The 60,867-nt window shown below is 37.3% G+C and overlaps 2 long non-coding RNA genes across 2 annotated transcripts; both read left to right on the top strand.

Annotated features, from left to right (window-relative positions):
* Window positions 1-7,547: 7,547 nt before the first annotated feature.
* Window positions 7,548-11,504, top strand: LOC120519229. The gene is made up of 2 exons (XR_005631416.1): window positions 7,548-7,910; window positions 8,237-11,504. It is a non-coding gene; the product is annotated as an uncharacterized LOC120519229 (long non-coding RNA).
* An 11,526-nt stretch (window positions 11,505-23,030) lies between these two features.
* LOC120519230 lies at window positions 23,031-25,090 on the top strand. The gene is made up of 3 exons (XR_005631417.1): window positions 23,031-23,128; window positions 23,265-23,372; window positions 25,079-25,090. It is a non-coding gene; the product is annotated as an uncharacterized LOC120519230 (long non-coding RNA).
* Window positions 25,091-60,867: the final 35,777 nt, after the last annotated feature.

Raw genomic sequence — 60,867 nt, forward strand, 5'->3', positions numbered from 1 at the left:
TAGTAGGTTGGGTAAGAAGTTTGTTTACCTGTATAACCAGAAATAGGTGTATTTACATATTTTTCTGCCACAAAAAAAAATGATTGTTTGCTTTCCTGTGATAGACATGTTTTCTTTCCTTCTCTGTATGTAACTGCATAACATACTTTTTTCTTTCCAACAATAAAGTATAATAAAGAAAAAAAGATTCATGAAGCTTAACCAAAAGTAACAATAATATTTCTACATTGGGTTATCACTTAAAGTAACTGAATTATCTAGTTGATTTGCAGACATCCAACTTGCTTGTTTAAGGACAATATTAATAAGTTCTGCCAAATTCTAAGGATCTTTGTTCAGTTCATAAAATGAAAATTTAGGTTTTTTAGCAGTTTCAAAGAGAAAATTGTATACCTTTCCATCTCTATTATAATGGGTGGACTGAGACCCATCAAGAAATGCTGTAAGTAGTTTGGGAGCAATAGTGCTTACAGAACTAACTGATAAGTAGTCACATTTTTTCCCCTCAGTGTGATCTGAGTGTGTTGGGTAGCCCCAAAATGTATAACTGAGTGAGGCACCATTAGGATCTTAGATGTACAGTTTTTAGTTGGATTAAATAGTATTTTGTATAAATTGCTAAAGAATGCCTCTTGTCAATAGCTGAATTCCATTCATTTTTTAAATCGTTGAAGCAAAATAAGTAGATACTCACAGTTCAGTCAGAAAAATACAAGCACCACAGTCTTAGTGGCTAGTGGTCAGATTTCCATTCTTTATCTGAAATTCTGATTGAAATATCCTTTTCCCATTGCTTCCTCAAACCATCTAAGGAGAAACATTTACCAGTATTGAGAGTGGTAGAGTATGGACATCCTTCTTACATCTTCAGTCCTGAATATAATATAATTTCTAATACTGATTTTTAAATGAGGCTTAGGAAAGCCTAACAGTTCACTTAGCAAAATTTTTGATTTGCTTAGAAGAAATGGTTTACTAAAGATTAAATCAGATGTTATCAGATGTTCAAAGGATGCAAAAATATTACCCATATAGAAATCTCTGAGGTTACCAATAAAAGAAGTTTGACATTTTGAAAACTTTAAAAGGCCATTAAAAAATGATTGTTGTACATCTGTGTAATTGATAGTGACATCTTGAACTTGGTGTCTTCTACACTGGTAGTAAATTCCCACTAAATTGGCAGTCATTTGTAGTCATGGCTGCACACACAGGGCTGCCAACTCTTTCTCTGGAAATGGAGACATTTGGGTCGAAAAATGAGGATGTTTGAGGACACCTTTTCCTGTGATGCCATAATATGCCTTTATACTGCCTTATGGTTTTTTTAAAATGATATAGCAGTTTATCACTATAATAATGACATGATGGCCACAATCACAGTCACTGGCAAACTAAAAAGCCATTAAATATTTTTCATATGTCAAGCCTCTTAAATTAACAGACTTCATTCCTTCAGTTCTTATTTGGATAGCTTAACTGTACTAAACCTGTAAAAAAAGAAATATATATACACATGGTAAATATGAATAGAAATCTTTACATAGCGTACTACTGAAATTGAATGTTATTAGCATTAGCCCCTTAATTGAATCTGTTCTGCCGTTTCGAAAACGAGGATATTTGTTGTTCAAGTACTCTGTGAACTTGCACTTTCTTTTTAGATAGATAGATACTTTATATTTATCCCAAGGGAAAATTCACATACTCCACAGCAGCAGCATACTGATAAAAAACAATATTTAATTAAAGAGTGATAAAAATGCAGGTATAACAGACAATAACTTTGTATAATGTTAACGTTTATCAACCTGGGTGGAACTGAAGAGTCGCATAGTGTGGGTGAGGAACGATCTCCTCAGTCTGTCAGTGGAGCAGGACAGTGATAGCTGTTTGTCGCTGAAGCTGCTCCTCTGTCTGGAGCTGATACTGTTCAGTGGATGCAGTAGATTCTCCATTATTGACAGGAGCCTGCGCAGCGCCCGTCACTCTGCCACGGATGTCAAACTGTCCATCTGTGTGCCTACAATAGAGCCTGCCTTCCTCGCCAGTTTGTCCAGGCATGAGCCGTCCTTTTTCTTTATGCTGCCTTCCCAGCACAGCACCATATAGAAAAGGGTGCTCGCAAACAGTCTGATAGAACATCTGCAGCATCTTATTGCAGATGTTGAAGGATGCCAGCCTTCTAAGGAAGTATAGTCGGCTCTGTCCTCTCTTGCACAGGGCATCAGTATTGGCAGTCCAGTCCAATTTATCATCCGGCTGCACTCCCAGGTATGTATAAGTCTGCACCCTCTACACACAGTCACCTCTGATGATCACGGGGTCCGTGTGGGGCTTGGGCCTCCTAAAATCCACCACCAGCTCCTTGGTTTTGCTGGTGTTCAGTTGTAGGTGGTTTGAGCCGCACCATTTAACAAAGTCCTTAATTAGGTTCCTATACTCCTCCTCCTGCCCACTCCTGATGCAGCCCACGATAGCAGTGTTGTCAGTGAACTTTTGCACGTGGCAGGACTCCGAGTAATATTGGAAGTACGATATATATAGGCTGAACAGGACCGGAGAAAGTACAGTCCCCTGCGGCGCTCCTGTGTTGCTGACCACAATGTCAGACCTACAGTTCCCGAGACACACATACTGAGGTCTGTCTGGAAGATAGTCCATGATACCTGCCACCAAGTATGAATCTGCTCCCATCTCTGTCAGCTTGTCCCTAAGAAGCAGAGGTTGGATGGTGTTGAAAGCGCTAAGAGAAGTCCAGAAACATAATTCTTACTGCACCACTGCCTCTGTCCAAGTGGGAGAGAGATCGGTGTAGCATATAGATGATGGCATCCTCCGCTCTCACCTTATCCTGGTATGTGAACTGCAAAGGGTCAAGGGTGTGGTGGACCTGTGGCCTCAGGTGGTGAAGCAGCAGCTGCTCCATGGTCTTCTGGCCTGTCACTCTGACGTCACATGTGATGAAGTCATTCAGCTCACTAGGACGTGATACCTTTAGGACTGGGGTGATGCAAGATGTTTTCCAAAGCCTCAGGACTCTCCCAGGTATGTATAGGTCTGCACCCTCTACACACAGTCACCTCTGATGATCACGGGGTCCGTGAGGGGCTTGGGCCTCCTAAAATCCACCACCAGCTCCTTGGTTTTGCCTGTTCCAGGCTCAGGTTGAAGATACCCTGTAGAGGACTCGCCAGCTACAACGCACAGGCCTTCAGCAGTCGTGGCATTCGTCTATCTGGACCCACTGATTTGCTGGCACGATGGGTGGAAGGTGCAGTACTCCAAGGTTAGAGTAGGTTAGGGTGGTCAAACCTGTTAAAGAAGTTGTTCATCAGGTTTGCTCTCTCCATGTCTCTCTCGATGGTGGAACCCCGCTTTGATCTTTTTGGCACAATGGGTATTCCTGAATTTATATAAAGTCACTTGAAGAAGTGACTTATTACTTGATCAACTAATAACTAAAAAGATATTGCATTTATATGACTGAATAAAAGTGTGATATTTTTTTTTTTTTTAAATTACTGAAACTTTAATAGTTGACTATTCATTTACAATTATAAATCCATTTTGGAACAATGGGGGGTGATAACTATGTTTTCCATTAAAACACTACAAAGCAGTATTTACTCCCACTTATATACAACAGACTGTAGCTGAATGTATGAAATCTTTTGTTTAACCAAGCTTCTGAAAGAAGAATCAAAAATAAGATCTTGCATAGAAAACCTGAAATTGTAATTTCAGTTTTGATTAAATTCACTTAGTTACGGTGAATTAGGACTGCAAATAGTTAAGGAAAGGAATATTTATAATGAACTGTCTACTCACCAAGAAGGTAAAGCTGAATTCAAAAGGTGAAGTGAAAAAGCCAAGTTGGACAGACCTTGACTATTTTCATCAATATCTGCGTTGTTTACTACCGGAATAGAAGTGAAGATTCTGGGAATAAAAGTGTGCGCACTGCTTCTACAAATGCTGATTGGTATACCACTTTCAATTTTTGCCAATGAAAAGGATATGGAGATTTCAAATTTTAGGAGCCAAAATTCTGGACATTTTAAAAATTTTATAAATTCCTTCCAGACAGTCCATGGTACAATAAAAAATGAGGACATGTCAGGGAAAATGAGGATGGTTGGTAGCCCTACACACAAAGCAAAGCACAAGCCACCACAATTTTTTTTTTTTTTCCTGTTTCCAACCAAAGCCTTATTATGCTTGTAATTGTAGCCCAGTAGGACAACTGGAAACTGGGTTGTGCCATGCCTGCCTCTACATGAAAGCATGTTTTCAGAAAGCTCTGCAATTCATTGAAAATCAAAAAGTGAAATCTCTCATCCATACAAGTATTCAGACCCTTTGCTGTGGCAGTCCAAATTATGCATGGATGTTTCCTAGTTGCTTTAATTATCATTTTGTATTTGCCTAGAACTTTATTGGAGCTCACCTGTGGCACACTGAATTGATTGGATGTAGTTTGGAAAGGCATGCACCTCTGTATATAGGGTCTCACATTCTGCACTTTGTCATGACCAAAACCAATCAGTTAAGTCCAACGGAACTCTCTTTAGACCCCCACAATAATACTGAGGTTACGAAATAAGGGTAAGGGCAGGAATAATTTCCAAACCTTCCCATAGTTGGTTGTCCGGCCAAACTGAGTAACTGGGCTAGAAGGACTTTAGTTAAGGAGGTGACCAAGAACCCAATGGCCACTCTAACAACCTTCAGAAGTCCTCTGTTGAAATAGGAGAACCAACTGGAAAGACAACCATCTCAGCAGCCCTCCATCAATTGGGTGTTTTTGGTAGAATGGGCTCTGAGAGCATAAGGAAAAAGATTTTCAGGTCCGATGAGACAAAAATTAAACTCTTCTAGCAGAACTCGGAACACTATATCTGCTGAAGACCAAGCACTGCTCATCACCTGCCTGATACTATTCCTATCGTGGTGGCAGCATCTCAGCGACAGGAACAGTGGTATGAATTGAGGGAAGGATGAATGCGGCCAAATACAGAAAAGTCCTTAAAGAAATCCTGCTCCAAAGTACACACAGCTTCAGACTGAGGCACCAGTTCACTTTTCAGCATGACAGTGACCCCAAAGCATACAGGCAAGGTAATACTTGGGAGGTGTCGGGACTAGTCTCTGAATGTCATTGAGTGGGCCAGCCAGAGTCCAGACTTAAACCCTAAAGAACATTTGTGGAAAGACATAAAGATGGCAGCTTACAGGTGATTCCCATTTAATCTAATGGAGCCTTAGAGGATTTGCAAGTAAGAATGGTATAAACTGCCCGAATCCAGGTGAGTTTGTAGAAACTTTCCCAAGCAGACTTGAGGCTGCAATTTCTGCTGAAGGGACTTTTAAAAAGTACTTAATTAAGGGCCTGAATGCTTACATGAATGAGAGATTTCATTTTTTGACTTTTAATAAATTTGCAAATCTTTCTGAAAATGTTTTTACTTTGTCATTATTGTTTTTTGAGTGTAGATTGATGGTCAAAGATGGCAAATTTATACTTTTAAAATTAAATCTACAACATAAAGTGTGCAGAAAATGAAGGGGCCTTAAAACTATACAGGGAGTGCAGAATTATTAGGCAAGTTGTATTTTTGAGGATTAATTTTAATATGGAACAAACACAGTGCTATCAGTCAATCCAAAATGTTAATAAACCTGAAACCTGAATGTTTCACAACGGAAATGTGAGTGTGAACATCATCAGGGGAATACATATGTGCGCACAATTATTAGGCAACTATTAGTGTGCAGATTTATTATGCAACTAAAGGAAAAATGAAAATTTTCCCATCTCACTTGTTTATTTTCATCTGTTATAGTGAGAATAATAAACAAACACCTCAAAATTTACAAATAAACATCTCTGACATTTCAAAAATCAATCAATCAATCAATCAATGACCAATATAGCCACCCTTCTTTCCAATAACAGTCATAAGCCTTTCCATTCATGGAGTCTGTCAGTTTCTTGATCTGTTGATGATCAGCTTTTTGTGGAGCAGTGACTACAGCCTCCCAGACACTCTTCAGAGAGGTGTATTGTTTTTCTCCCCCGTAAATCTAGCGCTTAAGAAGTGCCCACAAGTTCTCGATAGGGTTTAGGTCAGATGAGGAAGGGGGGCCATGTCATTATTCCTTCATCTTTAATGCCTTTACTGGCTGGCCACACAGTGGAGAACTTCGATGCAAGTGATGGAGCATTGGCCTGCATAAAAATCATGGTCTTTTCCTGTATCACTGTTTGAAGAAAGTGTCTTCGAAAAACTGGCAGTAGGTTTGGGAGTTGATTTTGAGTTCATCTTCAATGCAAAAGGTCCAACTAGCTCATCTTTAAAAATACCAGCTCATACCAGTACCCCACCTCCACGTTGGAGTGGAGCTCTGTGCCCATTACTGATCCACAGGTCCATCCATCTGGTCCATCAAGAGTCACTCTCATCTCATCGGTCCATAAAACCTTTGAAAAAATCTGTCTTCAGATATTTCTTGGCCCAGTTTTGACGTTTCAACTTATGTTTCTTGTTCAGTGGTGGTTGGGTTTCAGCCCTCCTTACCTTGGCCATGTCTTTGAGCACTGAACACCTTGTACTTCTGGGCACTCCAGGTAGGTTGCAGCTCTGGAATATGAAAGTACTGGAGGATAATGGGTTCCTGGTAGCTTCACGTTTGATTCTTCTCAAATCTTTGGCAGCTAATTTGCGTCTTTTGTTCTCAACACGTTTCTTGCGACCCTGTTGACTATTTGCAACAAAATGTTTGATGGTTCTGTGATCACACACCAATATCTTAGCAATTCCAAAAGTGCTGCATCCCTCTGAAAGACTTTTTACAATTTTTGACTTTTCACAGTCAGTTAAATCTCTTTTTTGGCCCATTTTGCCTGAGGAAAACTAGCTGCCTAATAATTCTGCACACCTTGATATAGGGTGTTGATCTCCTTAGGCCACACCCTCCCTCATTACACAAATACACATCACCTGATGTGCTTAAATCCAATAAGCATTCAAGTTAATACAGCTTGGAGTTGGAATATACACATTAAAAATGATGATATGGTCAAAATACTCACTTGCCTAATAATTGTGCACACAGTGTATGAATCCACTGGGTGTGTGTGTGTGTACTGTATATATTATACACTAACATTTTACTTTTTTATTATAAATTTTGTGATTTAACAGAACTCTGTGTTATCATAGATTATACAGTATCACTACAACATTTATATAATTATGAAATACAGTAGATAACTTTTTTCTGTAAGCAGTGCTTCTAAATTGACTTCCCAACTTTTTTTACGTAACTGTAATTGTCCAAATCATTGTTTTTAAATAGTAGAATTAGTAGTTAATACACAATGATTATATATTGGAAAAACATGGTCTGCATTAATAAAAGGGTATCTGGTATTGCGTGGTGCTCCTTAATTAAAGGCTGAGTAGTTGTTTATCTGCAAAGCCTGTTGGCCATATTGTATCACCATCAATTGTGTCACTTTGAATGAATAGCTAATTTTAACAACATGTCTGATGGTTCTGTTTGTGTCTGTTGAGTTTGCATCCATTGATTTTTTTTTTTTGTGTTTCTATGGACAGTTTTCTTAAATTCTTGGAACTGTAAAATTGATGTACTTATCTAGCTTTTTCAACTCCACTCTGTATAATTTAATGCTAAAGATGTGTATGTGTGTTATGAAATTATATAAATAGAGTAAAGGATAAGATGGATTGAGAAAGCATGTGCAAGGAGTTGGTTAATTTAGTGTGCGGAAATCTTAATTTCTATATACTTCCATTTCAGGTAATGATGAAATGAATTGGAATGACTCTAGACAGAGAAGTTCAAGAGATTTTAAAACAAAATCAGTAGAAGATTCCCTGCAGGTATTAATTCTGAATACAATATAGCTTGTAGTCTGTTTTAATTTTATAACCGGTATCTCTTCCTTCTATCTTGACAGTTAATTTTGTGGAAAGAGTTTTGTTGGAGGTCTTAAGTAACATGTATTGATTAAACTGATTTAAAAAAAATGCATCTAATTTCTTTCTGTAGTTTTCATTTTACATGTGGCCAAGTAATAAAGACTTTGTTACATTTGTTAGATGAATTTTAATATTTTGTTTCTTTCCAATAAATGTTTGAGTAATTTGCATAAAAAATTGGTGGGGCTGGGAATTATAAACAGTGATATTTAATGTTTGTTTTTCAGATCCGAATAGACAACAATAATGAAAGGAGTGTACATACAAAATCGTCACAGGCACCATTTGTTCATGGCAACAACCGACAACGGATGGGCAAAGAACGACCTGTGAAAAAAGAAAAATCTGATGCAACAGATGGTCAGCGAGTGCTTGTAAATGGAGTGTCATAGAGCCCTTGCACAGTTGAACATAGACATTTCATGCACTGTTTCATTAATCCAGAAGCTTCTTTGTTAGAGAAACATGTTAGGCCAAAGAGAATTGGGTCAGTAGGGCTGTCGTAAGACATAAACAGCACAATTTCAGATTGTGTCAAAGCATTAAAAGCTTTCTGCAACCGGTACGGGAGGCATTTATTTGTCCTACTGTAATGGGAGAATTGAAGGGGTGGGAGCATTAGCACTGTTTTATGTTTGTTCATATAATCCTAATAATCATAAATTAAAGCGTTTGCTACCAACTGATTTTACATTAAGCATACTGTAGTTTAAAACATCATTGTAAGAGAGTTCTTTCTTAGTATTTAGGTCATTTTTTCACCTTTACACTTTTTGACACTGTTCACATCATAACATGGCAGATTAGTTTTATGTACTTGTCATCATTTGTCCAGATTGTTTCATGATGGACTGTGTTAAAGTGTGAAGTAAAAGCTGTCACATCATCAAGCAAAAAAGGAGGGGAGAATAATGTATGATCTGTGCCTTTATAATTGGGATGTGTAGGGAGTTTAAGTGTGTGTGTGCGTGCGCGAGTGTTTTTGTTCTTTTCCTAATTCTTGGATGTAAAAAAATCAGGGAAGATAAGTAAACACTAATGTAAAATATGTAAAGAACTTGATTAATTATCAAATATACAAGATAATTTTTAAACTGCATGCTTCTCATTATTCAGTTCTTTTTTCCCCTCTTGATAACTTTTCCTTGGCTTTTGCACTGACATTTTACATACTGTAGTATTATTAAACAAAGAAGTATTTCTCAGTTTTTCAAGCAGGTAAGCATCAAGTTCTGTGTTTACTAAATGACGGGTGGGATAACAAAGCAACAAAATTTCAAATGTTTTCCTTTTTTGGTCCTGTAAACATGGATCAGGTGAGTTTAAAAAAAAAAAAAAAGTTTGGTGGTCACGCAAAGTTATGATACGTTGCTGTGATTTTGTCCTCCTTTTCCTTTTCAGTTATCTTAGTAATTAGATGTGAAGGAAAAAGAAAAGTACTGGTAATATATACGTTTTTAATGTAACTGATAACTTCATACGAAGTAACTTTGTATCTGTTAATATAATGGGTGTTAAATGTGTGGGGAAAGTGTTCTGTTACTTTTTAAGTTAATATTATTGCCCAAATCATTTCTTGAGACTGAACAGTTTGACATCAAAGGAACGGGGATCTTGTAGGTTTCAGACAATAAATCACTTGACCAATCCATTTCTCATCAAAAAGAAACCACTGAGTGACACTACTTGGGGTTTGTAGTCATTGTTTCTGTTAAACTTATTCTGACAGACATCTAACTGTGGGTGCCTAAAGCCTTAACAGTCCCTATAATGATGCACTGTGACATAAGAATATGTTTTTATACTGTATAGGAAAAATCTTCAAAATTCAATGTTGTAGGTTTGAGTTGCATATTTCAGCACTTAATATTGTATTTCAAGCCTGTTGGTTTATGTCTACAGTTAGAATGCAGACTCTTCCTTTGATATTAAGTAAATTGTTAGTGTGTTACACTAACCTTATTTACCTATGAATAATATAACCTATTAAATTTTCCAAAGATATTTTGTAATTGCATTGGTTTAAGTATTGTACATTATTGTATTAACTTGAAGAAAAAAAAATGTTCACAATATTTAGTTAATTTGAAACATTTGTGAACCTCAATGCTTTTAAGTTTGTAGCTTGCTTTGGGGAAAAAAATAGAAGATAGATTTTTGTATTTCTTTCTCAAAAATTAAGACTGTCTTGTCATGTCTCCTAAACAATTGACTATTTACTAATTAAATAGTTAAATCTGAAGTTAAAATAATTAATTTGAACTTTAAGTTTCAGAGTTGGTACTGTAAATACATGAATTGTGGTATATAAAATCAAGTTTTAAAGGAATTTAAGGTGTTTTGTCTTTAGTTATCGGATGGTTATTTTTATTTTTGATTTTTTTAAATAAAGACACCTCTTTACACTGTAATTTTTGTTTCATTTGAATATTTTTTAGCACTAAAACTTTGAATAGTCAGTATTTTGAACATTGCATTGTAAGCCCCACCTGACTGCACACCTCCTTAAACACAGTAACCTGTCTCTGACACTGAAGAGGTCCTGCAGCCATGTGCAGTTCATTTTTGAACTGTACAGAAAAATGGCTGAATGGTGGCAATGTTAAAGTATGAAAAGGAATTTTAAAAGTGTAGCTGCTATATTTTGAAAAAGCAACGGGTTAACTTTTTTAAGATTACTGCATTATGTAAATTGATGCTACTTGATAATAGGAATATTTATTTTATTTTTATTCCTGCTTCATCTCCAAATGAACAAACTAGTACAAATGCTAATGAAGAATTATCATAATTTTTTTATTTTTAAATTCCCAATAACCTTTATAATTGGTTACTGCAAATTACATATGTCATAAATTAGAGCTTGAAGTAAAATTTGCTGTTTTGTAGTAGTACACTCAGTGGTGCTAACATAAGAATATTTTGTGGGAGCAAGATTTGAAACACAAACATACAAGATGTCCATCTGAAAACACATTAGGATGTGGGGACAGTAGAGAATGAAAACTGTGTGTGTGGGTGTGTGTTGTATATGAAACACCTGAGTGTTTGAAAGTAAGGTATGAAAATGTAATCCTCTTTTGCAAGAGCATATTGTTTACTTTTGATATTTTGTGTTTTTCTAAATGCATAAAATGTGTAACGTATAGGATTAAATGTTTCAGCAGACTGCACACTGTTTGAAATGGCATTAAATGTCTTCAAAGTGTTGCCAAACTTAGATACCAATTTCTAGTTATTTATTTAGGGGATGTATAGTATTTGAAAAGAGATTTCTTGCACACATCTTTGTGGTCTGTTTTGATGTAACAGAAATGGAGAAAAAGTGACTGTAGATAATTAACCAAGGTAGACTGACCTTGTTTGTAACTGTACTTGGGGCAATATTTTTCTCTGTACATAATAGCTGAAAAATGGGTTTTATGTTGACATTGTTTGGTTATAGTGCAATATATTTTGTATGCAAGCAGTTTCAATAAATAAAATGTCATCTTACTTTGAGCAGTGATGTTTCATTTGTTAGTGTTCTCAAAAAAAAAAAAAAAAAAAAAAGCATGTTTATGGCAGGCCAGTCTCCACTGAGATTTTAATAGCCATCCTCAAAGTTCGTATTTTAAATTCAGAATTAGCACTTTTACAAATGGCAGACTGCAGCATGAAGAAATTGTTTGTATGTTTAGCAATTAGTTTGTTAAATGGTAAATAGACAACAATTATAGCAGCTTGCACGCCTTATGTGTCAGAGTTCTTTTTATCTATCATTTAGTTGTAATGTACATGGCTACATTAATTCAATATTGTAGCATAATCAAAAGCTACAAAAAGTAAACTTTAAGTAACTATTAGAGCAACTATTAAAACACCAAATGGAAAATGCAGCACCTGTATGTTATGGGTGATTACAAGGTTTTTTTGACCAGTCTTCACTGATACTTAACTGACACATAACCAAAAACATTTTATTGGCTGTCTGATCCAGTTTTGTTTTTGCAATAGAAGTATAAATTTGGATTTTATTACAATACAATGAAGCATATAATATCAATAATAACTTGTATCTTGGGTTAATTCATTAAATTAACAAACTAGCCTTTATTCAATTACCCTCGTATGTGTTGTATTTGTCAAAATAGCAAACAATGGTGCCAGTCAACACAAAGATCTACCAGTTTCTCTTCAGCAGCGTCGAATTGCAGCATTCACATCTGATTTTGTTTAAAGGGTAACTAATCCAAGACCCCTCACCACAATATCAAGAATGTCATCTTCTAAAGTCTGTACGACCGGTTTAAGTGTCCGCAATGCAGTTGAAATTGTGCATGTTATTGCTTATTTTTTTGAAATTTGAATATCATAACAGACAATTTTTAAATGTCTAGTCTCTCAAATGAGTGGGTGTAATCAATATGGATATATTCTCTACAAATGTATACCAAAGACAGTGTTATGGAGTGGACAGTCATTATTTTGGAACTAAAGGCACTATATTAAAAGCATTGCAATGTGTCATTTAAAAGTTTTTGCAATGACCTGTAATTGAATTCTGGGACTTTCTTAAACAGAGTAGTGCTGTGAAAACCTGTGAAGAGCAAAGCTGTGAGAGGGTGTTTTATTTCAATTCTTTTTATTTAGTTTGTTTTTCTTTTTTAATGTTATCTAAGCATATGACTCCCATGATAATCTTAGCCTAGAAATGACCAGGCAGCCTGTAACTCAGACATTAGACTTTTCCAAAGGAAACTGGAGGTAAACCCCTGATAAAATATTTTTTTATTATACATATTTTCATGATCAAAGCTTTTAGGCAGAGCTGTCCATCACCATTAGCTGTTCAAGAATTGTGTATACAGTATATCATGAAATATGGGACCCCATAGGCATAAAGACCTGCCTGCTCATGGGCATGAGAGGCAGCAGAAACATGAGAGAGGAGTACCATCTACTTGTTGAAGATTCCATCCACGTGTCTGCCTGCCTACTAAGTCTAAAAGGTGATCAAAAACACAGCTACCTGTACTTCTCTGATACAGGTCTGTCTTTATCTTTATGAGAAAAGTTAATCTTTTTAAGGCTTTTTGACCTTAAAATAAGGGTGTATTTTATTAGGATGTTGCATCCACATTTTGCGATTATTCACTATTTTCTGCCATTTATGACATTTAGTTCATTTTCTGTTATTCTATTTTAATAAATATTGCTTTGTATTTCAATTTCTGTACATTGTACATATTGAGTGATTGAAATAATAAAGTAGACACAGGGCACCTGATAATTGCCCACAATGTTTATCCTCTGTGTTTATAGATTATTCATGGGGGCCAAGGTGTGTCGGCTTTGAGGTCAAGATTATATTTGGGGACACCAGTGTTTTCATGCTAAACTTAGTGATCCTCAATGTGTAAAATACTGAGGCATGACGGGTTATGTAGGCGTCACTTATAATCGGTAGTAGGGAGAGGTTAGGAGCACACACTGATATAGCACATTGCCACACTCGCCACATGACAAACCAACTCAGGATCCATATTAGGACCAAAGTGTAGCCATGCAACAGGTGACACCTCAGCACCACACTAGTTCAGATGGAGTGAAACCAGTGTGAGGGTTTTTATGGTGGCTGGAGTGCCAATCCAGCCTCCAATAATCAGTGGTAGGGATAACACCTAATAAACTGGGTGAGATTTCTGATGCAGACTTCAGTTATGCCATCTTAGAAAGTCAGAGGCAGTTGTGTAGTTTAACTTATCCAGCAACTTGGTTCAACCAGCCTGTGACTCACCCGGACTTTTGTCTTAACTCATAAAGTCGGGTGCTGTGTATATGACGGGTGACAACCATTAGGCACCCACCTGGATGTACAATTTGTTTAATGTAGCTAACAAGGAATAAGGAAAACTGGTGTTCTGGACCTGACAAACAAAAGGGAAGCATGTCTGTCTGATGTCTCGTGTTTTACATATTCTGGCAGAATAGGAAGAAAAAGGTCAGATATTGTGGAAGTAATTGTCATACCTGTAGTCTTTACATAGACATCAAGTCTGTCAGACAGCACATTGACTGTCAGAAAAAGCAGCGAGCTTGAGGTTCTTTGTAAATGTGGTGTTAGATAGTTATTTAATTTGACATACTCTGTAATAGGTAGTAACTTCATATGATATGCTTAGTCAAAGACGTTGGCAACAGTAGTCATCATGCTTGACATTCCCTCCAACTGGAATTTGTGTAATGCAACATTGGCTAGGGTCATCCTCAATAGGATCCATGATCACCTGCTAACCTACTAGCAATTGGAGCAGTCTGGTTTTACACCTAAGAAGTCTACTATCGACCACATCCTGGCACTGAGGGGTTCTCATCAAGCTCATATGTGAAAATTGGCAGTTTCTTTGCAGCCTTTGTCAATTCAACTCAGTTGACAGATCTGCCCTGAGATCCCTCCAAAGTTGCTGAATATCATGGCCGACATGTACTCTGGTACTATGAGTGCTGTGCAAAGTGGAGGCAGAACGTCTGCGTTTTTCCCATTTGATTCCGGGGTTCGTTAGGGGTGTGTTCTTGCTCCTACTCTGTTCAGTGCTTGCATGGATTTGTATTCATTATTGGCTGTAGAATTTCTAATACATTTGATCGTTTAACTCTTTCAATTCTAAGTTGCATCGCTTCTCCAAGATCATAAATATAAATCTAACTGAACTGTGGTTTCTTCGAAATTATACTTCTAGTTGCTTTAATTGTTGCGGAACCTCAGATTCTCATAGTGCATGGTCCTGAATTGTGTAAATCTACGTTTTGAGCATTGATTGTTGCAAACACAAACAGATTATTGTTGATTCGGATATTTTGCCTGAAGTGTTTGTGGATTTCACTTTCACCCAACGACAAATGTTTTAATTCTCGCGGATACTCCCATTCATTGGGAAGAAACACTATTTTTCCCTGATGGCAGCACGAATTAGACGATCTACAAGTCTCCAACTTAAAATTTTAAGCCGAACAATATCTAAATACTTCTGTCATATCACCTGTGTCCATATATTCGATCTCTTTTTGCTATTCTGTTATTTTACTGAATAATTCCGTTTGTTAGCGCTAATGTGTTACTATCAGTTTTTTTTTTAAACTTTTGAATTTTAGTACTTTCATAATCTCTAACCTGCTCTGCTTGTGTATGGCGCCAACATTTTTTAACCTCTTTACGATGGTCTACTTTGTCTTCTACTCTTTGTCTTTTATTTCTGACCCCGCTTGGACCTGTTAGGTTTTAAATTCCACTTGGTCCACATTTGGGCCTCTTTTCGATGTGCTGCCTTTTCTTCTTTGCTTAGTCGTTGACGTGTCATCTAGAACATCTAAAATTATTGTCCAGAAAAGGACTACATCGAAGGAAACAAATACAGTAGGTGTTGTGTCTAAAGATAAAAGATTCTTTAAAGGATGAAAATGAGGACTTTTCATAAATGACTTAAAATGGGGAAAAATGTAAAAATTTATAAGAGCTGCGAGAGCTGGAGCTGTGTCTGACAAAAGCATTCACACGAATGAGATTTCAGTGGACCATAGGCGTGTTTGAATATGGTTGAGAGGGGCAACATCGTCTCAAGATTTTCTTTTATAATATATAGGCAGCAGTCATTTTCCTAATGATAAAAGTGTCAATAGCTTGGATAGTCAAGCATGTAAACTTTCCGACATTTGTGGACATAGTACAGCCTCATTTTGCAAAAAAAGGTCCAGTTTATCTTGATAAACACTGAGTGCCATGCAAAATGAGACAATGTTGAGGGAAAATGTACAGTATGTATTACCGAACAAAATAATTCTTTGGTATCCGTAATTATACTGTAGGAAACGTTAATAAAACCTAAACAGACATTGGAACAGTGACTAGGGAGAGGAGACTTTCATTTTGCTCATAGTCAGCTGGAGCAGAAATAAAGAACTTAATTGTGGTTATCCTCATAAAGAAGCTCTGCATTCTGTACATGAACAAAGCTGCACACATGTTCAGCAGTGGAAATAAAACCGTCCAAACTGCTAAAAAGGTGAAATATGCTTTGTCTCATTTGTTTGTTTTGTATGGATGCTTGATGCAATCTCTCCTTTGGCAGTGCTTTAACTTCATTATTCTTTAAATGTTTCAGATATCCTGAATTTTAATACTGCTGGTAAGGCACAATATGCCCCAAATATTACACACTTAAGGACCTAAGGAATTTAAAAGGCAACCACAGCTAAAGAAGCACTATGACACTACATGTCGCAAGCTGCTCTGTATGATGAAGAAGCGATGGACATAGGCCAGGATCAGCTCACTCCGTATCTCTAGTCCAGTTGGCACTGAGGCTGAAGACTTATTGTATAGAGCATGCAAAACCAAAACAGAAAAAGGATTGTCATCGAAACCTATAACTCTTTTACAAAGCCAAGTGTTTATGAGACACTGCCAGCTTTGCATGTAAGAAAGTCCCTCCAATCTGAGGAAGCTGATAATTTAGCTGGAGATGGATGTGAAAGAATAACAGATATGACAAAGGTATTGAATGATTCCAACTATGAAATTAAGGATGAAGGAAAAATGCAGAGGTAAATGCTACTGTACCTTTTTTTGTTAGAAAAAAATTAATACAAACATGATTGTGCTTAGTCCTCAACTCAACAATGTGAAACACATTTTAACAACACATGAAAGAGCTGGGAAAATGGACAATACCACCACAGCATATTAGTTGTCTTGGAAAACAAATGCAAGATTCTTCTGAATAAATAAACAAATTCTGAAGACAGCAAGAAAGAAGAACATTAGAATTCTTGGGATTCTGAAAGTTTGGGAATGGGAAAAAAGTCACGTCTGAGTTATCATTAAATTCCTCAGCAAGGAAAACCATGAACCTGAAAGAATTTATGGATATCTGGTATCCATAAATTTATTTTAGAATTTTATTATTAAATATGACCAACTTTAGGCAAAACAAAACATTTTATTCTATGCCAGAGAGCAGACAGACAACCACTGAAAAGACAGCTGCGTATAATATTATTAAGTAGAAAATGTTCGATGTAGGCATAAAAGTTGTCCTCCTTTTTCAAAGTAAGTTGAGGGTTGTGGTTGAAGGTTACATCCACATCTATAATGTACTTGAAGAGGCAATAAAATTAAAAAGGCTCCTCTTTCACATTTTTAAAAACCTGAATTGGGTTCTACCCTGGACTGGAATAGAATGAAGAAAGCACTGATCACTAATCCAGCGTTTCTCAACCTTTAAGTATTTGCGACCCAAGTTTTCATAACAGTTTTAATCGCGCCTCCCCTAACATTTTTTTGAAATGTAAGTGCATATTTTATTATACCTACTTAACTTTTATCGACATTTATCTAACTCTATATTTATTGTTCTAGTATCAGAATGTAGTTTAAGTTCATTTGTTTTGGTTTCAACAGATGTTTTTTCATATTTTTGATTCTTGTTTTCTTTTTTCACATCTTTGTGCCCCCCTTTTTGTTACTTCACGCCCAACTAGGGGGGCCCGTCCCACAAGGTTGAGAACCACTGCACTAATCTCTCATAAGAGAGAGTAAGAAAAAGCCTTGCAAGCTTTTAAAAACTGTAATGATCAACATTAGTAGCAATGCATATGCCATATAAGTACTCTCAATTTTTTCAGTAAAAATTATCCATTCTTTTAAATACAATGGGGCTTTGCCCCCTGCTCGCTTCGTGAGCCCACCCCGGGGCGTGCCACACGCCAGCCACTCCGCATCTCTGCCGCTCTTGTTGTGAAGGGGGTGGCTGAACACACACTTTGGAGATGTGGACGGATCAGCTGCTGTCTTTCTGCTGCTGCTGCCGAGCTGCGTGTTCTGCATGTCTCGCTGCGCGTCAGTCATTTAAAAGCTTTTACAGCAGCTGTCCTTTTGTCTCACTGCTTTGTCTTGCGTTACTTTAAAGTGTCTCTTGCGGGACGTCCGGGCTGATTATTACTTTCCTTATTTTGTGAATTTGCACATTATTATTGTTCTCTTGTGCATCCTTTTTTGCCTTCTTTTCTCTCCAGCGTTTTGTTTCTTTTCAACGTGCTACTCTTTCTTCTTCACAGTCTGGCGTGATGTCAAAGTGTCTCTCCGAGATGATCACGTCTCGACCCAATATTTTTTTATATAATACAGTATTATTATTATTATTATTATTATACAGTATTATATAAAAAAATATTGGGTCGAGACATGATCATCTCGGAGAGACACTTTGACATCACGCCAGACTAGACATTACAACCTTAGGAAGCAAGACCTGTGAGATGGTGACTTTTGCACATCATGCCCTACTTAAAAACAATTTAAAACAAGTTCACGGGCATCTAACCTTGCAGTTATTGGAATGCTTTTGGTAGACACACTTCATGTGCTCCCATCTCTTAAAAAATGTTATATGTTCCAATGAAGTGAAGAAGAAAGAGTAGCACATTGAAAAGAAACACGAAAGCGCTGGAGAGAAAATAGATGGATGGATCTTCATTGTTTTTTTTTTTTTGCATGTTTTTATATTGTTCTGTTACTCATTTATTATACAGTATTTGTCAACAATATTTAATAATATGTTTATAATACGTGTACACTTTTCTTTTTTCTCTTCTAATGCTCTCTTCTCCTTCTTTTAGAATAAGATTTATAAGTGAAGTATGCTTTAATTTGACTCCAAATAACAAAACATCTACTCCTGTTTTCTTTTCTTCCTGTTATTTTTATTGTTTTCCTTAACTCTTTATCTTATGTTTTTCATATTTTGATCGTCTTACCCGGCAAATTTAGTCAAATTAGTAAGTATTATTATATCCACTAACTTACTATTTACAGCTGTTTTGGGCAAAACTGCATATTACAGTTGTGGTTTAATATGATAGAGGTCATATACACTATAGTTATACATGATATATACTGTACTGCATATACAGAGAACATGCACAGTATAGCTATTCAGTCATCTTGAATTCAAGAACAGGTACAGTATTTGGTATTACAATTGGCTGTACAGTAGCCTTATGATCTTTGGATTGAAACTGTCACTGAATCTAATGACATGAGGGCTAATGGTCCTGACTCATTTAGAAGAAGTAAGACTAGTGACTGCGCTGAATGACTGACTTCTTTACTCATAATACTCTTTGACTTTTTAAGGCAGCAAAGGAGCTGAACAAAGTTTCTCTCTGTACTGGTGACATGGTAATCTTCATCTCAGATTCAGAGTCATTACTGCAAAACCTCCTATTACATTTATTGGATGAATTTTGCAGGATCTCTGAGTTTGATTTGAATAACAGAGTACTTTTCCTATTTAACATTCTTGCATATAATCCTAAATTAGATCAATATTTACCAATTGTCTCAGAACAGTTCAGATGTCTTACATTTTTCAGAAAATTTGAAGAACTTTTTGGACTTGATTTCTCTAATAGAATTAAAGCCATTAAACAAGACTTTACTAGGTGGTCATCTCTTCAGTCCTCCTTAGCTGAGATAACTAATATTGTTAAAATTATTATCTATATTTCAAAATGTCTGCTGTAGTTTTTTAAGAGTATCTCCATATGTAATTACAAATAATTTTATGAAAAGCTAGACTGAAGTAAAATCTTCTTTATCTGGAAAAAGATGGCACTGCAAAGATCTAAAGTGTTGGAATTGCATTGCCCACCTTCCAGTTTTCCTGGTGGGTTGTGGATATTTACCTCTGGAGACTATAGAAGCTTACTTGTTTAGCCTGGAAAAGGGAACTTTGCTCAAACATCTATTCTTTATGTTTTGCCCTGCCCAGTCATTACTGTCACCAATTTACTGGCAATCCACTTAGTTAAGAGTGCAAATGGGAGAAGCAAGCCGTGCCTAGTGTAAAGTAGTATTCTAGTAGGTTTTGGAGTTTCTAGGTCTTTCCTGATGTTATAAGGTAGTGGTGATGGCCAAATATGTCTTCATTCCAGTCAGAGCACAATGGAAGAAGCTAGTACTGTATGTACACAGTGTTTTACATACTGCAAGACAAAAACCTAAAAACTCCACTGACCAATGAGGAAAGACTGCCTAGCAATGAAAATGTTGGATTACGATCACATGATTTAAATGCCACAAATGCATGATCATTGGATTCAGCAATCTCCTTCACTTCTACTATCTAAAGTTGCTCAGTCAGTCAGTCAGTCAGTCATTAATTACTCAACTCGCTTTATCCTGACACAGGGTCATGGGGGTCTGCTGGAGCCAATCCCAGCCAGCACAGGGTGAAAGGTTGGAAAAAAGCCCTAGGCAGGGCACTGGCCCACCACAGGGCACGCACACACACAAAGCAATTTAGGATCACCAATGCACCTAACCTGCATGCCTTTGGACTGTGGGAGGAAACCCACGCAGACGTGGGGATAACATGCAAACTCCACGCAGGAAGGACCCGGGAAATGAACCCAGATCTCCTTACTGTGAGGCAGCAGTGCTACCCACTGCGCCACCATGCCGCCCTGCAATCTAAAGTCTGCTATCTAATGTTGGGCGGGCGTATACAATATGTATAATTTTTCACTTAAGATCCCTACCTTCCTGCTTGAATTCTCTTGAGGCTTATCAAAGAACATGCTTCCCTTCCCTAACCGTTGCAGTGCAGAGACAATAGTATCCAGGGAGCAAGAGTTGGACTTGATTCTGCTTCTTGCACCTCATGCTGCAGGGGTTGGAGTTAAAGCAAAGGCCCGTTGCATGTTTTCAACATCTTTGGCTGTTGCTTGTTTTTTTTTTTCTGTTTGGCTAAACTACCTTGTATGAAATCCCTGAACAGCACATTTTAAATAAAAATGATTATCCCAGACAGTACTGCCCTGTATATAATTACCTAGGCCATACATATGGCATAATAAACGTAAAGACACTTCTGTTTGACAGCACATGGTTGAGTAACAATTCTAGCATGTGCACTAGGATCTCATTCATCTCTATCGCCTACACTTTTCTTTTTGCAGTGAGGATTTTCTCAGATGGGTTGCTGCCACTCAGGAATCCGATCCTGCCTGTGAACAACAACAACCTTTATTTATATAGCACATTTGCATACAAATAATGCAGCTCAAAGTGCTTTACATGATGAAGAAAGAGAAAAAAAGATAAAGTAAGAATTAAAATAAGAGAACACTAATTAACATAGAATAAAAGTAAGGTCTCATGGCCAGGAAAGACAGAAAAAACAAAAAAACTCCAGATGGCTAGAGAAAAAATAAAATCTGCAGGGGTTCCAGGCCATGAGACCACCCAGCCCCCTCTAGGCATTCTACCAAACATAAATGATCAGTCCTCATTGTATTCAGGGTTCTCATGGAAGGACTTGATGATGACGGTCACATGGACGTCTGGCCTTTAATCCATCAATGTGGGGACATCATGGTGCTTTAAATAGGTGGTGGTGGCGCAGATCACCACCAAGATCTTGCACACTGCTGCAGGTTGTGAAATGCTATCTTTCACAGACCCATTAACAGGTACAATAATAATAATAATACATTTTATTTATATAGCGCCTTTCCTATGCTCAAAGCACTTCACAGAGTTTAAGAAAGAACGGCAGGGTATACAGTATATAACTTTATAATATTATAACATCGTAACATGTTTTTATTTTTTTTTTCCAGATCCACACTCTCTGGTTTTCAGGCTTAATTTAGGAGTTTCCAGATTCCTTTGGTCACCATGTATTTCACATCATGGTTATATCTTTCAGTTACCTGGTCCCTGAAACCCTGTACTGAACAAGTGGGCTAGAATATGGAAGGACAGCCTGACTATGTGATAGATTTAATTTTTAAATTATGATTTGCAGTTCAGTCCTTTGCATAACTTAAAATAATATCTGCTCAAGTAAAATAGTTATTATTTAAAAATAAAATGTTTGGAAATGTAACAATTTCACGTATTTGCTCATTTTACTGTCGCAAGTCTAAAATTAGTTTTTTTTTTTTTTATTTCTTGGAGGTAGCTCTGCCTGAAATGATTGCTTTTATCAAATCCTTTAAAAACTCATTTCTAGTACATGCATCCGCGACACTTGTCAATGACCAGTTTTTGCTCTGTTGCCTTGGGGACTCCATTGTCGGAAGGAAACGTGCGGGAGTTACCACCTGAAATAAGTTACTAAATGTGTACTCAAAGAGAAGCAGATCAAGCGAATTTGTTTCAACACGAAAAAATGCAAAGTCGCATTTTTTTTATCTCTGCACCCCTATTTTGAGGAGCCGCAAGAATCAATTATGCATGTAGTACTGGGTTTTCTTTACGTCACCCCCCTATTATGCTTACTGATTAGTGCTGATTAGTAATATCTCCGCACTCAAGACACCAGGATGGACATCTTTCAGTCCTTGCTATGAAGTCAGCTGGAACTCAACGGTTGTCACAACCTGTGTTATGGAATGTAAAACAGAAGTGCAGTTAATTTAGTAAGTATTAGTAACAAAAAATCAGAAATGCAAATTTCTAAGGATGGTTTAGTGACATCCCGGTCCACATCTGGAGTAATTTATTCAAATACATCGCCCGCTACATGCCATGTGGCGATCGTATGTTCCACGCGCCCTGCTTGTTTATTTGCTTTGGGCGGGGCTCTCATTTTCGCGGGATCTCCGCGTTCTTATTGGTTCCCGTAATACGAACTCAGCTATATGGAATATGGCTCGAGCCCGCTGAAAGTTAATGGGTGGTTTGTTTGAGATTTTATTCAGAATACATACATCTTTTTCATCCTTTGCATATTAACCAGACTTCTGAACTTTTGTTTTGACAGGTTATTCGTGAAAATATAAACCCGTGGAACTGCAGTGACGTGGGAATGTACGTGCTTCGTTTCTGCTGTTTGTTATCTTCAGACTTTGGAGGGACTGCTGCGCTTCTACTCCGATACAGTAGCCAATCTGTTAAGAAAAATCACAGATGGCCATCTAAGTATACGATTCCATTTTAATTTCCTCATTTCCTGCTAATCTCTTGCAGTAGTGTGAATCCAACCTGTTAACTGGGAACATCATGATTCTTAATCGCCAAAAAATGGTTACACTATTTGTGATCAGTGTCAGTATTACTTTTTTCTCTTTAGGTAAGTTTCAGAACTCCACTTACAAAAGCAACCAATTTAGCAATTTACTTGTCAATTTTGAATTATGATTGTTAAAACAAATGTCCTCTGCACGATACATATATTTCAACAGTTCCACTATATGCTGTGTTTTTAGGCTGCTCCATGTATTTCTTTTACAAGAATTCAGGCAAAAGTCCAGGAGTTCTTGGTGCGTCAAGATTCAGAAGAGAAAATCCCATCACAAAATTTTTTTACCCAAAAAGTAAGCCTAAATACATCTAAATGTGATTCATTTACATAGCCTGCACACCACAAGGTTGCCAGTGGAGCCCTGATTCTGCAAATCTATCAAATGAATCAGTGTTTAAAATTGACAGAACTGTACTACTGTATACCGTTATTTGAAGCACATATAAGATACCAAATTGATCCGATTGTTGAGAAAGGTAGGTTTTCAATGCCTTTCATCAGGAATTTATAACCTTGGTATATATACAGTGGAAGGATGTGTGACTTGTTTCCATTTGTGCCAGCCAGCTCTTTAATGAAAGTTTATACTTCGTTTTAATTGCACATATATTGGTAGGGTATTTACTTCCTTGTTATGAAGGCAAAGACTTTTTTTTTTTTTTCTCCCCAATATACCAGAGGCTGGTGCATCTTGACTTTTGCTTGATTATCCAATAAGCTTTTTCCTCTCTTAATTATGCTGTCACTGGTTAATGTTGCTGTTCCTTAGGCTAATCATTTGAAACAAGAGCCAGTTCACTGTCTGTGTGGGGCATGCATGTTCTCCCCATCTCCAGGTACTTCCTTCCTTATCGAGTGCCATGTCACAGGCTGGTTCTTGGACTTCAGTCAAGGCTGGGGGGATAAGCTCCAGCCACTGCGTAGCCCCAATTTAATTAACAACACCAATATCCATTTAATGTTTCTTAGAAAAGTGAAACACACACACTGGAATGTCACACAATTAAGCCAGGTCTGTTATTGATAGAAATGAAAACCAGCAGTATTTGAGGACCAGGATTGAGATACATGCAAATTTTTAATTTTTTTTTAATTGGTAGGATATCAACTGTACTTACATTGTAGGTCAGTCCAGCCCTGTGGTTTTGTCTGTGTGGGTTTTCATTCATTTTCCTTGTGTGTGTACAGATTTTTCTTGGATACACTGATTTTCCTCCTAAATCCCAAAAGGTTGTAATTTAGCTTCGTGTGTAAATTAGCCTTCCATTGGCATGTCCATTAGGTGGCCTTAAAATGGACTTGCACCTGATGCAGATATATTGACTTTGGCTCACTGGTACCATGAAAAGCTTATTTGAGGATCTTCTGTTTATCTTTTTACCAAATTTGCATAGGCATACATCTGCCTGTTTTAGATTTTGAGTGTTATTCACAGCATAAAGTTTGATAGATGTGAATAGGTTCTTTGTCACATTTTTTTTGTTGTTCTTTATTTCACCTTATACAATTTCTTGTATTAGGAATTTGTTAGTTTTTGCATACCCCTTGGAGTCAGAGCACAGGGTCAGCCATTGTACAGCCCCTGGAGCAATTACAGGTGAAGGGTCTTGCTCAAGGAGCCAGCAGAGTAAGATCTCTTTTGGCAGTGACGGGGGTTTGAACCAGCAACCTTCTGGATACCAGCACAGATCCTTACCCTCAGAGCCACTAGTGTAGGTCTCCAGTATTGAGTACACTGGATTCAAAAAGTGACTTAATGTTTGAAGAATATCAAAATACAATGTTTCATGTTTGAAGAATATCAAAATACAATGTTAACTGAGTATTCTAATTTTCAAGTTCTGTTGCTGGAATGTAATACTGTATAGTAGTTACATTTTTATTGTGTAGTTTCAATGTTGGTAAAGCGATTGACATTGGTAATGTAATACTGCCTTCCATTCTTCCTAAGTACATAACCATTGACACATGTGTTGCGGTGCACTCTCTTTTTCACAGCCTGCATCCCCAACCATCCAGATCAAAAAATATGTGCAGGAGCAGAAAATGAAAAAAATGCAACTCTATGCTTAAAGAAAGGTTGCTGTCCAGATCTCCAAAATGTGGGTGGACCTTACTGCTTCAGTAAAGTTATAGACAGTGAGTTTTGAAGCTTCCCTATTATAAAAGTGATATTGTGAGTTTCATTTTCAATTGAATATCCTTTAACTTATTTCCCTGTTTTGAAATTTGCTAGTTTAAAATCAAAATAGAATTCCCCGTAATTACTATTGTATCAGTAACAGGTCACAGCTACCAGTTAGCTATCAGGTTTGACTCACTACACATGATAAAGTTGTTTTAAGCTTACTAGTAGAGCAAACAACAGGTACACATAAGCAGAGACTTCTAAACATAGCTGCACCCAGAAACAACCATCTTAATTTACATGTAAATTTTCTTAGGAGATTAACATGGACATTTTTGCTAGTTTGGCTTTCATGCTAATTTTTCCTGTTCCCTCAGCAGGAAGGCCACACCCTAGACTTCCATGTAAAAATATACAGTCATTCAACAGTGATGAATCGTGGTTAATATGAAGTTTTACTCTGCAGTGTCCATTTAGATGTGATAGTGGGTCAATATCAGTAGCAATTTTTTCAGGAAGGATGGCATGATCAGATAAGAATGCAACTGTGTTACAGTGCTTCTGTTATCATTTTTCATAATTTGCAGAACTTTACAAGCTTTTACTGGCCACTAAGTAATGTCCTGAACATTGGCCTGATAACTGAAATAGGTAGTATTCTATTCATAGTGTCTTTATTAATGTCTGTTCTTGACTGTTGAACATCTCTGACTGTATCCTGACTGATGCTGGGATCATGCTGCCCCAGGAGGATTGTGGATATTAGACAGGACATCATCACTGTTATAATGACAAGCAGATACACGTGGAGACAGGAAAGAAGGGTTTAAACAAGACAAAATTACCTAATAACATCATCTAGATAGTAGGTGTCAAAGTGTCGAGTGCTATTACTTAAAAATAATGGGGGGTGACAGCAGGGATGAGACAGAATATAGGAGTCAGATGGAGAGCTTGGGTCATCCCTGCGTGGAGTTTGCATGTTCTCCCCATGTCTGCGTGGGTTTCCTCCGGGCTCTCCGGTTTCCTCCCACAGTCCAAAGACATGCAGGTTAGGTGGATTGGTGATTCTAAATTGTCCCTAGTGTGTGCTTGGTGTGTGGGTGTGTTTGTGTGTGTCCTGCGGTGGGTTGGCACCCTGCCCGGGATTGGTTCCTACCTTGTGTCCTGTGTTGGCTGGGATTGGCTCCAGCAGACCCCTGTGACCCTGTGTTCGGATTCAGTGAGTTGGAAAATGGATGGATGGATGAAGAGCTTTGTTTTTTGGTGCAAAGAAAATTGTTTGCAACTCAACATTAGCAAAACCAACCATTAGGTTGCCTTAAGAAAAATCCTTTACAGAAAGTTCAAACAGAGGGTATGGTATGGCCCACTGAATCATCAAGCTAATTGAAAAGGAAGACTTGGTCTCAGGATGCCATCTTGAACCGCTGGAGGTAGTAGCACAGGGGAGAATGAAAGTGATGGCCATTATGATTAACGCTGCACAAGATACAGAACATGCCTTAAAGGAATAATACTGTAGTTCCTGAAGAGATTAAAGTAGCTTGTCTTTTTATATGCCACTATTGGTAATAATAATTCATAAATTTTCATCCATCCATCCATTATCCACCGCTTATATGAGGTCGGGTCACAGGGGCAGCAGCCTAAGCAGGGAAGCCCAGACCTCCTTCTCTCCAGCCATCTCCTCCAGCTCCTCTGGGAGGACCCCGAGGCGTTCCCAGGCCAGCCGGTAGGTATAATCCCTCCAGCGTGTCCTGGGTCTGCCCTGTGGCCTTCTCTTAGTGGGACATGCCCAGAACACCCCCCCAGGGAGGCGTCCAGGTGGCATCCTGACCAGATGCCCAAAAAACCTCAACTGACACCTCTCAATGCGGAGGAGCAGCGACTCTACTCCGAGTCTCTCCCGGATAACTGAACTCCTCACCCTATCTCTAAGGGAAAGTCCAGCCACCCTGCGGAGAAAACTCATTTCGTCCGCTTGTATCCACGATCTTGCTCTTTCGGTCACTGCCCAAAGCTCATGGCCACAGGTGAGGGTAGGAACGTAGATCAACTGGTAAATAGACAGCCTCGCCTTTTGGCTCAGCTGTGTCTTCACCACAACGGACCGTTGCAGAGCCCGCATTACTGCGGATGCTGCACCGATCCGTCTGTCAACCTCCCACTCCATTCTTCCTTCACTCGTGAACAAGACCCCGAGATACTTGAACTCTTCCACTTGAGACAGTAACAGAACCACGCCATCTGCAAATAGTAGAGATGAGATTCTGAGGTCACCAAACCAGACCCCCTCTGCTCCTTGGCTACGCCTAGAAATTCTGTCCATAAAACTTATGAACAGAATCGGTGACAAAGGATAGCCCTGGCGGAGTCCAACCTCAACAGGAAACGAGTTTGACTCCTGCTCCCACCTGTACAGCGACTGAATGGCTTGTAACAACGAGCCTTGCACCCCGTACTCTTATTTATATAATGTCTTTCCCATGCTCAAGGCGATTGTGATAAACATGGAGGATTTGCAGTGGAAGTTTTTACATGAAATACTGTCGGTGAACTCCTTTTTGTCAGTCGGTCCAGGGGCTGCTGGTTGTTGTCCTTTTTAATAAAGTGTCTATCTATCTATCTATCTATCTATCTATCTATCTATCTATCTATCTATCTATCTATCTATCTATTATGTGAGAGAGAGAGAGAGAGAGAATGTCTCACTGGTGTATGTTTTGTTGGAGACCACAGCCTTTTAGGTTTGATACAGAGGCTAGCTAATTCAGAAACTGATTATTAAGTTTGATTGTGTTGGTGGTTGTTTTTTTGTGCAGGATAAGAAAAAGAACTGGAAACTACACAAACCCTTTTAACTTTATTGTTGAACAAGCTACAGTATGATGACATAATGGAAAAGCCTAAAAAAAAAGTTCAATTGTTATAGTTATCCAGATCCAATTGTGTGTATTTATATATTTAACATGTTAAAGGATCTTGGTGGACTGTGGTTTTTTTTTTTAAAATCTATCAAGAATAATAACAAATATTTACATATGTGGTGTGTGAATAATGTGTTTTGTAAATAAGTTGGGTTACAGATTGTACACTGCTATAAATATAGATTTTCTTTTTGTTGTTCCCTCTCCTTATTTAAACCCAACAACCTGAATAATTAAATATAAGGAGAATGGTACACGTGTAAGAATATATAGTATTCTGGTTGATAAAATTGTTCACAATGATGTTATAATGAAAAGTGGATTTTTTTTTTGTGCTATGCAGTTATTTACATTTTATAGTGTAATGTTTAAGACAGTGTTTATCGCAATAAAAGCTGCTTTTAAAGAATAGGTAAATATTGCAATCTATTTGTCTATAGTGCTTTTTGGCACACTTTGGCCATATGAGGTATTGCCCTGTCAAAGGATGAAAATGGTAGGCCACTAAGGCAAAAAATGGTATACGATCTATAGATGAAACATAGTCAAAAACTTAGGGAGGATCATTACCAAAAGGGAGATGGACTGTGAGATGAAAACAAAATGAAACAGAAACTCCCAAGTCAAAAGTCAATAAAAATATCTAATACTGTAAATTGAAAGAGAAAAGCAAACACAAGTGTTTAGAAAGTTACCCACAATATTTAATACAGGTAGTGACGTAATGCCAGCTTACAGTATATGTTGTCGTGGTGATGACTTCACTTGTTATGACTTCCGCTATATGTCATCCTAGAAATGGATGATCGTGTCCCAGTAACAAAATCATAGCATGGTGGCAGCTGTCAATGAAAAAGCAAAACTGCATCACAAGTAAATAAAAATATAATGTTAAACAAAAAAAAAAGGAAAAAGTCTACAAGCTTTAGAGAGTATAAAAATATGTGAAAAGAAAAATGCAAATAAAAAGTAATTATTTGTGCAAATCTATGGGCCAGCCAGTTTTCTAATAAGACAAGGCCTTGCTCCATGATCTTAGTCTCCTATCTTGTTTTCTACATAGCACATCTGAGCCAGTCTGGGGGTCCATTTATAGTCTATACTGTTTGTAAGCTGTTGCCTCTCTGTCATTTTCACAGTTACTAGTTACGTCTGCTATATGAAATCATTTGAACTCATATGACTCCATGTATTCAGACATGCCAGTTCACAGTGCCAACTTTGTGGTCTAGATTGTGGTATTGTCAGACTCTCTAATGACTGAGAGTGGCTTAGACAATATGAATGTACCTCAAATAACATAGGGTGGGTCAACAAAACTTTATTTTCTTGCACTACTGAAGTCTGAGAGAGTCCCAAGAGTTTTATGTATTTTCTTCAGGTTTTGATTTTCTAGAGTTTTTGTTTTCTTCTTTTCCCCTACTTTTTGGCGATTATTTATTGCTGTTGTTAAAAAAATAACCGTCCTATTGTCATTTGTTTAATTTTTTTTTAAGTTCCCAGTTATTCTGCATATTTTTTTGGAATCAACATTATTATTTTAGAAGCATCTTACTCATACCTGCTTTTATCTTTATATATACACTCGGGTTTTTTGTCATGTGTACATAGTATAATTAAATCCTTAGTTGCGTGGTAGTTAATATTGTATTTTTTGTGTAAAACACAAACACAGCTGGATTCAATGTATTAAATAAGCTTCATAAATTATTATCATAATCATCATCATTGTTATTACCCCATACTTTTAATCCCTATAACTCTGTTTTGGACAAATAAAGTGACAGCGGATCTGACTTAAGACTAATAATTGATGGGAAGAAGGGGAAAGCATACATAAGAAAACTGTAAAAAATGTTTGTTTTAATATCTGCCATTGAAGAATGAAAAGGAAGGGTGTACAAGAATGAAGAGGGGAAGGGAATCCTTAATGACTCTCAGAACATGGCAGTAGTTGGAGATCGTGATGTCCTGCACTAAGGTGGAAACGTCAAAGCCTAAATATTTAAATGAATCTGACAGCAGGAAGGAAGACTGCGAAGGAGGCGATTTAAGGAGAGAAATTCAGATTCGGACCAATTCATTTTATAGACAATGATTACCTTTTAAATGACAAATGTAATGGGGGTAATCTGAGGGGCTATCACCAGGAAAAAATAAGATGTTCTGATTGTTACCAAGATAAAACAAGATGTATTTTGTTCACTTCTATTAGTAACACTTCATTTGTAACTCTTTTATAGCTTTAATGTTTTGTTTTACTAGTTGTAAAGTATATTGAGTTGCATGTATGTGTGAAAATATTCATGGATGAGGGTTGTTTGACTTTCATAGAATATCTTTTTAACCTACTTGCACATGCTCTGTTATTTTCACTTGATTGTTTTTTTCCTTTCCTTCTGAAATAACTTTTAAAAAACATAAATACATATTTTGTTGTCACTTACCACAAAATTTAAGTATAAATAAGTGCTATTAAGGGATAAGGGTGATCCGATTTCAATTTGCAAAGGGCAGCGGCAGGACGTTCTATAGCAGTGGTTCCCAAACACAGTCCTGGGGACCCCTGGTGGCTGCAGTTTTTGTTCAAACCCGATTCACAATAAGTGATAATAATTTATAATAACTGATCTCATTTAGTTAGCTGTTCTTTTTTCTCTTTTCTTATTCTTCATCCAGAAAGCATAGCAGTATGATTTTTACATTATAAGACATTTAAAAATATTTCTGTTGTTTGCTATAGCTTTAAATGCTTAATTGTTTTTTTCCCGTTATTTTTTCCCTTATTCTGTGGAGTCTGCTCCCTTCATTGTATGCTTTGCTAAAAGTGACAATTAAAAGCAAGCAAATCAAACACCTTGGCGAACAACAGTAAATGATGAAAGGCTGCAACTGCTTTAGCATCAGATCCACTAATTAGTCAATGATGGAAAGGCAGAATGGAAATCGGGGTGAACTTAAGTTTAAAAGAAAAACCATTATCCATGTATCAATTGCTTAATTTTTATTAAAATGTACTTAACACACATACTTTTATATTTTGATCATTGACCCCAAAACACAGAATTTGGGTAATAACTGCTCACTTAATTAGGCAAGAGTCCAATTGAAAACAAAAGTTGGTTGGAACAAAAACCTGCAGCCTCAGGGGCTCCACAGGACCAAGTCTGGGATTCACTGTTCTAGAGGGAAGTCAAAAAGCAAAGGAGAAAGTTACAGCCTTGTCACAAATACAAAATTGCTGAGAAGTGTTGGAACAGGTAAACAGGACTGCTGTGGTAGGTGAATATAGGGTCTTAATTATATTAACAATCTTCAAACAAAAATCTCTCAAATCTAGAACTTTCTAGAGAACAACACAATTCATGTTGTCTAAAACCTCTTCATTAGGTGAGATGAGGGTGGCAGGATGAGGTGGGGCATTAACAATGTGAAGGAGGTGATAGATATGAATACACTTTGCCTCTTTGAGGTGTATCAATTTGTACATACACTAATGGATTTCAGGCACCAAGCAAGTAGTTTCTCTGTTAGTTTGTTATCAAGACTTCCTTAATGAAATTGGATAATAGTGTTAACAAGAAGACAGTTCCCTTAGCCTGCTTTTAAAAGCAGTGGTATCATGAATGAATAATCGAGTGGTTCATTTTAGTCAAAGAAACAGCAATGTTTACCATCTTTAAGAGAAAGTAGATAACTGATTCCAAAATGTATTAAGAAGTTCAAAAGTGAGGGTTGGACTTTCTTGCTGGTTGGCCTCATAGGGCCCAAATAATCTGGAGTTTCCTTTAGTTTAGTCATTGAAAGTGTGGAGGTTGACTAGTAGGACTCTTCCTCAGCAAACCTGGGAAGGACTAGGCTTTTGTGTAAATGATTAAATGCAGAAGGACTGAATTTTTCAAATAATTACTCTAATAAAACTAATGATAACAAGAAGTAGGTTTTTTGAGAATACAGTGATGTTGTCTTAGTTTTTAATCATGGTTTTCTGGAATAATGCTGATCTTGCAGGGTTTTACAAAAATAGAAAATGTGTCTTAATTGTTTAAGACTTCCAAGTTAAATGCCATATAAAAATTAATTTATTTTAGTTGAAATGAACATAAATGACTATGTTTTGTTTTCTGTGTCTCTTTTGGATGATGTGGCTTTACTCCCACCTTGAAAGACAGTCATGCTTGGCAGAATGGCCCTGTATAAGTGTATATCACATACCATTGAATTGGCTGAAATGCCAGTAGTGGTGTAACGATAATTTTAGGTGCCTGTAGCGTTTGTTTTTTTTATTTTTGTTAATTTGGCCATTTTTTCCTACTGCTTTTAACTAACCTTCAGTCCCTTGTCTTCTTGTGGTTGGAGGTTTTTGTACAGCTGTAAAGTAACCCGGTTGCCATACTCATGTATATATGCCTACTAAGAATTTAGAATTTCTGACTAAAACACTACAGGGATGAATCTTGTTTTGCCCATTTTGCACATGATAGTGTGATCAATTTAATCTGCCCTTATTTTTAAGTTTTATTTTTCTGGTTCTCTATTTAAAACAATTACCACTAAGAAAAGAAAATCAGTGTTAAGTTTCATTATGGAAAAATATTTATGTCAATTGCAACATGTGCTATTTTATGCACTGTGGTTGTCTAATTCTGAAGCCAAACTGAAATCTGTTTAAAAAAAAAAAAAAAGGCAAAATGATGCAGTTGAGCAAATTGAACTAACAATAGCAATTTTGACAACATGAATGTTAAGCACTTTGTGTTTTCATAGTGCTTCCATCATTAAATTTAAAAGTGACAATAAATTTTCGGCCCATCTTCAAGCATCTATTAAACTTTGTGAAGTCTGTGGTGAATTCATATAGGCCATTTTAGAATTATTAGACTGCAGTGCTAGTAACTGTTTAGCAAAACCTACTTTCCTCCAATAAGACACAACAGTGTATACTATTGATCTCGTTTCACTTCACTAAGTTTTACTTTAGCAGTGATCCTGTTTACAAACTAGTTTTGGGTTCACAATAACTGGAAACAACTCACGAATCCTTCACCATGCTCCCGTCTCCTTGTTATATCATATATCGTACACATATTAGGTTTTCCCTTCCAATAGTAGTTCTTCTTCATTTACCCATACATCTGTTAGTTTATCTTGTATGTTTCTCTTGTCTTACCATGATTGTCCGCTTTGATCATGTATTGATTTAATTCATCTATACACTTTGAAATAACTATTTAATTGTCACTATCTTCTTATACTTTATAATGTTTATTGATTGCTGTAATTCTGCTTTTCCTATTTTTCATATGTATTTTTTGCTTACTTTGCAGTTTTTTTTAACCTTTGTTCCATTTTATTTCCATAACTTGCAATTATTATTTTATAGATTTACATGACCAGAAAAAATGTGTTGCATTTTCCTCTTCTCTTGGGGCATGTTAGTTTAGATTCCTTTTGTGTCATGTCACCCTAGTCATCATCACTTTTCTTACACACTGCCTTGCAATATTTTTTTCTTTATTTATTAGTTGTTTGGGCCCTGTTTGTTTTTCATACTGTTTTGGGTTCTTTGTAGGAAATTTAACTTTGCTCTTATCATTTGGAAACTTTTTTTTTTATCTGTAAATTTTAAATTTTGTAAATTTTTAAAGTCTTCTCCCCACAAAAATGCAACCAACAAGTACTCCTAGATTCTGGAATGAAAAAGTCGGTGGCTTTTTATGAAAGTTTCATCATTTAGTTTTAATCATCTTTTTCACTCTTCTTATCTTGATGTGGATTCCTATACACACACACAAATTGTTCCACTTCCTGGAGAGTAAGCAGATGCTCCCAGACCAGAAGAGAGAGATAATCCCTTCAGTGTGTCCTGAGTCTGCCTTCTGCCATTGGGCTGTGATTTATACAAAGGTTGTTGTCCATTAATATAGTTGCATTTCCTCTACATACAGGGATTATTCCTTTGTACATTTTACCATGACACATTAAAATTGGGGTTGGGCAAGAACATTGTTTCATCGATGTGCAGTAATGTGGTTACGATTACCCAAAGTTGCATGGGGCATGCATGTCTTTTACATCCTTTCAACTATTCTTCTGCTCATAAAAGACTCTGTTGTGTTGTCATGTGCTATGGTGAGCAAAATTGATAAATTAAAACTGTTTTCCTTTACCTCATTGTCTGAACTGCACCAAATGAGTTCAGCAGTGGATATGGATTTCTACTACGACTATTTAAAAGATTACACTTTAGATCATATAGTCACATTCTTTATTGCTTCTTCCACGTAATTCTAAATTCCAGAGTTCAAATTTTAGCACATAAATTGTCTGTGTGGAGTTGTTGTTCAGATAGATAGATACTTAATCTCAAGGGGAAATTCACATAATCCAGCAGCAGTATACTGATACAAAAAACTATTAAATTAAATAGTAATAAAAATGCATGTAAAAGCAGACAATAACATGCATACTATTTAATTTATTCAGGCACTCGATTTTCCTGTCACAACCAGAAAAATGCATGCTAAGCCGATTAAAAGTCCTGAATTTGTCGTCTTAGAGAGTGCACTGTACATTGACTTGAGCCCAATCATGCCCCATTCATGGTAACATAATCCCCCAAAGGCCTGTATTGGAGTAAGCAGTCTGGGCATTTAATAACAAGTTAGAAAGTGTTTGTGTAGTATAACATTTGGCTGCAGTCCAGGACTTAGTTAACTGTTCTGAAAGTTGAAGCATTTTAAATGTTTTTTTTCATCAGACAGACAAATATTACATTTTGTTTATTAAAAGTGGCTGAGTCATGTCTAAAAATAACAGTGATAATTGAATATAATTAAAGATATCAATAGTGTTTAATATAATTTTATAACTTTTTTTTTTCTTACAATGAGTCAGTGAGTCATATCCAATAATAGAATAATCCAGTGACAATAGAATGTAACCACATGTCAGTAGTGTTTTTAATAGCAATTTAAAGTATCATATAGTTAAAAACCGAGTCCAAATAAACTTGTGGTGACTGATGTACCTTTCATAGACACCAATTACAACTCCGTTATGTTGATTGATATGCTATTGTTAATTGCAGGTTGCTGGGGAGGTCTATGGCTATTTGTAATTCATGTTTCATAAACATACATTTTTAAAAAAAAACAAAAAAAAAAAAATTACCCGATGGAGAGTGAAAACCTGTTTTTAAGTCTCAAGACACAGTTGTTGGCTGCAGCAGTGTTGACCAGGATAGCTGGCAGGTCAAAATGGTGCTATGTTGTTAAATTACTGTGTCAGTGAAATATTGAGTAATCTACAGACAATAAAGCATCAAAGTTGTTTTTAGTCCAATGTAAATACCTATTATATATGTCTTCATCCATACCCGCTTACCGAGTTACACTTGGGGAATTCATTTTTAGGTAATTTAATTGTCTTTTTGTTTTCCTTTGATGAATTTTTTACTTTAACCATTATGAAGATCTTTTCACTTGCCTAGTTCAGTTTCTAGCAGCAGGAGAAATGAGTCAGTTTTGCAGAGGTTCGAATAAACTGCTGATGTGGTGGTGTGTTCTAGCTTTTCAATAACTTGTATAGGGGACCCGGCTTATCATCGGGAGCAGCTATTAGATGAGATAAAGTGAAAAACATACAAAATATACAAGTAGAAATAACTTCTGTCAAAGTAATTTTAAAACGGTAAAATAATTGAGGTGACACAATGTTTCTGTATAGTAAGATAGATGATTTTAAAAATTTGCCAATACTTTTTTAAATGGGATTTTTTTTTAAAAGTTTGCTTAGTGTGCTCTTATTTGAAATATTTTCACAAATCTGAAGAGCAAGTGACCCAAAATACAGTAAAATTGGTTCACCGAGAGCCATGTTATTTTTTGAGGACAAACAGCTAAACAGACAGACATCGATAAGTACAGGTGCTTTACTATTTTATATGAACATAGCTAAAAAAGATTCAGTTTTCTCCCTAGAAAATATATAATTTTTTTTCTCTCATGTATTGAGATTAGGTAAATAAAAAAAAATGAATGTTATCAAGATTTCTGTGAAAAGATACATTTTCATAGAAACAAAAGTCCTTCATAAGGAGTGCTTCAAAGTGCAGTGGCCTTTTTAGCCGAGTCCTGGACTGTTAAGGATATTGAATAACAATTTCCAGGTTGTCACTTGCTGTCATTGAACTGCAAGTAAAGAAAAGACCCTGAAGTTGCTGTGCTATAATCCTTCACTGCTAATACCAGTTCATTTTTTTTTTTCTTCTAGGGGGACAGAGGGTAATGCATGTTTTTGCAGTTGCAGCTGGATGTGTGCTTCTGATCGTTCTCATCCCAATAGTTGGCTGTAGAATGATGCAGGAAAGGTAAACATTTAAGTGAGCTCATTAGAGTTTTGTTTTTTTCCATATTGTTTTACCAGTGTGATAGAAATCTTTGCTTTTACTTTTCTGGAGCGTTGTCCAGATCTCAAATGTTTATAAAAACACTTAACATAAGGGATATCTTTGAAGTGGAAGCAAAAACCTATCTTTATGTGAGTTTTTTTCTGACAAGACAGTCAATATATAAGAAGAAAATCTTAATATGCTTCCACAATACTCTTCTTCATATCAAACTCAAGAGGCAGTGACATTCTGCCAGTTTCATATCAGTGCACACTATTTCCATTTTATTTCAGTGGCTGTTGCTGGCTGCATTGTTAAATTGAGTAAACTGGCCAGGCATGAATAAGCTTTGAAGATTTTCAAAGTTTTAACATGAGCTATTGTTTTATACTATCCTCCAGCAAAACCTTCAATAGCCTGCTTATGCCTAATAAGGATGTTGAAGAAGCTAAAATGAAAGCTAGAATGGAATTTGAAGTAAAGAGAAGATCAGGTAAGAAGCAGGAGAATTTCAGTTTTATGGATTTTAGATTAAGTCAATTCTTTGACTACTTATGGAGTATGTAAAAGAGAGTGTGAGCACATTGAATTTCACCGTTAGATTTGATGAATCTTGCGTGATGGTTTTAACAGGGATGAAGTTCATGACCTAATAGTACCTGTTTTAACTAAATATGTTGTTTCCTCCTTTATGGTTAGTTTTCTCTTAAATATGCCACAACAGTGGATTGTCAAGATCCTTGATGAGGGAAATTAAATTTGGTGCATTTTAATTGGCTTTGGAACTTGTTTCATTTTTTTCTCAGACTATAATTTCCACATAAGAAATATTTTAATATCATGATGAAGGCAATTATGCCAGCCATCACTATGACTAAAATGTTTTTGGCATCATTATTATTTATGCTTTTATATAATGTGTATGTTAAAGGTAATTTTTATATTGGATGCAGTTACAATCATATTAACCATACTGTATGGTACTTGGTGTGAAAGTTCATCCTTCTGTTTATGGCGAGAGGGCAAAGATGAGTGCAACATTGGCTGAGGAAATGGAGTGTGAACTTTAAAAGAAAATGTTACACTTAACTGGCAGGAAGAGTTGCAGAGGGTGTCAACTGTTTTCCCATTTAATCTACTATGCAGCACAAGCTGCCCTGCGATGTAAGCTGGGAGTGTACCAAACAATTATACAAGAGGAGACATATAAAATAATTTGTTTTGCACTTATTTATCATTTTTTTTTCACTTTTTAAGTAAAGTTAAAAAAAAAATGTAACTGATGTGTTTTTTTTTCTTGTTTTTTCTTTCTTTTTTAATAAAGTGCATTCATTTTAAATGCAATGTCTTAGGAAGGAACATATAAACTATCCAGGGTGTGGCAGACTGTTGGTTTGAAAAAAGGGGGTCTTTTGTTTTGCATTCACCTGTTATATTGAAGTGCATATGCAAGTGGGGATTTAAAGAGTGCTGGTTTCTTATCCATGCTAAATATTTCAATCAAAGCATGTTTAATATTATGATCTAGGTCTTTTGGAATGTACTGTGATCAAGATAAAGTTTTCATGCTTTACAAAAGTGGTTTAATGGTCATCAGTTCTTGAATTTTACAGTATCTTGACTGGCCTTGTCCACCATACACAGAGATTTGGTCATTTTTCAAAAATAGATGCTTTAACTGTTTGTGTATGAGTATATATTAGAGCTGCTGAGTCATGGCTGTTAAAGTGTGTAATTAACACCTTAAGAATTTCTGCAATTAAATTTTTAATGCAACCCCTAAATGCATTCATTTAATCCAGACAATTTGACCACGCTTCATACTTAACGAAACAGTGCCAAATGAGTCCAAATCTATTAATAGTGTTTGATCGTTTCCTATGTTGTTTCTTGATAATGGTGTTCATTCAAACGCACCAGAAGAGTTGCCACTTGTACCATATAATATGGTATTGTCTCATATTGAAACACAAAATAGGGCATACCATATTGACTCGGTAAGGGACATGATATGACCCATATTTTTGTACAAATCATTTCATATGGCTTCTCAAATTGCAGAGAATGAGATAAGACCAATTAAAATCAAGCAAGTTTTACAAGAGGAATGAATTTATTAATTTTTGTGTCACACGAACACTGTAGATAGATGGACAAGCACTCCTTGATTTTTTTTTTCTTTTTTCTTTTTCTAATTTTTATATAGTATAGGACATCAGTTACCTACTCACTTAAAGGTAGTGGTTTGGGATTCTTCCAGTTGAGCAAGATAAGTCTGTGTGCTAGTAGAGAGTTAAAAGCAATTACGGTTTGTTTGTCCTTCTCCACTGGGAGTACACTGACCACAGCAATTAATGGGTTGGGAGTGATTGTGACACCAAGGCTATCTGATAGGCATTCAAAGATTTTTGTCCACAACAATGTTAATTTGGAACACATCCAAAACATATGGCCCAGTGAGGCTGGAGCTACATTGCAGTGTTGCACTGGAAACATTTTGGATAGTTTTAATTGAGAGCTAGAATGTGTTCTGTGTATGGCTACCTCCCAATCCTGTTCTAAAATGTTAAGTGATGGATCCTTTTCCCATTGTGCCCTGGGATCTTTGAATATTTTCAATGCTATCTGAGTCTTCAAGACTGATCAATATTTCTTCTGGAATAGAAATAGGTGGAAGGTGAGGAATATTGAGCAGGTTCAGTTTTGCAAAGTTTCTAGCTTGAAAGTACTGTAAAAATTGTTGATGAGCAGTTAAATTTGAACCCTAATTGCTCATACAATGCAAAAACCATTATCGATGTACATGTCTCTAAATGTATTAATCCTAGACATTTTCCAAGCTTGAAATATTATGTTTGTTTGAGATGGCGGAAAAGGGTGGTTGTCATGTAGAGGTGCAACAGATAAGAGCTTCTCTGTCTTAAAGTTATTAGTAGTTTGTCGAAATGGAAAAATAAGACTTCTTGGTTTTGAAGGATTCAATTCACATATACGGTGGGTTGCTGAGATCTTGGTGTCTGATTTGAAGTACTCTGCAGTTATTTTACGGAATAGTTCTGCTTTTTTATTTATTTTTTTTGGTCTTGTTCTTTGTGTGAGATGGATGGCTAGATCTGAGCTTCACTAGCAGAGGTGTTGTTTTACCCATTTTTTTTACTATTATCCCGAGGTATCCCCTATTTACATTATACGAGAGTGTAAATAAGCATGAGCAGCAAACATAAGGGCTCAGAAAGAAAAGGGTAAGGCAGCTAAACTTTCACGGTACAGCCTACCAGAGACTGACCAGGAACTAACGAGTAAAGGAATTGATCTACAAGGATCTCATGCTGCAGCCTCACATCCAGCCATAAGCAAAAGTGTGAGCAAATCTGCGAGTGCGGTGGGCAAGGAGTATTCGTCAATTTCAGGACAATTATTGTAACTGAGCATGGCCCTTTCATCCCCTCTGTCAAACACAGGTAATACCCCCAACCCCCCAAGTCCGCCACATCGACCCCAGCTAGATTCACAACTTGTCCTATGGAGTGTGGAGAAAACTGAAATGCACTTTTCGAGCTGAAGGAAATGATTGCTGCACTTTTGGGACATAAATGATATAAACAGCGATTAATAAAGAAATAAATAACGGACCTAAACATGAAGAGTGGTAAACGGCAACCGAATGTAAAAGACTTATAGAAACATTTAAGTAAAATGTTTACTACAGCCTTTACAGAAATTCTAGTAAAAATTGATTTAAAAAAGTACAGGAAAATACAAGTAAGGTTAGAGAGTAAAATAGAGTACTCGCTGTTCAGCTCGAAGATGTTAAGTAGATGTTTACGAATCGTATTGAAATAGTTAAGCAATCGACTTCCGCCACTGATGAAAAGGCAACAGCTGCAAAATCAGAATGCAAAGTGCTCGTTGGAAGATAGATAGATAGATATAGAAGGAACAACATCAGAATCAAAGCTCTCCTTGAAAACGTGACAGTCCAAACCCAGTGAAATCTACAGAATACATATTTTCAGCCTAATGACTTCTCCTTTCCAGATAATGACTGCAGAGTTGACTTGCGTGTAGCACACAGTCGCACACAACCTGCGTTACTGTATAGCAGTTCTGATTGTGCACAATAGCTAAACCATGATTTTATGTTTATTTTTTTATTTTATTTTTTTATGTAATTGTTAATGCTTTTGGTTTGTTGCCTTACAATATAGCAGTCTAAACCATATGCATTGGTTTTTCCAAATATTATAGCAACCATCGTGGCTTGGGTGTTCGTGGTCATTGGGTATTGTTTCTGTTAAACAAAACTGTTAATAAACTGAAATTTAATAAACATAAGCAAGCAGTTAAGTTTTTTATTAGAATTTAATCACTGAGTTATTTATGAATTTTTAAAAACATATGAAGGAAATGTGATACATTGCAATTAATATGCTCGTAATTCTGATTTAATTTTTTTTTTTTTCTTTTCAAATGGATAAATTTGCTGTTTTTGCCTATAATTCTCCAGTCGGTAACCTTCTGGTAAGAGGTCCATGGTGAAATGCCATTTTAATCTTGAAGCATGATGACTCTGAGAATGTGCAGGTGCATGTGTGAGCGCGAATGCACTGCTCCAAGGTTGACTGAGGTGCTTGGCTGATTGCGTATTCACATGCAAATGCGAGTGGGTCAGTCAAGGCCTTCTTTCACACCTCTGAGCAGGTGGAGGACAGAACCTGCACTGAATTATTTCTATAAAGGGAGCCTGCATGGAAGAAAAAAAAGAAGGAATGGAGCACCTGGACTGTCAAACTCATAATGACAAAGTGAAGATATGTTTTAAGAAAGTTTGCAAATGTATTAAAATTCAGACTGAAATTTGTCATTTATATAAGTATCCAGACCCTTAATTCAGACACGGGAACAAAGACAAAACTACTCAAACATTGCGAAGAGTTCCCATATCACCTCAGAGCAATTGCTTTTACTACCAGAGAGAGACATAAATTTGCACCCATGACCCTTGATTGGATTTAACAGTTTTGAGAATGGAAATTAGATACAAGGATGCAAATAATTTGCTCTTTAGTTTACCCAATAATGTTTGTTAAATCAAAGGATACAAATAAAGGCATTATTTCCTATTAAAATATTAGAATTACTTATTTTTTTTACAATTTTGAAAGATTGTTATAGACCATTCACAACGGTAGACATTTTAATCATTAGCATAAATTTTTATTTAGCTAGTGGCCTATTTCATTACTTTAGTTTACTTATGGTTTTACTGGTTATTTTTCATTGGGTGGGTCACCCCCACCTAATCTCATATTTTTAAGAAAATGGTAGTTTTAGAATTTTTCATATATGTAGATCCAAGGATTTCGCATACAAGAGCAGACATTTTTAATTTGGGATATTGCTTCAAGGGAGACAGAGAGACTAGAAATGGCCTCAGTATGTATGCTGAACATATATAAATAAAATATACTGCCATTAAGAATTTTAAAAATAATATTTATTTAGAGACACCAGAAGAAAATGAAGTGTGATCTTATGCAGACTTTCTTGGCATTTCCTGATGTTTCGATTGCTCTCATCATTTTGAATATAAAGACTTCTCAGTGGGCCATGTTAAAAGCAAGCTCCCATTGGCATGGAGACAAGAAGACAAAACCTAAATGTAGCAGAACAATGAGACATTATTTCTACAAAATACCTTTATATGCAGCCAAGTTTCAGGCTTTTGTTTCACGTAAATGGCAAAATTGCTAGGAATGATATGTTATGTGTTATGATAAATTACCAGGTTCAGAGAGTAGCTGAGCCAATTGGTGCATTTCCCTCCCCTACCCGGGTCATCTGCCTTCATTTTGGTCACACTGGCTAATTACATTTGTGGCAGTGTTTCCTAGACTTGCATTGCATTATTGTTGGAAGCATTTGTATCTGTATGCATTTAATTTCCAGAATTAGCTGAATAAACAGAGAGTGGTTGTTATGTGGCAGATATGGAAATTTAGTCTGCTTCTCGTACTTGGTCATTGAGGAGTGTCTACTTTTTATGTTTGAATGTTGTTGTTTTTTTCTGTTTTATGCACATGCATGACTGCAACCTTCTTTCTCTGTAGTCTTTATGATTATTCATTTTTGATATATAGCTTTCATTGATCTATAATTTTTCGTTCCTTTGTTACCAGGAGATATTTGTGATAGGTGCCCATTTCTAGTTTTTGTAGGTGAGGTTTGTCGGAATTCTGCCCTGGCAATTGTGTCAACTCGATACCAATACCACTGAAAATTTATGAACCTTTCAATACAACTTCAAAAACGGAAATCCCGTTCAATGGCTATTTATTAAAGTATCTTCATTTACTGAATTGAGCAATATTGTGCCTTTTTCTGTAATACAGTATATAATATATAAATACTAACAGTAACCACAGCTTTAAAATAAATCCATCAAGCTGTTACCCAACTGGCACTTAACTAAACTAGTATTGGCATTCATAAATATAATACAGTGCAAGGCTTGACTTTTAATGTATGGCAGAGATGGGGATCTCCACAGTGTAACAGCAATTGGGGAGTTTATAAAAAATGGGACTGGGGGTTCATCATAATGTTTTTAAAGATTGATATATCTTGATATATCTTGATATACCTTGAGCTACTTTATTTATCCTAGCATGTGCACATTCTTAATTTATTCTCTGACATTTTCAGTCCAAAAGTCAAACAAATGACAAAAATTTAGTGTTTGCATATACTTACTTAGTATGTACAGGTGCATCTCAATAAATTAGAATATAATCGAAAAGTTAATTTATTTCAGTAATTCAATTAAAAAAGTGAAACTCATATATTTATATAGATTCATTACACACAGTGATATATTTAAAGTGTTTATTTCTTTTCATTTTGCTGTTTATGGCTAATATTTATAGCTAATGTAAACCCAAAATTCAGTATCTCAGAAAATTAGAATATTGTGAAAAAGTTCAAATTGTAGACTCATGGTGTCACACTCCACTTGGCTAACTCCACTGGTTATATTTTCATCTTCTCTTAGAAATTTGTGACAATACAAGTTATATGATTACACCTCACTTGATTTGTGATATTATTTTGCTCTCAAAGCATGCACAAATCTTATTTCTTAATTAATACCATAATGTCGAAAAAAGTGGCAATAATTTTGCCCTGTGTGTGTCTGTTTTGTTTATTTTTTTTTATTTGTTAATAATGTACAATTGCTACACCAGCGTGTTGAGATTTTCATGCACAAGTACAAAAGCATTTCCAGGCGTGCCCTTTGCTGTATTTCTTTTCGACATATGTTGATGTGGTGCTGTATTATTGCCACAGGGAGACCTTTTTATATAAGTATCATTTTTTTCTGACCTCACTACTCCTCAGTAGGCTGCACATGTATGTTTTGAGGAGTACAGGGTTTCTAGATTACAAAACCCAAAGAGTCATTTCTGAAGTACCAGAACAAGTTCTACACCCAGTCCATTAGTAAGAATAATGTTTCAGAGGTGTTGTATCATGACATAAAACAAAATGTACCAGATATAATTTGCAGGCTTGCTTAGGGAAAGGTCACCATTTGCAACTTTGTGATCTATAGAACATATAGTTGTTCAGAGAAACACTGTTTTTACCGGTCATTGAGTCACATCAGCATTTACCAGCGCCATTGTTGGCATGACCTTTTTGGTGGGGTTTTCAATCAAAAAATCCATGAAGTAATAGGATTCTGATACCTGGCCTGTGTTAATTGTGATACACTCTGACATCATCCTCTGACAAAATATAGCAATATTGTTTTGAACAAAATGTGGGCCTCAAAATCATCCAGTGCTCAGGAAAATCTAATGCTTATACTGTATATACTGCCTAAATTGAAATAACAACACCAAGTTTAGAACTGAATATGGAAAGATTATGCACACTACACACAAAGCATGACTTGATCACAAGACTTCTTGGTGGTCCAGGATCAGTGCTTACCACCAGGTGGGCACTGGGCATCATACTGCTGGCTTCTGTTCCACAAAGTGGAAATAGCACACGTAAGGCTTCTTTGGTGCCTTTGCTTTCTTTTCGATTTCTTCTTCTTATGGGAGCAAGTGGTCCAAACTTTTTGTACTTTTTGCCTGGCTTGTGCTGCATCATCTTGACTAGGAAATGCTCCCAACAGGAACTGTAAACATGTTTTTTTTTTCTTTCTTTCTTTTTATATATATATATATATATATATATATATATATAAAAGTGGTAATCGTTTTAATGCAGAGCATAAGGGGCTGAAGCCTCCAAACCACATTGCTAAATTGGAAAGTTCATATTATACATGTGCCCACACACACACCGACCTATCCATTATCCTACCCAATATATCCTAACTACAGGGTCACGGGGGGTCTGCTGGAGCCAATCCTAGCCAACACAGGGCGCAAGGCAGGAACAAATCCTGGGCAGGGTGCCAGCCCACCATAGGACACACACACTAGGGACAATTTAGAATCGCCAATGCACCTAACCTGCATGTCTTTGGACTGTGGGAGGAAACCCATGCAGACACGAGGAGAACATGCAAACTCCACGCAGGGAGGACCAGGGAAGTGAAGGTGAACCTGGGTCTCCTTACTGCAAGGCAGCCGCGCTAACACTGTGCCACCATGATGCCATAAACACACACACACGGGCAAATCTAGAGATAATACTACAAAAAGCATTCTTTTTCTAGGTAAGAAATTGACATTGAGCACATGATGGACAATGATCTTTTTAAGCAAGTTTCCAATATCAAAGTTGAGGGAGGTTGTAAACATAATAATATTAAAAAGTCAAATTACTGAGAGAAGCTTACTTTGCACCTGGTTGGTGGGGAGGCTCAAAAATGAAGAAACTCTACTGGTTTTTATCTGGATTTCAGCGTTTGGCTTTTTTTTTTTTTTTGGAATTAGTTTTCACCAGGAAATAAAGAAGTGTGCCAGTTGTGTCTTTCCAGTGACAATGCAACTGTTGTTGACACCAGCAATGAAAGGCAACATTTATTTATTGTGAACACATTTGTCCCCCAATCATAAAGATGAAACCGACCATACAGGTACAGTAATTAAGGAGAGCTTACAGTGGTGCTTAGATCAAACCCCTTCATTTTTTCAGCACAAAACAGTGCCTTGCATATGTTTATTTTCTTCATGTTGTCACCGCTTCTTCTGCCTGATTATTTTTAACCCTGAGAGGTCTATAAGTAGAACACCTAACTGAATTCATAAGGGGTGTCCAAGCTGTCCTGGAACAGTAATGGCACGAGCTAGTCAGTTAAGTCTCGATCAATGAAAAAGCTTAACTAGAAGGGCTTATTTAAAGCAAGGTTGTCAATGCAATTCTGGAAAAAAAAACGCATCAACGTGACAGGTTATACATAAGTATACAAAGGTATAAAGATTAGTTAGTATAATTAGTATAAAACTGATCATTTGACTTACTTGTAGTATTTTGGGTTTAACTTTGAAAGTACAAAAATATATGTTTTATTGAAATTTCCTTGGGTTGAAGTCTGGCAAAATATATATATTTAGTTGGTGAAATAATGAAAATGCAAGTCTATTCTCATAAATCAGTTATCCAATTTATTGAGCTTTGTAACATTATTGGTTATGACAGTGTGTCTCTTTTCATTAACAGCTAAAATATTCTAGTTGACAGGTTTTGTGTTAACCTTTACTGCTGTAATTTAGTGCATTCTGTAATTTGCCATCCTGGTGATCACCTTGAAAGGCACTCTATAAAACAATGATCAACCTCACGATAAAATTAATGATAATAACTTGAGAAAGTCCAATTACAGATTATATGACTGGGCATGGTGGAGGAATTGGCACATGGCCAAGAAAAATGACACAGCTGTCTGATCCTTCACCGTTGCCAGTTATCAGCATGTTGGTAGAATTCCTCATGTGAGTGATTTGGAGGTTTATTACGTCATTTTATCAGTGAACAGAATAGAGTATGATGGGAAAAATGAAAGAGTGCAGACTGTAACACTGTTGTGGTCAGTGTAATTAATTATCTGTATCCGCACATGACATAATAAAATATGCCAGGTTAGGTTAAACAGTATCATTGCAAAATTTAGCCCCATTGTTATGATTATTATTATTATTATTACTGTTATTTTTATTTTATTTTTTTGCAGATAAAAGTCAAGATTTGTCTTCTGAATCAGAAGATGGAACTGTGGATCCAAAATAAAATGGACAGTTCCTGAAAAATGTACTTCTTGCAATGAAGGCAGCTTACTTTTCTGAAAACTTTTACAAAGTCTGTCTGTGGTACATGATGCACTGGCCAGATTTCCATGCTTGATTCATTTTAAACAAGCTTGATAGACTAGTGATCATTGTAGGGTTTAGAAAAGGGATGGGTATTAAAAGTATCTAAATGCATGCTAGTGGCTTCAGTAACACCGTTTTTTTCTTTAATGCCACACTTGATCACTGCTTTTTTGCTTCATTGCACTGTTATCTTATTCATATATTTAATACGGAATTGCCAAGTATGTGGAAGTAAAGGACACATTACTGTATATCGTGTTCTCCCTTGCTAAAGTAAAGTTGAAAGCAAAATAATTGTTTTCAAACTTAAATATTTTTATAAGGTTCAGTTTTGTGTGACAGGTTTGTTGAATGTGCAAAGGAATATTAACATAGTGTAATATTATATGCATACATTCTGTTTAAAACCATTATAAAACCAACTTGTACAAAACAACATGTTCTAATATACGTACATGTCTTTTTACATGTGTCGTTACTTGTGTGACCAACAAGAGAAGGATCGATTGCAGAGTACTTGTTCTCTGATAATGTTCTAAATAGAAAAATAGCATACAATAAGTGAAGTGAAAGAGAATCATGAATTAGACTGGTGGCACTTGAACATGCACTTTAAACTGCTAAATGATGGAGGCTAACAGCATAATGCAGATGCTTTACCACTCTTGTTCTACACTGAATTGATGAATGTATGCTCCTGAATCGATCTCCATGATTCATTAAAAAAAGTCGTTCAAAAAGAACAAGTTGTTAGTGAATTGCCCACCACTGCTACAAGGTACACGTTGAGAATAAAAGTAAAAGAAAACTAAATAGAAATGAGTTTGTTGCCCCTGGTGTCACATCTATTCTGTAATTGTACACAAAAAAAGCAGCAGATAATATCTTGTTGCTGCTACAGAATTTCTTAATGATTATTCCCCAGCAGGAGAGTCAGTCCAGTGATGATGGAAATCCATTTTACTGCTTCAGCTGAACAAAATTGTAGGTATCTTAAATTGCCATTTTGATCGCATGTTGCAGCCACAGGTTGCAGTACCCTTTCTGGTTTTATTAGAAGGGATGTGAAGAAAGGCTGTGTTTCACTGGCTAACTTCACCTCTGTGGTGTGTACTTTCCTTACAGTGGCTTCACCACTCATTCAGATTGGGACAGTTCTGAGGCAGGAGGAAGAGTGTTGCTCTTTGGTCATCACATGAGCCAATTGTGTTGTATCATCTAATGCTTGTTGGTTTGAAGAAATGCACTGGCTGAAGTAGGGCCACTGCTCTAAAGCATGATAATAAAACTTCTTTGGATAGGTCAAGAGAAGTATGGGTATGGTTTCTCGGTTTGGAAGTTGACTTCAGCTTAAATAATTCTGAGCCTGTTATTCATGGCTCTCACCCTTGGTGTTGACCTACTCTAGCAGTGCCAAAGTAACAGCCTCATTTTATCCAAGCCACCACTCCAATGCTGTGTTCCAAAAGTTAACAGTTCCGCAAACTCTTGTCACCGATGCAAATTTTAGTAACCACTCAGTCTAATGGTGTGGCTTACCTGCATCGCCACATTCAAAGAATCACAAGTTCATCACTCCCTGATCATTCCCTCACTACCTCACTCACCCTGTCTTCAACCTGGCCTGCTCAAAGAGTGTTGACTAGAACCTGTCTTCCCAGACTCAAATCATTCCTCTCTCATTAGGTGACTTTAAATCCCTTTAAATTGCTTTCCACTTTCCCTGGAACCACTTCTGGAGTCAGACTTGCAGTTGATCTTAATAGACATGCACTCCAGTGCTGCCCTCTACTGCCCATTCCGTAACAGGACAGTCACAGTGCCTTTCCTTCAGAAGAAAGACCATGTTCTGTTCCGTTATTATTATAAGGGACAACACTGGCCTCCCTTCCAAAACTCATTCTGGAATAGCATTTCAAACATCTAAAGCTTGCTTCATTCTAACATGTTGGCACACAGACTTGCTTCTTTCAGATGTTTTTCTATCATCAAGACTAGTATCTTGGCAACAAAAAAACAAGCAAGTTCTTCTTCTTGTTAAGAAGCTTATTGCTGATAAATGGTTGGCATGAATGCAGTGGCATATTCCTACATACAGTAAAGCTCTTAAGTTCTTTATGACAAAAGTAAATTGAGACTCTAGTCAGAATTAATATGTGAACACTGATATAAAAAAATGATCAACACGAGAAATCAACTACACCTTTTATTTTTTTTTCAAACATTTCAGAGAGCACATTTAATGCACAGCACTTTGATTAATAAAACAAAAGGCATTACTAACCCAGTCTGGGTTTTCATCAAGAAAAGAGACACTCACTTGAAAAAAGTAATAGTATCAAAACTTCTAAAGTGCCCCAGGAACCCAAACTATTCCACAATAATTTTCGTAATTACCTGTATTTACCGCTCTAATGCTGATCTTTCTGATCATAAAATATGCTATTATGGTAGCAATTTCAAGAATTCATAATTAATTACAGAATTATGGTATTTGAGGGTTCCTCTAGAGTACCTGTTCCTTTTGAGCACGATTTGGTTCAATAACTAATAAGCACATTGTCATCTCATAACATGCTTAAGTTTTAAGTTTGGTATTTTTCCGTCCAGCCATTTCAGCTCTAAATCGTCCTCAACAAACTGTGACACACAGACACAAACCCATCATCAAGATATTGATGTTTTCGGTAGCAGTGGACCTTAAAGCATTGAGATTATTCAAAAACTGAAAATCGAAATTTTTGATGAATCTAGAGCTTTCGCTTCTCCCCCATAGACGATTTGGTTACGGTGGATAAGGGTGAAAGCAAAAAGAATGCATTGTCAAAAATGGGAAAAAAAAATTCTCAAAAGTATAACAATGCAAAAGATTTGCCTGAAAGGCTATCCACATCATCCAATCCCTAACATAAAACCTTGTAATCAAAAACCAAAGAGAAAAGAAATTTCCAGTAAACCAATAAAATCAAAATAAGGACAACAATGTAAAACTACGTTCTATTAAAATGCCTTCAGATGAACCACAAGGGACTCACTTTCTAGCCTACCTTTATAGACTAGGAACAGATCCTTGCAGTAAGGTAATGGTGGCCCTGCCTCTTGGGGGATTCTCCTACAAAACACAAGGAACAGGACAGAACAAAATTACCTACATAAACACTACCCTTAGAATTTTATAGATGTTTCTATCTGTCACATGATTACTAGCGGACCACTTGGGCTAGAATCATGATCTTGGTCTTAATCAAAAGCTTATGATGTGATATGTGCTGGTGAAGCAAAAAAATTGGAGTAGCAGCAACCTCTGCAAAGCTATCAAGTTTGCATCTTTCTTATAACAAACTGCTCGAGTGGGTGACATGGTAGAAAGTAAAAGAATAGTAGCGATATCTGAAAGCACAGCATGTAGCCGAGGCTTCTCATAGGAAGAAGAAGAACAATTGTGCCATCTGATGAGCATCAAGTGCAGGATACAGAATGAGTGCACAATAAAGACAGACAAATGCCTGCACGAACTGACCCGTCCGCCTCTCCTTTGGTGTAAGCTGGTCATTATGATCTCAAAATGCTGCAAACCATGATGGGACAATAAAGAACACCAGTGGCAACATCTCTTGAACATAGGAGGTGCTTCAGTGATGAAGAATGATGAAGGGGAAGCCTGAATGCGGAGCCATTGGGCAGCTGGTTAATACAGCTGGTTGATACAGAATGCAAGAATGACAGCAACAGAGAAATGATTGCCAACAAAGTGGGAGATTGTCAGAAGCTTCTACCATATGCTTTTTCATCCTTGCATCAGTTTTTGGTTGTGGAGTACCACTTACAAAATTGTATTGGCCACATAGACCAGGTGTCTAGGGCGCCGTCATCCGAGGGGAGTCATTTACGAAAGTTAAGGGGTCACGCTCCAGACACTGAGGGGGAATCACTGTTGTAGAAATTCTATGATGATAATATCCATGCTGGTATACTGTTAGTGTTTCTGAAAGTGTGTGGATTTCCTACCCCGAGGGGGATCCCCTGGTTGTCAAACACTGCGTTTATGAAGGCAAAAGTGCTCATGATCATTACTCCAAGGTGCACATGCTCCAGACACCAAAGGTGCATCCCCTGACAGATTGTCAAAGTTTAATAATACTGGTTACCTGCCTAGGACTCCAAATGGGCTTTGCCTGGCACTGATTGGTAATGTGCTCTCGGTGGTGTGGCATTTTATCACACGGATAACAGAAGAATGTGTGGACAAAGCGAACATGTTCAGCTTTCTCTATATGAGCCACCTTAATTTAACGACCAGAGAACTGAGTTTCCTTCTAGACAAATAAAAAATAAATTGAGAATACATAAAAGAATAAATAATATAAACAAAACTCAATTCCTCAACTTGAAATTAATGCATATATTTTTTAAACAAAGGCTAGGAGAGGAACTGTGGCTTAACCATAACATGGTTAATGCTAATGCATCGTAGTTTTGAACCCTGTGCCTGAATATTGTCTGTGTGGAGTTTTCACATCCTCGGCGTGGGATTTTCTCTGAGTTCCTCAGATTTCTTCCTGTATCCAAATGTCGGAAGGCAACTCCCATTTAGTCTTTATGTGGATGACTGTACACTGCGATGGACTGGTGTTCCATCGATGATTGGCTTCTGCCTCCAGGTTAAAGCTGCTAGGATGACTTCAAACTGGATTAGAACAGGTAGGAAAATATTATGTTTTGTTATTTGGAAATATTGGAGAGCCAATACAGATTAATGGCAGTTAATTCATCCATTTGCTGTGCTCACTATATTTAAAATGCTCACTAGCGGTGTTAGTTGTTCAGACCCCATTCCAAATACGTAAAGTGACAATTTCAAGAGTGCTTTGCATCCTGATTAAATAATGAGGCAGAGGAAATAAAAGCTGTCCTTATAAATAAAACTCCCACCCTCCAAAGGGTGCTATTTAATTATTGATTTCCGGCAGATGAGCTATGTGATGAAGGGTTTGCTGACAGTATGTTGTCATGCTGTTTTCATAATATTAGTAAAAGTCAAATCATTTACTGTATAATTTTGGGACTTCACTCAGTGAATGTGTTTTTATCTCAGGTGCCTCCGCACAATCAGCCTTATTGTTGACACTAAATTGCTGGGTGGTGGTTGGGGGGGTATGTGGGGCTCATGGGGCAGTTTTCATATTTAGAGCTTTTCATTCTGTGTGGAAGTACGCTACAATGACTATTTTTTCCGAAAATCTCCCTGTTGTTATTATACGGATTCCACTTCTGTAAATCTTGACCTGAATCCTAGGCCTGTGCCAGTTTTTACTGTCATCTCATGCTGTAAGTCTCAAACCATACATAACTCCTGGAATGCCCTTGGGCAAACTTGATCTTTATTTAGATCATACTGCCATATAGACGTCTTGCTTAACTGAACTTTTTTTTAATTATGATTTATGCTTTCAAAGTGTACTGTGCCACTGATTTGATTCCCTGCCTTGGCTTAATTTAGTTCACTTTTTAAATTGTCATATTTACTCTTTAGTGCAGCTCTTTGTTCTTGATGCCTTAGTTTGGAAGCCTGTCCAAATTTGCAATGAAGCAAGATGGCCACTGGGTGGCAGTCTTGGAATGAAATCCATTTCTGCATTGAAAAAGTTCCCAGACTGGGATACAGATAGACATCCTATCGAAAACATATCTTTTATTTTCTTCTGAATGTCTCATTGAATTGAGAAAACAGTACAGATGTAAGTTGTTGCTGCTCCCACCCTATCTCTGCATACTGATATAACCCAATTATTCACAGGGAAAAAAACACACACACACACACACACACACACAAATACACACAAAAACCTTCTGCGTCTGCTTGTCTTTGATCGCTGACAATGGAATTAAAGCTGTCATTTCTGTATTCCAGAGACTGACCTATTTTTGCTCCAGCAATAACAGCAGCAGGGAGGTGTTTTGTGTTCTGTTCGCACTTCTTTTACTAATGGATAATGCTTTCCACAAGACGTTGCATGTATTCCAGCACCTGACCTGATCCCACCAGACTCCTGCATAATGAATGCATGGGAAATTAATGACAACACTTAAAACTGTGCCTTGAGTACCATTTAATTAGCATATAATGACAGCTGTAGTTCATTCATTACAAGTCTATTATTAGTCAATGGGCCTTCGTTTTAGTTTAACATGTACTGTCACCTGAAAGGTAAAAGGTAGATTAGGAAGTATAAGAAAGTAGGTGCCAGTTCTTTCAAGGATCAATGAATAAAATTGCAGAACAGTTTGAAAAAATTATTTTAGATGGGCATTAATGTGTTCTTTGTGATAATAGCAAGCTTCTATTACGTCTCCACAATTGTCTCCTTCGGGAGTATTAAATTGCACACAATATGTACTTACATATTCTCTGGACAAATTGATTTGAATTTAAACCCCTGCATTGTGCCAGTGCATTAGAGATACTTTGCTGTGCCATCACTTAGAGCTTCATTGAGCTGTAAGTTTTCTCCATTCTTCAGTCCCTACCACTGCTGATTAACTGTCCACTCTTTCATGCTCCAGCCTTTCTATTGTGTCCCACCCTTATCTATAAATGAAACAAGACCTGCAGTTGCTAATCAGACCCTCGCACATGGAGGGGCGTAGCTAACAGGAAACAGCCTGGCGTGAATGGGGTGATGTTACCATTCATCTTATTAAGAGCAGAGGGGAGCATAAAAGTTTTAACCTGAAAACCCAAAATGGAAAGTGATTGCAAGCAGTTGAAATCACAAAATGTGGGCTGTGGACCCCTTGGGCACTTTATAACATTTGCAGCCAGTGCCTGGGTTGTCTTATGGAATTAGGGATGCTTTTCTCTTTTGTGGCCTTCATCACAACCCAAGTCATACGAAACAAAGAAATTCAAGAGAGTGGTCATTACAAAGAAGAGACCTTGGGTCCAGTAAACATTCATGATGGTTCATTAGATTGGGTTCACTCATGCTAACATTTGGAACACAATTTTGATACCCAACAAGCACAGAGATTTACATGTTTAGGCTGCTAGGGGGCTTTTTTATTATTTGTCTGAGAAGGCATGGAGAAACGGAAGGGCAGTTAAACTCCTTAGGCTGCTCTTGGAAATGCAGTAAAATGTCTTAATTTCTTCCGCAGATGGGGACAAAATTCAATAAAACTATTTCTGGGTGGTTTTAAACTTAAACCGATCTATTTAAATCCAAGCAGACCAATGACTGAGTACTATTAGGGTCAAACTACAAGGAAACGCCTTACATTTGTAATCCTTTCCGGTCATATAATAATATTGGTAGATTCTTCTGAGGAAGCAAGGAAAGACGGTAGACATTTTTAGACAGCTTGTTCCAATAATATCCAGCCTCCTAAGTAAAATAAGTTAGTGTGTTCTTCTAATATTTACTCTAGAAGGTACAAATTTACAATGAACATTTTCCCCCAAAAAATTACTTTACCGAATTGGCACCCATCTAAGGTTGGCTCCTGCCTTGTGCTTGAAGGTAGTGGACATAGATCTCAGCTCCCCTTAACTCTACAAATGGATAAAGTAGCATTTATTTCTATAGTACATTTTCACTCACAGGATGTAGCTCAACATGCTTTACAAAATGTCAAAAAAAATAGTTGCAAGAAAAGAAGAATAATATCTGTATATATAAAATCCAATGTATGTCTGTCCACTTTTCAGGAGAGAACTACTTTACGGATTTAGATTGTGTTTTTTTCTATAATTTACTTGAACATTCCGGTTGGTTTTGTGACTTCTCTCATCGTGATAAGTATCATAGTTCTCTTGCAGTACCAATTTTATTTACACACATTTGTAAGAGATGCAGCGGGCCGAGGAGAGGGGGCAAGGGTATCCTCAATCACACGCCAGTCTCGGGGTGTGTACCTTACCTCCGCTTAGCTAGCAAATGAGAGAACTACTTAATGGATTTAGATCAGGTTTTTTCTATAATTTGCTTGAACTTCCCAGTTGATTTTGCAACTTCTCACATTGCACTAAGGACCATAGTTTGCTTGCAGGAGCGATATATTCTCACTAATCCGAGACAGAGGCTGTGGGCCGAGGAGAAGGGCAAGTGTGACGTCAAGAGTAGGGAGCCGGAACAGGGCCCTCCTCACTCACACTTAGCTAGCAATAAGTGTTTGTTTATTAATTTTTGAAGTTTGCCCTGTTTAACTACTACGAGGGCGAAGCCACGGGGGACAGCTAGTAATGAAACTGAGAGAAAATATGCCAATAATTATTTAAGGATCTCTTTGTATACCACATTGTGAGTTTGGCCCTGTGGTTGTAATATGACCAAGCTGTGCGCTGAGCTTACCCTTGAGCATGCAACGTACAGTTGGCCATGTGAACAGTAATCTTGTTTCAAATCTCACAGCTTGGATTGCTGCTGTCGGTTTGAGTTTGAGGGATGCCTTGGAGGACCAGAGGAGGGCGTGTGCCTCCTCCAGACCGAGAGGGGGCGTCCGTCCTGGTTATGCAGGAGGCCTCGGGAAGGGGGCTTAGAAGCCCAGTCCTGTAGGGACCCGTGGCCACCGCCAGGCGGCGCACCAGTGCCTAATTATCCCGGGAGCCCGGCACTTCCGCCACACCAGGAACTGCCGGGGGGAAGACGACAGGGGACACCCGGACGGCTTCCGGGTGCGCAGCCGGCACTTCTGCCACACAGGGGTGTGGCTAGTGCTAATTGCCGGGGAGCAGCTGGAGCCCATCCGGGTTCCCATACGCCTCCCTCCAGTCATTGGTGGATGTCGGGAGGTAGCAGGACTGAACTGGAGAGAGAGGACGGGAGGCGCCAGGAAGGCACAAAGACTGTGGGCCCTGGACTTTGGGGAATCGGTGCCAGAGGCACTGGGGTTGTGAGTGCACGTATTTCATGTACATAGACTTTGTAAATAAACAGTGTGTGGTGAAAATATGTTGTCCGTCTGTGTGTGTCCGGGCCAGCTTTCACAATATATATATATGTATATATATATATATATATATATATATATATATATATATATCTCCTTTGGGGTGCGAGTAGCTGTTGCTGGGGGTGCCAGAATCCACTGAGGAAGAAAAATTAAAAACATTATTTGTACAAAATCTTAATTTATCTATCCATTCCTAAATAATTAAATGGGCAGGCTATTTCGTATCAGTACAATACGCTGCTTGTTAAAACGGATGAATCCTAATCTTACGTGCACTTAGTGCTGCGTGGGTATTATGAACTATCGTATTTGTTCAAGTTCTATTTAAATTTTAAATATAAGTAATTTTTATTTGGTCGACAGAAATATGTTTCGTAGGAATGAAAGTTAAATTTAATCATCATTGCATAAATTTTTCTTCACCACAGAAATTTAAAAGACTAAATCCAACTGCCTGATGGGCTCATCAGGCAGTACACACTCACTGCACCCACTCTCGCGAATTGAACCTCAGACATCAGCGCTAAAGGCGATGTCTCTCATGTTGCGCTAGGGTGTGTGGTTCATTTATTTGACAGTATGTAGATCGGGATGTAATATATATACTCAGCAAAAAAAGAAACGTCCCTTTTTCAGGACTGTGTATTTCAACAATAATGTTTTAAAAATCCAAATAACTTTACAGATCTTCATTGTAAAGGGTTTAAACAATGTTTTCCATGCATGTTCAATTAACCATAATCAATTAATTAACATGCACCTGTGGAATGGTCGTTAAGACCTTAACAGCTTACAGAAAGTAGGCATTTAAGGTCACAGTTCTAAAAACGCAGGACACTAAAGAGAGTTGTCTACCGACTGTGAAAAACACCCAAAGAAAGATGCCCAGGGTCCCTGCTCATCTGCGTGAACGTGCATTAGGCATGCTGCAGGGAGGCATGAGGACTGCTGATGTGGCTAGGGCAATAAATTGCCATGTCCGCACTGTGAGACGCCTAAGACAGCGCTACAGGGAGACAGGAAGGACAGCTGATCATCCTCGCAGTGGAAGACCACGTGTAACAACACCTGCACAGGATCGGTACATCCGAATATCACACCTGTGTGACAGGTACAGGATGGCCACAACAACTGCCCGAGTCACACCAGGAACACACAATCCCTCCATCAGGGCTCAGACTGTTCGCAATAGGCTGAGAGAGGCTGGACTCCGGGCTTGTAGGCCTGTTGTAAGGCAGGTCCTTACCAGACATCACCAGCAACAACGCCGCCTATGGGCACAAACCCACCTTCGCTGGACCATACAGGACTGGCAAAAAGTGCTCTTCACTGATGAGTCACGGTTTTGTCTTACCAGGGGTGATGGACGGATTTGTGTTTATCGTCGAAGGAATTAAGCACGTCTGGGACCTGTTGGATCGCAGGGTGAGGGCTAGGCCATTCCCCAGAAATGTCCAGGAACTTGCAGGTGCCTTGGTGGAAGAGTGGGGTAACATCTCACAGCAAGAACTGACAAATCTGGTCCAGTCCATGAGGAGGAGATGCACTGCGGTACTTCAAGCAGCTGGTGGCCACACCAGATACTGACTGGTACTTTTGATTTTGAGCCTCCCTTCATTCAGGGACACATTGTGAAACATTTTTAGTTTATGTCTTATGGTGTTGACTCTTTTAGTGTTCATACAAATATTTACACATTAAGTTTACTGAAAGTAAAAACAGTTGAAAGTCAGAGGACATTTCTTTTTTTGCTGAGTATATGTATGTATGTATGTATGTATGTGTGTATATATATATATATATATATGTGTGTGTATATATATATATATATATATATATATATATATAATATTACTTTTGAGAATGCAACGTGTAGTTTTGTCCAGGAGGAAAGCAATGTTGCCTCAAATCAATGGCAACCTTTTGTAGGGTGTGTCCCTGAGACTTATTAATTGTCATTGCGAAGCGGAGCCTTACTGGAAATTTGAGGCATTTCAATTGAAATGGGAGATCAGGGGGTATAACGGTGATGCCAGGAATACATTCAGAGTGTGGCGCTCTGCTGTTTTTTGTGTAGTTGCCCTCACACAGCCTCTCCGTTGCTTTATAAACGAACACCATATAAAGCCATCACCTTGTCAATTGTGTAATGAGTTTTTTGAACAGGTTTGATGCATGGAAGTGATCACTCGTACTGCATTCAGTAGGTTCACGTGAGCTGCTCTCTTGTGTGATGTTGCGATGTTCATGGCTTAATTTAATGTTAAGTAAGACCCGGCACTTAAAAGTTTCTGGCTGTACTCCGGTTGTAATATGACGAAGCTGCGAGGTCACTTTTGAGAATGCAAGTATAGTTGTCCAGGAGAAAAGCAATCTTGCCTGAAATCAATGGCATTGTTTTGTAGGGTCTGTCCCTGAGACTTATTACTTGTCATCGCGCAGCAGAGCCTTACTGGAAATTGCAGGCATCTGAATTGAGGGTATGAAGAGGACGTGAGGAATACATTGAGTGTGAAGAAACTCTAGAGACAGGGTGTGTATTAACTTGTGGATTTTTCTGTGAGTATTTGGTGGCAGTGTGACGAAGTTGCTTCGGAAGACGGCGTTAGCCGTGGAGCTCAGCTCAGAGTGAAATTAGGTAAATGGGAGGGGAGATGATGACGTGACTCTCCCACCCGCCTTAACTGTCAATCCCCCACAAACACAGTTTCTCGGAATTTGCATAAGCACAGCCCTTCACCTGCAATTTTAACTTGATTACAAAGTGATCAAAACTCTCGTTTATATCCTGCGTCCTCTCATTAAACTTGTATCCCGCATTACCCGTGAGCATGACAAACGCCAGAGGCAGACTGTCTAAGAACTTAATTTAAACTTTAGGTTTACACCTTGCTTTGTTTCCGAAGTAGCAGCACTCATGAATATGGTTGTAAATGTCACTCGCTCGCTTCTTATTGTTTCGCTGCCTTCTCAATTATATAATGCATGTTTTCTTCAGCGCTTTTTGGAGCTCTTCCTGGTTTTCTACGTACTGTGTTGATAGTCAGTTCACGTGATTACGTGGGAGGCGTGATGATGTCACACGAAACTCCGCCCCCCACGGCCATCCAGCTCAACTCCATTACAGTATATGGAGAAAAATAGCTTCCAGTTATGACCATTACGCGTAGAATTTCAAAATGAAACCTGCCCAACTTTTGTAAGTAAGCTGTAAGGAATGAGCCTGCCAAATTTTAGCCTTCTACCTACACGGGAAGTTGGAAAATTAGTGATGAGTCAGTGAGTGAGTGAGTGAGTCAGTGAGTCAGTCAGTCAGTGAGGGCTTTGCCTTTTATTAGTATAGATTAGTAGTATTTTACAGTCAATTCTAAAAGACATGGGTAACTAATATAATGATGCTAAGACTGGTGTGGTGTGCTGAAACTTTCATTAAAGCAGGTTCATTAAATAAATGGACACTATAATCTCTCTATCATAATAGAAAAAATCCAAGGATGAGACATGACTTTTTCAGAGATACTTTGACGTCCCATGAGACAAGACTTTGTGCCAAGAGATTTCACCACGCCTGGTTCCAGAAATAAAGCACAAAGAATAGATGACAAAGTAAAACGTTGAAAAGAATTCAAAGCGTTGGCACAATACACATGCAGAGCAGGTTCGAGAAAATGAAAATACTAAAATTCGAAAGTCTCAAAAAAATGATAGTAAAGATCGCATTAGCAGAAACAAACAGAAATGATTACTCAGTGAAATAACAGAAGAGTGAAAACAGAATATATTATTCGGATTTAAACTTTCGAGACTTGCAGATCGTCTAATTCATGCTGTTATCAGGGAAAAGTAGTGCTTCTTCCTAATGAAGAGGCATATCTGTGAGAATTAAAAGATTTGTTGTTTGGTGAAAGTGAAGTCCATATAAGCGAGCGGCAGAGATGTGAAATGGCTGGCATGTAGCGCAGGCCTTTGGTTTGCGAGCAAAGCTCTCTAGTAATCTAATCTAATATTCAACATATAAAAGAATGAACATGTTTGTGGCATGTGTTAAAAAGAAAAAAATATAACCAAATCTGATAAGATTGTAAACGATAGACAGAAATGAGATGTTTATATAAACAGAAATGAAAATAGGATGTTTTTCAAGGACTAAATTGGTAATATCCATATTCACTTGGAAGACGTAAAGACTAGTGGCAACAGACAACCCCCTAAGCACATTTCACATAGTTCCTTTACTTGATGAACCCCATCTCAAAGTGCTTTATACAGCATTTGCAGTTTGATTTTTTTAATGTTAATTTGCTCACGGCCACACTGTGACTTGATACATGAGGCTGAACTTGTAGGTTTCAGTGTAATACTTGCTGTCAGCTGGACTTCCAAGTTACTCTTGGTAGTTACCAGTGTTTCATTTTATGTCTACAGGTTAGACTTTATGTACTCGATAGCTCTGCTGCAAAGTTGTAAGTTCAAATCCATTTTATATTCTACAAATGTCTGTGTGGGTTTTGCGTGCGTCTGGGATCTCCAGATTCCTCCCCCTTCCAAAGTGGTGCAGGTTAACTTAATTGTCAACTGTAAACTAGCAAGGCATGAGAGAGCCCTGAGGGGACTAAAATTACTTTGGTGGTCCTGGTTCCTGCAACAGTGAACTGGATAAAACTGGCAAAACTGATGATGGATGGGTGGATCTTATTGTACTGAGCAGTTTGAATATTTTATATAATAGCATCATTGAGAATAAGGATTTAATGATTAATTAGCTGGTAGGAAATAAGCAAAACAAGAAATATTTTTCTCCAACAGCCAGTCATTATTCAGTATACAATGTATGAGGGAAAACTGATTCAAAAGTAAAGGCAATTTGAAAATTACATGGTAACCATATAGAAGCTGATGCAATGCAACACATTCACAGTGGCTTATGGCTAATTTGAACATGCACAGTGCAGCACTCTGCTGTTAGTCGAGTTGAAGCCAACGTCAAATGGACATGGATGCTCTGCTGTGGGATTGCACCATTGTTGAACAACACACCGTAGTGAGATTTCTTT

The sequence above is a fragment of the Polypterus senegalus genome, unplaced genomic scaffold (genome assembly GCF_016835505.1).
Source record: "Polypterus senegalus isolate Bchr_013 unplaced genomic scaffold, ASM1683550v1 scaffold_5217, whole genome shotgun sequence".
Lineage (NCBI taxonomy): Eukaryota > Metazoa > Chordata > Cladistia > Polypteriformes > Polypteridae > Polypterus > Polypterus senegalus.